The sequence below is a fragment of the Dioscorea cayenensis genome, chromosome 19 (assembly GCF_009730915.1).
Source record: "Dioscorea cayenensis subsp. rotundata cultivar TDr96_F1 chromosome 19, TDr96_F1_v2_PseudoChromosome.rev07_lg8_w22 25.fasta, whole genome shotgun sequence".
NCBI classification, from domain to species: Eukaryota; Viridiplantae; Streptophyta; class Magnoliopsida; order Dioscoreales; family Dioscoreaceae; genus Dioscorea; species Dioscorea cayenensis.
In genome coordinates this window covers 13,931,632-14,003,720 of record NC_052489.1, presented here as the reverse complement: position 1 = coordinate 14,003,720, position 72,089 = coordinate 13,931,632, and the positions used below count along the sequence as shown (strand labels likewise).

At 33.7% G+C, this 72,089-nt stretch overlaps 3 protein-coding genes, 1 non-coding gene and 2 pseudogenes across 7 annotated transcripts; 3 read left to right on the top strand and 3 right to left on the bottom strand.

Moving 5' to 3' along the window:
• Positions 1-342: 342 nt before the first annotated feature.
• LOC120250050 lies at positions 343-11,302 on the bottom strand. 4 transcript variants are annotated; one of them, XM_039258798.1, is made up of 10 exons: positions 10,853-11,302; positions 10,356-10,436; positions 9,769-10,221; positions 7,894-8,029; positions 7,564-7,726; positions 6,602-6,730; positions 6,022-6,216; positions 1,059-1,181; positions 766-908; positions 343-643 (listed from the first exon to the last, which is right to left on the bottom strand). In XM_039258798.1, the coding sequence occupies exons 1-9, from the start codon at positions 11,049-11,051 to the stop codon at positions 804-806; spliced, it is 1,584 nt and encodes a 527-aa protein (XP_039114732.1). In that variant the 5' UTR covers positions 11,052-11,302; the 3' UTR covers positions 343-643; positions 766-803. The 4 variants fall into 4 exon arrangements, 3 of the variants coding, with proteins under 3 accessions (XP_039114732.1, XP_039114733.1, XP_039114731.1); XM_039258799.1 differs by lacking the exon at positions 343-643 and having other exon boundaries at positions 652-908; positions 9,769-9,972; positions 10,054-10,221; XM_039258797.1 differs by lacking the exon at positions 343-643 and having other exon boundaries at positions 652-908.
• Positions 11,186-14,853, top strand: LOC120284071 (binding partner of ACD11 1-like). Its single transcript, XM_039290888.1, has 3 exons — positions 11,186-11,258; positions 13,914-14,068; positions 14,392-14,853. Exons 1-3 carry the CDS (start codon positions 11,186-11,188, stop codon positions 14,851-14,853), a joined length of 690 nt encoding a protein of 229 aa, XP_039146822.1.
• An 11,499-nt stretch (positions 14,854-26,352) lies between these two features.
• Positions 26,353-27,722, top strand: LOC120284070 (annotated as a pseudogene).
• A 10,206-nt stretch (positions 27,723-37,928) lies between these two features.
• Positions 37,929-38,067, bottom strand: LOC120250975. The gene has a single exon (XR_005533301.1). It is a non-coding gene; the product is annotated as a small nucleolar RNA Z247 (small nucleolar RNA).
• Positions 38,068-44,114: 6,047 nt separating this feature from the next.
• Positions 44,115-55,025, bottom strand: LOC120284069 (annotated as a pseudogene).
• A 3,450-nt stretch (positions 55,026-58,475) lies between these two features.
• LOC120284067 lies at positions 58,476-59,478 on the top strand. The gene is made up of 3 exons (XM_039290887.1): positions 58,476-58,835; positions 58,942-59,134; positions 59,252-59,478. Exons 1-3 carry the CDS (start codon positions 58,476-58,478, stop codon positions 59,476-59,478), a joined length of 780 nt encoding a protein of 259 aa, XP_039146821.1.
• The last annotated feature ends 12,611 nt before the right edge of the window (positions 59,479-72,089 follow it).

The following is a 72,089-nucleotide window of genomic DNA, read 5'->3' as shown; positions in this document are numbered from 1 at the left end:
TGGAGAAGAGGAAGATGTTAATGATTTAATGGTTGATGAATTTTAAATTTGTAAGGAATTTTATTATTTTATGTCTTAAGAAAAAGAGGAAGTTTGAAGAACTATGAAATAGATTTTTATCTTATGATTGAACTTTTTCATTGTTGATGGGAAGATTTTAAATTTTTAACGAACTTCATTGTAATTGTAATGGATACTTTTATCTTATTTCTAGTTTTTTTTTAATATTAGAATCATTAGATGCCATGTCCCTTGTTACATGTAAAATGTATTAACAGGTTAAGTAAAAACTATAAAATATAATATATATATTTTATTTTTTTATATTTTTAATGGGTTGGCCCGTTTAGCCCGTAACCCAAAGTGGGTCGGATTGGGCTGGCATTTTGCTAGCCCGCCAAAATGGCAGGCCGCGGGCCGGCCCACCCCGCCAACCCAAATTGACAGGCCTAGTGGTTGTAAGATCTGTTGTGAGACGTTATGTTGTAATCCCAACCGTTGGTTCGTTCTATATAACTATAAGAGCCAACAACAAAATCTGAAAGGGTTATGTGAGTTTCGATTGAGTTTTCCTTCTTGTCTCTAATTTCACTTTGTTCTTGTTCTTCGTTCTTGGTCTTTGCTGGGTTTTCTTCATAGCATACTGTGATAAATTAAAACAAAATACATACATTATGCCAAGAAAGAAAGAGAACTATGTTGAGATGTTGGGATCCAGTGAAATCCCTAGACAGAACCATGGGATCACTGATAGAGATTAATTACCAAAAAGCTACGCAATTTTGGAACTAGGATGTCATCTCTCAACTCAAAGAATGAACCGCAAGTTGATGGTACTCAATGAAGTTGATCCCATTCAAACGCAGACAACAGAGGATCTGCTCTGGTAGATCTTCCGGTTTATTTCCCTGCAATAAAGAATTTGTGGCATGTAAAAATAGGCAAGAAAATGCATCACCCACACACTAATATAGAGAGGCTCAAGTAAAATATTTTCAGAGAAAGAATGAAAAGGAAAATGATAGAAAAAATGAAGGCAAAAATCAGGTAGTGATTACCTGAATTGTCAAGCCGATATCTAAGACACAAAGCTTCAACCTGTCTAGAAATGCATCAAACCCTTTTCTTGATATATAACTAAATCTGTGCATATCCAAATCAATCTCCAAATAATTCTCTCCCTGCAAAACAAGCAGATGTTATAGTAAGTTATGAATCACAACCAACCCAATAAATTTGAAGACAACTAAAATTTCCCAAATTGAATCTAAGGTTGCTCTGTCATACAAAAAACACTAAGCATTTAGATGAAGTTTATCATGGATCTTACATCCCCTACAAACATTTTTCACTAAAACACCCAAGCATACCTGCTTCAATCTAACAGCCTAAGGATATGTTCCGCTGGATAAAAGCTTCAGCTCCCATTGAAATTTTTAACCTTTAGGCAAAGCTCAAGCATGTTACTAGGTCTCAAAACTAAATTTGAGCTGAGCTCAAACCAAGACAAGGTTGATCAAGCTTAGCTAGACATCTAAAAACAACATATATTATAATAATATTATGATATATTGATATAATATTACATATTAAATAAACATTTTATTATATGAACAGAAAGACAAGGATCATATGCGCCGATATAACCCTAACTATAAATTTTAATTTTATTTATTTAAATATTATACAAATTTATTGTCTATTGCATACAACAATTTAATATTGAGCTTTCAAGCCAGATCCAAGATCTAAAACTTAAAATTGACTTCATTTTAATATTGATTCTGGAAGTAAAATTAAGCTGAACTTGGACAAACATGTTACATTCAAGCTAATTTGGAGCTGAACTCGAATTAACCAATTTCTAACTGAGCTTGGGTTGGACCCAACCCGATCAAGACTCATCTGTTTACACCCCCAGTCATCATGCTTTGTGAATCATAATCATTGGAATATCATATGTCCAGCAGGTAATATAAATTTCCATAATATATATATATATATATATATATATCTACATTTCCATAATAGCCAATGTCAAGATCTATAAATGTAGTACAAAATTGTGGACCAAGCATTCAATAAGAGAATACAGCTACATTCCTCAGCAATCTCTTCTACTTCTCCCTCTCCTTTTCAAATTTTAGTGACACATTTTCAAGTACCATTTAGTAAAAATTGCATTCCAATATGAACACCTAAAAGGGAGCATCAAACTTCGAAAAAACCCTCTGCATGATCCAAATATCCAACCAACAACAAAACAATAGGTCATGATCTCCGCTGTCATAACCAAACCAAGGTGCAAGATTTGCCATTTCCACTTGATCTCTGCTAATAATAAGATCATATAAGCTTTTCCAATTTAAATTCCCTATGATGAGGGTTGATCCCCCTTAGAACAGCACCGGATTATCCTCGCATGATCATTTTCACCGGAACAATCTACCCCACAATCTCACAGTCCTTGTTCTTTTGCAACCATAACACAGATCAATGAGGTAATTCCCTTGTCATCTCGCGTACATAACAAAAGTAACTCAAACACCTACCTGTGTTTGTGACCTGCCGATATGCAAATCTTAAGGCAGGATATTCATATGTAAACCCAAATTTAGTTAGATATTGACCTCCTAAAGCTTATGCTATGGAAACAAAAATATAACATAGATCTCCAGATGTAGCTTAACACATTCCAAGAATCCAACTATAACTATTGGGCTCAGGGCATCAAAAACTTCATTGTAGGTTGCAACTTAAGTATTGTTGGTGAACACACAAGCTTTAGAATAACAGGACCTAATGCCAATTACAAGACTCATATTGGAGATTGGGAACACAAAAGTTACAAAATTATTACATGGATCCCAAACACCTCTTCTTCCTCGATAAATATCCTTTTTAGAGGATGTGAGATAGAAGATGACCTACAGAGTTTCTTAGCTGAAAGATTATTGCCTTTTAATTCAGTTTCTGCTTTAGCAAATTACATCACCTCAAGATAAAATAAGTCCAATTTAACATTGAGTTCTTTTTTAGATAATCTGTAATCCACGTCCTAATTTTAATTCCCAAAAATCCAGATTGCACGATCAATTAGCAATGTTTGAAATGTGTTGATATATCTAGAAGACGCCACACTCTCATTTATCGGTCAGTTGGCTTTACAACTCTATCAGATTCAGAAGCAGTTATTATGAGTGTATTCCTGTTAAGACTTGCACAGTGAAAGTCCATCTGCTACACTAGTTGTGGTTATTTGTAAATTATTATCTAAAGTAAGACATAAACAGACTATGAAGTTAAAGTTACTCTACATTGCCTAAAAACTCCGACATCCAGCTGACTGCATCAACTTCTCCTTTAACAAGATATTCCATTCAACTACCAAATACTGCATTTTTTTCACTATTGATCAATTTACATTGTTGATGAGTGCCAAATATTGATTCTTTTATGTTTATCCGTAGCTTCAATCTATACACTCTCAGAATGAATCAATTTGTTTTGTATTTGTTTCGACACTCATTTCAAAGACTAGAATAATGACCTCAATCTTATCTTGCACAATACCTTCTATTCCATACCCATGGACAAAATAAACTATATTCTCAATCAGTAATTAAATCCTTGGTAGTTCAATTGGATAAGACAAATTTTTGTTTCTTAGTGAATGAGATATCTGCTAAATATTTTTAGCACTCAATGACACTGCATGGACTTGTTGATTAACTTATAAACATCACGCAATCATGACTGAAAACTTGAAGTTGAGAATTCTTTAGTTTATCTGTATTACACTTTTTTGGAACTCCTAGGTACTCAAAGAGTGGGAAGAGATTTTCATCCATATTCATCAACACTGGATTATGGCTATTACCACTCAAAACCATCAAGCAAGTTGTTACCAATATTCTAACTCATCGCCATCCATTCAGCTGTGCAAATTTCTTCCTTGTACCTACTGCACTGAATTGATTTAGCATGTTCAATTGCAAACCTCTGAATCTTCTAAGTTCCCCAAAAACATTAGTCCAGAACGCTCTCAGTTTTACAAATACCAATAGATAAACAACACATGCTGCCATGAGGGGCCATATGCAATTCAATCCTACATATTTCAAACGTTGTTTCTCATACCAAAGCTTTTTCTTCTGACAGAAATCAAAATCAAATGATTCTGTTGCAGAATCATTTGATTTTGATTTCTGTCAGAATTTTTCAAGCCATAATTACTTTACGCAAGACAATCACATCAGAGAGATCAATGGGAGAAGCTGTATAGGAGCTATTTATTTAAAATTAACCGTGTGCTCCTCCATCTTATCTTGATCTTCACACGTTAGCTACATTTTCATTAAATATTTAGTATTCTTGTTTAGGCCATGCCTCCCTATCTTTTCTACAACTTTTATCAGTAGTGGATAATTCAAAGTATGTAAATGATGCCCTTCAATAAAACTAAATAATCAAAATAGGTTACCTGTTAGCATTCCATTAAGTACCATTTTGTTAAGGCCTGTTTTATTCATCAACAAACATAAGTTGTGCAGTAATTAGTGCTGCTGCTCACAACAGTTTCGCCTTTTCACATCTAAAACGTTTGGTTTAACCATATAATTTTTCAAACTGCTTACCCAAGTTATACATTTTCTCAGTTTTCTTTCTTCTGTAACTTGTTGCTGGCAAACTTTGATGAAAGTCCCCATCCACGTTCACATCATAAATGGACTAGTGACACAAATACTTCCAGGCCACTATTGATGACAAAAGTAAGGTTGATTAGAAAAGAAAATATTCAAAAATCAGCATCAAGGACATGGGAGCATTTTACAAGATTAAATGGTGATAGTAAAGTTGAATTAGGGTCAAGTGCAACATATGTGGAAAAGGTTATGCATAATTAAGTAAATATTACAAAAGCAGTTTGAGACAAATAAGAGAAGAGTTACCCTACAACGTGAAAAAGATCAAAGTACCTTAGATGAAACAAAAACCCAAGGTAGAGAGAGCACTAACTCCTTTTTTGTTTTGGAAATTTGATCCAAAGGAACACACATAGCCCTTTTATATAAGGTAATCCTTGACCAACAACCATTTAAAATTGTGCAGCATAAAAGTTTTGCATATTTCATGAGTGTTGCTCACAATCCTGCATTCCTAAATGTGCTTTTATCACAAGGGATTCTATAAATCTCTGCCAAAGTGAAAATGAAAGGCTAAAGAATTTTTAGGAAAAGATACACAAAACACTTGCCTTCATATTGACATTGGACCATCAATTTAAAATTTGAATGGCATATATCTCATGGCCCAATGTATCTATAATGATCATTGAATAAAGATACTACCAGTTATTGATATTCTCATGTAGACTAAAAGCAATGGGACGATGGAGGAACAGATGGTCTGATAGTTTTGCTGGCAGCATTCGTAACTTTGTCAGGTAAAGTAAATTGTAAACAGGAGTTACTACCGGTACAGAGAAGACTAATCAGCAAGAGCTGTGGTGATTATGCCATCAGAGAGCATGGTTATGATTCTTTTTTGTGAATTAACAGTAGTTATTGCTTTACTATAACATTCATCTGCCTCTGATTCTATAATAGATTAGACAATTCTAGTGCTTGAATGACACAGGAATGCATTTAATGATGCAGCACATATTAAACAAGCAAAAAATATGATTCCAAACAAGATTTAGTTCTTGTTGGTTGTGCCTATATAGTTTAGCAAGGTATAAATTCCATTAATGAGTTTCTTGCAATAATTAAACTAAGTCCCAGAAAACTAGGCTCTTGATTGATCCTAAATAATTCAAACTAAGCCAGAATTACGCAAAATTTACTTGAGCTGAACTCAGGAAGCAAGTATGCTCAGGCTTAGCTCAAGTTGCCCAGAATAAATATTGTATTGCTTTCCTCTAAATTTCTACCTGCCTCACTACTTGGCTCTAATTAGGCAACTGTTTTTAGCAAACATATAAAGGTTACAAGATTTGAATGGCAGAAGAGAACATACCAAGTAGAACTCATGCTGGGGACGAGAAAGAACAGGCTTTTCATTGTATGCATGCATAAGCTTCCTCTCTGCTGCATTTAGAGGAAGTTCATCCACATTCACCACTCGGCCTAATATCTTTAGCCTTTCTCGGAAAGGTACAATTGCATCCATAGGAAAGCCTTTAACCCTTTCGACTTCATCATCAATCAACCTCTATTCATAAATATAAGATAATATATAATCAGAGAAGATAAACAATGTAAAGGAAGAAAAACATGTTTCCACCAAATGGCAATTAGGCAAAACAAAAGGATTCCCAGTTTGAACATTAATTTATACACAAAACTCTAGCTTTTACCAAAGCCTTTGAGGAGTTTGAACAGCATTTCATTATCTTGCATTTGTGCGTGTTGTGTTGTGTTGTGTGTGTGTGTGTGTGTGTGTGTGTGTGTGTGTGCGCGTGTGTGTGAAAACCAACTATCCTCAATCTGAGCTAATATTATTACATAAGAAAATTGTCAAATAAATCTAATCACTTGAGAAAAAAGCAGCAAATGAGGTAAAACAAGAAGTAATACTCAAAATAAACCCATCTTACTCTGATATTTTCTTGGAAATTCAATGGAAGTTCTTTCAAATAGCTTTCTGAGAGCTTAAAATATAACACAAAGCTCATTCCTTCTCCATCAGTTTCACTCTGAAAGATTGTTGGAGGATACAGTGGAACCTGGGAAAAGTTACATGAAATTTCCATTAGAGAATAGTTTGAAAAGATAGCTTGAAACAACTCTGTTAAATTCATGAAAAGTTTGTAACTTTTATATGTCACTAGCATAACAGATGCTGAAAAATAAGGAAATCATTCTCTCATGGATGTGACTTTCAAATATAATGAAATAACAAGGGAAATGCCTTTCGCTTTATACCAAAACATATCCACATACGAGAAATTTGTTATAGTGATTTTAAACAGACCAGGTATATTAATTACTCAATAAAAATTATTACAGCAATCATGAGAAAAGTTAAGAGACCACTTTCCAAGAAATGTTACACCCAAACCTACAATTCACAGTTAAATCTGTAGGATGGCTAGCATATAAACGCAACCATCCACAGCCTCAACAAAAATTTTGACAAATTACAATGTTGTTATTCATATCCTACTTCCACACCTATCCAAGAGTTTTCACTGAGTTAATTTATTCACTGAATCTCTCCTTAACATAAAAAGACCCATTAAAGTGTCCAGTTTGCTCACTAAATTTTTGAACTTCATGCTACATGTTTGCTCTCACATGATCCTCGTAGAGATAAAGGGTCAGGTATGTGTACTAAATAAAATAGCACTTTCTTATTAAAGTATCACATTAAAATTTAAATGATCAAGTTTGGCCATTCTCAGGTCCGTCACTCATTGTTCACAAATCCTGGAAAGTAAGGAGTTCTCTATAAGATGCTATAAATTTATGCCACTATAATTAGGCATTTTAACTATGTAAAAAGTCATTATACAATGTACGTCCAATTGCAAATATGAACAGCCAGAAAAACCCACACCTGGACATTAACAACAAGGAGGGGTGGTAACTTGCAGGATGAATCTACTGTTGGAAGTTCTACAAATCGAGCAATGTGATCAATTTTCCGTTGGGATAAGTAGACATCAACACCAAAGGGATAATATGCTGCATAATTAAGAGCATAATCTTTCTTCTTATCCCTGAAACGAAATCCAAATCCAGAGAGAATGAAGTAGTCAGCTCATCAAGTGTATATTTAGTATTTACCAACAAAGCATTCAATATAATTTTCTATAGTTGAAGAATACTTGTCTCTGTTAACTACATGAAAAGTATAAAGAGTTGATAAATTGGAGGTCATACTGACCTGAAGTAATTTTCTCCTCTAACCCGAAATGTACATGGTTCAATTTTTGACCAACAATTCAACATATTCTTCTCAGCTGGGCAGAATGGTACTTGAGACCCTGCTAGTGGTCTTTCAATAAAGCCCTTAGCAGAAACTGAGATGCAAAGGTTAACATATTAAATCAGACAAATTAAATTAGTTAGAATTCAGCTTATTATAAACATCAAATTGGAAAATCTCATATAATTAATTGCTCATACAAAAAGAATCTAAGCACAAGCACCAGTTTTATTTATTAACTGGTCAAAATTACACAAGTTTAATATGAATCCTTGGTGTTTTCTGATGCCTCTAACTTGATATTTCATCTAGAGATCGAAAGTCAATAAGACTCCGTGAACTGTACTTGAACATTGAAATGACATACGAGATAACATGCACTTGAGTCGTAAGCTAGATTTCACATTTGAAGGGATTGCTTTCAGAACTAGCAGGTCTTTTGCAATGTGCCTGTTCTTTTATGTTGCATTCATTCATGTAAGCATGTGTACTACCTCAAAATTCTGCATTTATGACCTTCTAAACTCTTCCTCACTATTTGCTATGGCAAGTAGAATAGTTTTTCTGAACATCTGAGTTTCTTGAAGCAAAAGGAAAAAAACCCATAAAGTTCAACATGCTTAATAAGGAACCTATTAGATTCACTAAACAGTTCCATATAAACTACCACATTTGGTACATGGAGCATAGATAGATAGCCTCTTATGAGCATAGGTGATATTGCATCCTGGAAGTGACAGACCAAGAAAACCTACCCCATAGGAAGTCTACGAATACTAAACACCACTTTTTCTTCCAATGCAATTGCTATCATCTTTTGCAATTGGATCAATTAGATAAATATTTTTAGAAGTAATTCAGAAATTACTTTTATCAATATTTCTATGAAACATTGATCCAATATGGTGTTCAATCAAACTGATTGTCACCATACCATTTCTAGGTTTGATCAACCTCAACATTCCTATTTAGGATGTATATGTTACTACTTATACCTTTTTATTAGCCAGCAATCTAAAATAGAAAACACTATCAAATTATATCTAGTAAGCTTTGATCTCTTGTATAAATATCAAGCATGTGATAAGCACGAGAGATACCCCACTTGTTCTAGTAACTCTAACACTAGAGCATGTGTCTTTATTAACCTAACCATCCATCTAAAGTAATCAGCACAAGAAACAAGAAGCATTTGAACTGTATTAGTCCTTTCCAAACAACCATTAATGCAGACTTATCTACAACTGGATACATTGATGCAACAAAGTCATTTTTATTTTGATAAGAAAATATCCATATACCATATTCGCAGTTGATTTATTTCATGTCATTTAGGCATCCTAATGTGATACTCAATACAATGAATGGACTCAAACAAACACTCCAGACATCTTGGCATGTTCTCTAATGAGATGTCAAAGTTGAGATAAACATATCCACCCTCTTCATAATAGTATGGTCATGAATTTTTTAAGCAAAGAAAATGCTTGGATAAGGACTAACTCTAAATGCATGCAGCAAAGACAATTCAAAACCAGGCTAATTCTTGAGAGATCCTAAGAGACAAATTTTAAAAATACATCTCCCTTATATGCGAAATATTGAATGATTCAGGGGGCATAGAACAAATGCATACAAATCAAATGTATTGGATTAAGATGATATTCATGATTAACTTGTCTAAGATAATTGTTGTGTAGCCATAGACAAACAAAACTAACTTTGATGAAGAGATATCATGATCGAGGAGCACATTAAGAAAAGATGATTACCCAAATTTATTTTGAGCTGGAAATCAATGCATATGAATGGTTGAAAAAAAAAATTACTTACATAGTGCAGCAGCATTATGACCTTCCCCAGATCTCCACTTGAAAGAAATCTTCAGTGGTGCCTTTTTCTTTGAGTTTGGTGGGCTGGAACTTGGTGATCTTCTCTTTTCAATAGTCAGAGCAGTAGGAGCAAGACAGGGCAAGCAATTGTTTGGCAAAATGCCACAGTTGTCTAATATTCCTCCTCCAGTGCCAAGACCTTCATCTACAGGTTGGCTGGATATATCATCATGGCTCACAAAAGGCTTTGCGCCATTGAAATTAACATCAGATTGAAAATTCACACCATTCACAGAGGTCCCTGTTGACTGGTCTCCTAGTTTTGAACTCCTCTGCTTTTGCTCAGTGGAAGTGGCAAGGGGCACATTAGAATGAAGTTCTCCACAGTGACGTTCTTTGAGAGATTGCAAACTCAACGTAGGTGCACCTTCCAACCCATTTAAAGACAGCACATCTGTTGAAAATTTTGACAGGATGCACAAACCTCAAATTCTAAAAAGTTCTCTTACACCTGAATCTAACAATATGATCAGTTTATCACCTAATGCAACCATCCAATTTGAACACAAACGCCTCAGCATCACATACCTTCCTGAACGCTCAGAAAATCATCATCACAGTCTGACTCCATTATAGCTATTGTGTCAAACCAAGCCTCCTCAAGACTACCTGATAGGTAAGTCACAGTCAAATAAGTAAAACTATAAAAGAGAAGTCAGTAATCAGTAGCAAAATGGCACACAGAATAGACACCAGCATGGAATGAAGTAAACTACAAAGCAGTTCAGAAGAGAATATGGTGGCCAAAAAGACAGTAATGTCAACAAAATTCATTTATTGTTTTATATTCCAGACTTAGGACAAAGAAAAGCCTCTGATTTCCTCCAAAAGCATCTCAAAGCAGAAAATTTTTTGTTGCCAAATAAATAATCTAGCACCCGAAGTCCACAATCAAGCGTCACATTGCAGCTATCATCTAATTTAGCATACTCCAGATCTAAAAATCCCCACTAAACACTATATACGATCAAACAAACAACACAAACAAATAAAAATTAAAAAAAAAAACCAACAAAACTCACAACCTTGAAATGTAGGATTAGAATACACCGGCTGATCATCACCACGTTCCTCTCCGGGAATCTCGTCGATCGTCTCCATAGACTTCCGAGAAGATGACACCCTCCTCCTGATCCCCATCCTTCTCCTCCGCTTCCGTGGCCCATCGCCGCTCTTCCGCCGCACTCGCACGCACCCCTCCGGCCTAGAGACGCAAGTCCCCATCTCCTCCTTTCCGATTTCAAGAACTACCAGACTATCTTATTTCACCTCCAGCGAAATCCAAGAAAGGTATCAGTAAACCACAACGACGACGACGTGCAACGCCGGGTACCGAGTCGCATGGGCGTGGACCCCGAATGAAGCGTGTGGTCACCGGCTGGCACGTGTGCGTCGGCGCCGCACGCGCGGGTGGTGGGGAAGTGGGTACTGGTACCTGGGATTCCTGCATTTGGAAAACAGACGCACACTAAACATTGCACGTGTGCCGTGTGTCCTCTTTGGCGATCTCGACCCCCTATATGTTGGGTGACTCAAAGCTGCCACGTGGGGCGTGGCCCTTGAGCTGTATGCCATTAGGAATGGATATTACTACTGTTTCCTCCCCATCTGGATTTCTTTTTCAATTAAATTTGGAATCGGGTTTAATTCAAATTTCAAACTAACGTCAGTTGAACTCCATCTCATTCATTCGAAAAAATATTGTTATACTTTGGCCCAAGCAAGAATTTTTTTTTTTTTTAAATATAGATGAAGCTCTATTTTTGTGTTGAGAGGGAAATGATAATCACTTTATGGTAATAGTGGTCAAATAAATTATTTTAAATTTAAATTTAAAAAATTAATTAATTAAAAGAGATCTATTAATTAATTAAAAGAGATCTATGTTTTATAAGATTCCCCGTACTTTATTCAGCATAAATTTAGAACACATAAGAAGCTGCTAAAATTAGGTTAAATTTACTAATATATATCTCTAAAAGTTTTATTCCTTTTATGACAATTCCAATTTTTTTTTTTATAAAGTATCTTGTTCTAATGTTGTCATTAGCAGAAATACTTTCTAAAGATATTCTCAATACTTCTTAGTTGCAGACCTGCAGTTGTAATATTTCTAGTTTAAATAACATTCCAATGCAATTATCAATATTTACATCACTTAACGCTATTGAATAGTTGGGATATAACATAAATATTAATTTTTTTATACACATATTATCTACTATAACTCATAAAAAACTTTGTGGACTCCTTTCTTTCCACCCGATCTTTAATTAGGATTGATCCGTTAAAAAGCATGGATCACAAATCAAATTTTTATCAGTTTTATATTTCAGATGATTGCAGGTTCATGACATCTATTAAGGGTAAGCCCCTAATATGAATTACCCCAGACAATGTTATGGGAACCTCCAATTGTATGAATGAGAAACAATTGAGCTAACATAAATTTTTTTTTATTAATTTCAAAGAACATGTGAACATATGATTATGAGCGAGAATACAAAAGTAAGAGAGCTATTCTCTAAGAGAGCTTGACAAGAGAGTTTTATTTTTTTAAAGAGAGCCATTTTTATCATGTTCTTCAAACTTACTTTTCTGGTCGGTTCTCTTAGCTCCTTTACTGAGAGTACGTCGGAAAATCCTTTTAGCTCCGTGAATGTGGGCCTCCTCGATTTCTTCTTTCCTTTATGTGGGTTTGTGTCTTAACACATCGCTTAGTTCTTAAGCTGCGGCCACTCTACATTTACGAGTTGCATACTTGGTCATTTTTGCTTCTTTTATCGCTGAAGACTTTGGCCTTTTGTGCTTAAAAATCTCCAGCTCTTGGACTTGTGAAACTTCTCAAGTCTTTGACTTCTTGGTGCCTTAAAACTTCAGAGTTGCATTTGTCATTTACATGAGACATTTAGGTCTTGACTCTAAGATGATTTTGAGCCTTGACCATTACATCTTTAAGTCATGACCTTCGACATGATTAGGTCATTAACTTGATAATTTTGACTTGCTTTTAAAATGGATCTCAAGCTGTAATTATGAACTTGATTTCCGTTAGTTAAATCACCAATTGAGTTCTCTAATGCATTTTTTTTTCGAAAGAGACCTCATAATGGTCTTCAGGAAAATCTTTGCCAACTCAACTTTTTCAATGAGTGTTGACGAGAGACTTTTTTTCTTTTCATGAAAATTTTCATTTTTTTTTTTTGAGAAATTTTCATTTTTTTTCTCTTCCTTTCATTTCAAGAAAGGATTTTTTTTCACTTTTCACTTCACCTCTTTTCACTCCAACGAGTGTCAAAAAACCTCAACGTGAGTTCAGAGAGGATTTCAGTGTGGTCCTTTTAAAAAAAATTCTTTGTTAAGACTTCAAGGGGATTTATGAAAATTTCTCATTATCCCAAGAAAGTCAAGACTTCAAGGTGGAATGAGAGAATTTTAGGAAAATTTCTCGTTACTCCAAGAAAGTCAAGAATTCAAGGTGGAATTAGAGAATTTTATGAAAATTTTTCGTTACCCCAAGAAAGTCAAGACTTCAATGTGGAATTAGAGAATTTTATGAAAATTTTTTGTTACCCAAGAAAGTCAAGACTTTCAGGTGCAATGAGAGAAATTTATGAAAATTTCTCATTACCCCAAGAAAATCAAGACTTAAGGTGGAATGAGAGAAATTTATGAAAATTTCTCGTTATCCCAAAAAAGCCAAGACTTCAAGGTGGCATGAGAGAAATTTCATAGGATTTTTCCTAGAGGAGACCCTGCAAAGAAAATTACCAAAATACTCCCCAGTAAATTCATCCATCATTCATTTTTTTTATCTATCCTCCATATCTTCTCTTTTTTATCTTCCTTCATTTTTTTCCCTCTTTTTTTTTTCTCATTTTTATCTATTCTTTTTTTTTGTCATCCCTCATTTTTATCTTTTTTTTTACCCTTCATTTTTTCCACTTCTCTTTTTTTTCACTCATCCTTCATTTTTTCTCCTTTTTTTAACTCACCTTTTCATTTTTTTTTTTCCTTCTTCTCTTTTTACTCTTCCTTCATTTTTTTTGTGGCAACATGATAATTTCCTATCTTATTGCATAAAAGAAAGGAACATCCTGTCCGCTGGTTCTGCTGTCAAGAAGATTGAGGATATTGTGAGAAGTATGCTTGCCATGGGATATGTTCTCGGAAAGGATGCTCTCAACAAGGTAAAGTCCTTTGACGAGCAGCACCATCTTACATCAAGTGCCTCAGCTACAGTGGCTCAAAGCCTCCACACAAAGAGAATATCACACTCACACTCTCCAAAGAACACACATGGAAAAATGTTTTTCTTTTTTGTTGAAGAGAAAATACACACACACAAATTCATTTCAATCACTTACATACAAATAAAAGAAACTAAACAGATAAGAACAAAAACTCCAAAGTTCATAGCAATATACACATTGTTTTGTCAGAGAAAATAAAGCATGCTTATCCTCTCCACTCATAACTACTTTGACTGACCCAAAATTCAAACCAAACTAACAAGGCTTGAGTCCATCTTCAGCTTCTCTTCAATTCAGAATTGAATTGCTAGCTTCTCCAACCATCAGTGGCATCCCTGGACAGCAAGATTGGCCTTAGTGAAAAGATTAGCATGGGCACTTCATTGATCACTGGGAAGTTAAAGGAAGTGGACAAACGATTCCAGGTCACTGAGATCACCAAATTGGCCATTACAGCCACTGAGCAGACAGCTACCAGTGCAGGATCTACACTCATGAGCAATCAATATGTTTCAACAGGGGCTTCATGGCTCTCAAGTGCATTCAATAAGGTTGTGAAGGCAGCTAGTGATCTGAGTGTCATGACTCAAGACAAGGTGGACAAAGCTGAAGAGGAGAAGCAAGAGAATAGCAGTAGGGAGAGGACGGGGATGGTGAGCGAGAATGCTCAGCTGCACTTTGATGAGACATCACTGGATGATTCTCCGACTGTCCCGGTTTCTTATCATGTTGAGAAGAGTAACCATGTTATCATATTATTATCTGAAATCTAGACATTCTTTCATTGATGTGCTATATAGCTATTCTTTTCATTGTGAGTCATTATATCATTGTAGATTTGTTGCAAAAGCCTTTGCCATTCCTTTACTATTGTGGATGGTCCCTGATGTATGTCTGTTTGCTGACTTCTGGCAATAAATTTCACTTGTTCTCTCGTATATAGTTTGTTGCGTCTCATTTGAACTGGACAGTGTCTCCTAACAAGCATAATTTGACCAGCCATTCTAGGCTCTGCATACATACAGGAAGGTCATCATTTTGATTCTCATATGGGTCTGCCTGACAAGAGGGCAGGAGGAGTCATGGCCAGTTGCAAAGGAAGCGAGGGTGACAAGGCTGGCGGCGACGGTGGCGGTTGCATCAACTGCGGCTCAGGCTCCGGCTCGTCTGAGATAAACATCGAAGAAATGAGGCAATAGGCGCCGAACATGAGAACTAGGATGGTGAAGAAGGCCGTCGGTGAGAGCCCCATGTAGGCATGGATCATCTCCGCCATCGCCGCATAGAACGCCATGCTTACTCTTCTTCTTCTTCACTTGAGTTGGTGAGAAACAGAGAGAGAAGCATGTACATGCATGGTTCGGAGCTCACAACAAGAGAGAGAAAGACGAATATAGAATATTTTCTTGCATGTGCATGGCATGCATTTATGTTATTAAGAACACCATACGTACATGCATGCATGCATTAATTTTGGAAGAAAAGATCATGGGCTGGTGGACCCAATGTAAATCATGCATGCATCTTATCTCATCAATATGCACATGCTTATACAAAAAAAAAAAAGAAATGCTATTTGTGCCAATTTACTCGGCCGAATTCGCAGGCCGAATGACGTGGTTGCCTATGTGGCAACCATGTCATCAATTTTCTCCCTCCTCTGATTAAAAAAAATACCCAAACTGAAGCCCTATTTTGGACCGAACTCCTCCTCATCTCGTCTTTGAAGCCGTCGTATCGAAGAAGAAGAAGGAGAAGAGAGATGGGCGAAGAGGTTGCGGTGAGATAACCCATGGACGCCACTCCCCTCGTCTGTGACCTTCTTGGACAAAACGCATCCTCATCTCATCTCTGGAGCGCCACTCCTCATCTTGTCTCTAAACTGAAGAAGGAGAGAGATGGGTGAAGAGGTGGCAGTGAGAGAACCCATGGACGCCACTCCCTCACCGGCGAGCAGGCCATCTTCTGTGCTTTCTACTGATATTATGCATATGGGTGTCCTTGCTGTCGTAGATCATGCTGTAGCTAGTCGAAGCTCTTTCACTGTTTATTATAATCCAAGGTTCATCAGTCTCTCTTCTCTTTAATACCTTTGTTGGAATCCAGTAAACACAGGTTAATATCATTATTAGAGAGTTCAACTTTTAATTTCAATATTTATCAAAGGAACAACCTGTACTTGTCAAGCATAATCACCACTTTAATCCTAAAATTTTTAGGAAAATTTAAGAACAAATCTCTTGAGAATGTTTGCCCTTTTATTATGTTTATGTTATTACATTGAATTACTACAAACAAATGTAAAGGTACTCTCTTTGTTCGTAAGATATATGGGCACAATTATGGGTATTAGTGATTATGATCCTATGAGATGGCCAAATTCACAATGGCGTGATCTGCGGGTGAGTTTTTTTTATGTGTATTTTGGAATCATTCTTATGCAGTGACATTTTCCGGTTAACATGAATGAAGTATGGTAGTGATTTGTAAATTTTGTGTACTACAATTAGGTGGAATGGTATGAACATGGCTATGGCGAAAGACCAAAAAGAGTTAGTGTGTGGGAAATTGAGACTCCAGAGAGTCTTTTTGTTTTTCCTCCTGCAACTTCAAGTCTAAAGAGACAATGTCTTCCAGGTTTTGTTGGTATGTTATTTGAAGCTTCGACATGTTCTTATCTTTCAAGATCAAACACCTAAGATTTTAAGATTCTGATTAATTGCAATGCCAGGAGTTCAAATTGGATTTGCAAATTCTAGTCCTTTATTACAGGCTCCTGAAAATGGGAATGTTGCACTAAATCCTTTACTTTCTAACCATGATTCTCAACTGCTGCTACTCCAAGAACAGAATTCCTGCCTAAACAACCATCTTGGATCACAACAATCAAGTTATGTAAGCATCTTTCAGAACATTCGAGGACATAATGGTACTAAAATTGTTCCTTACTGTCCTATGAATTCAATCTCCACTGTCAGAAGTCAAGTGCCGCATGAAGCAAAAACATCAATACCATAGAATGACCATTTATCTCTGATGCAGCAACAGATACCTTTGCAATGTATTTTGCTGCAGAATGAGAATGAGATGAGGTAGTTGCCTACAGTTGGAAGATTCCTATTTTTTCCTTTTGTTTTTTTTTTCTTTTGGTTTTTGTATTTTGATTATGTTGTTTATTCAACCTCAAAATTTGTATACGAAGAATCAATGTATAGGTTGTTAATTGGAGTATTCTACTGTTACTGCTACAATGTTGTTAATCAAATATGCAAAAATTTATGCCTCCACTACCTTGTCAAGCCCTAGAGAACTAGCCCTGCCCAAACAAGAACCCATTTCTGCACACACAAATGCTGAACAGAATGGAAACTTTCTAATAATCCAATAATCCAATATGAATTTTACTGAATAAATGCCGAACACACAAATGCTGAACAGAATAAATACTACACAAACGAGAACCCATTTCTGCACACACACACACACACACATTCATTCAGCCAGGTGAACAGAACAAAGGAGCCAATTACAACAGCTAAGGACTAATAACAACAACAGCCAGGTGAACAGAATAAATATATGAAAGAGAACAATTACAGCAGCCAAGGACTAATAACATTAGTTGAGCATAAAACAAAAGCAGACTGCAGCAATATATAAATCCTTAATTATGAACAAAATAAAGAGATCTAGAAGTGCATTCACTTCACCCGCAGCTTCTGCAACTGCACCATAGTTACTCCATCTGCAGAAAAATATGAAAGTGAGTGATAACAACAGCTCATAAACACAACAAAGGAGCACATGCATTTGGCAGCATAGTACACACCAGCTGCTCTAGTATTAACTTCATCCTTGCAAGTGGATTTCTAGGCTTTGACAGGAGAGAATTCAATCAGCTACTGCAATAAAAGACTGACACAAAAACAGCATCAAAGCTTTACAAGCTCACCAATTCTCCACACATAAAACATCCTTACTCCTAATTGGCAAGACACCATCCTGAATTATGATGAGAATCACATAATAACTCCAATGACAGCTTTGTCTCATATATTCCCTGGTAAGAGTTGAACTATAATTATTAGCATATATACCCAACATGAAATATGAAAGAACATTTGATAACTAATTGCATTTAAAAAGAAAAAGCTCTCAATATATGTCCCTAGGATTTAAAGAAAGTATTGTATGTATAAGGATAGTGACAAAATATGAAAAGGATTTTTTAAACACCTGAATTAGAATTGGCATTGGTCCATGAAACTAAATTTGATTCTTCATCAAATGAAGTAGATGTTCCAATTTCATTTGATGGTTTACCCTGCAATCACCAAAAAAAAGGGTGTCACACCATACACTAGAAAATAGAGTTACTCTATATTTTTAAATTACCTGTGATGAAGGATCAATGCCAACATTTTGCCAAGTGAAGTTAGAAATATCTACATTGAACACGTCTGAATAGCATTTGGAGTTCACCTAACAGAACAAGTTGTTATCCAATTCATTAAAACAATATTATACAATGCTAAACAAATATAAATATAGAAGAATCAAACATTACCACACTTTCTTGAGTACAAAGTTCAACTTGTGCTCCATTTTGCATTTGTACATACCCTTGTGCTTGAGTTTTCTAAAGAAAATATTAAATTTAGTAGAAAAAAGTGAAAACACTAAGAAGAATTATGTAAAAACTAAGTACCTTTCTTTTATTTCTAATGATCATTTCTTCAACTTTTGATTTCTTTCTCTTTGATGGTGGCCGACCTTTACTACGCACTTTTAAAGGAGTTAGAAATCTTAAGGATGTTGCTTGGCAATGGTCATGATTCTTTTCCAACAACTGTTTCTCACAAAAATTTGCATTATCCATGAGCTTGTCGATTGCCTCATCTACACATCTCATTAGGAAGTCATATTTTTCAACAGCTTCTATTCCAATTTTAGCAGCTTTAGAAAAGTGAGAGCATAATCTGTTGTAACACACTTTTTGCTCATTAGTTTGTATATCTTCATAACAATTCTTCACATAAGTATGCCCGCATTTAATATCTTTTCTCCAACGGGGTAAAATATATTGAGATGGAATCTCTTTCACATTCCTCTCAATTAAAACTTTGCATATATGCCTACAAAAAATTCCTCTGAACTCAAATAAACAACATGTGCATCTAATATCACTTTCAAGCTCATTTTGATAAACATTAAAGCCCACTTGCCGTCTAACTCTACCATCTTTTCCTTTTAAAATATTTGTCACCTGAAATATACTTGTTGCCCCTTCTGATCTGATAAATGTAAGATTGCAATATAACATTCCTCTCAACTCATCTTGGAATAGCTTAAAAATTTCATTTGTATAGGCTTCTTGTAGTTTCTTCTCAAAGTGATAATCAGTTAGCATTGGAAAAGCCTGAGTTGAAAGTAGCAAAATCAGCTTTGTTCTCCTTCTCAATCTTACTTTTTAATGCATTATCATATTGCTCCACAAATTGCTTCAAGAATGTTGTTGGACCAACATAACCATCAAAGAAAGCATTTATGCTTTCACTTCTTTGAGTGGTAGGCATTCCAACCCAAAAAAACTCCTTTAACATAAACAGGAGCCCAATGATGACGATTTGTGTACAAATAATTTAGCCATCCATTTTTTTCAATGTTGTAATCTTCAATCATCTTCAACCAAATGGTTTCAAATTCTTGAATATCTACTGTCTCATAAACAATACTCTTCAGAATCTTCTTTATTGCTTTGTACTCAGATAACCCTCCTAGTTTCTCGGGAATTTTTTTCATAATATGCCAAAGACAAAGTCAGTGATGAGAATTTGGAAACACTGTCTTGATTGCACCTTGAATAGCCATACATTGATCTGTAATTATTGCCTTTGGAGCCTTCCCCGACATACATTCCAACCAAGTTCTAAATAACCAAATGTAGATTTCCGTATCTTCTTTTGATAATAGCCCACATCTAAACATTATTGTTTGCCCATGATGGTTTACTCCAACAAAATGAGCAAAAGGCATATCATATTTATTTGTTAAATATGTTGTGTCAAAAGATACAACATCACCAAAAGCTTCATATGCTGCTATAGACCTTGCGTCTGCCCAAAATATATTTCGTAGACGGCCTTCTTCATCCTTATCAATCAAATGGTAAAAAATAGAATTTCTATGTTGCATACATGAGAAATAATTCCCAAGTGCCTTTGCATCTCCAACTCCAAGCCTAAATTGCCTTGCTTTTGCAATATAATTCCGACAATCTTTTTCAGTATAAGATAAATTTTTATACCCACCACTTTCAACAGCCAAGGAATGAAAATTCTTACTTAAGCCTATACCCGCTTGGTCATTTAATTCAAGCCTTCTTTTGACGTATACATCCAATTTTTTGTTACACCTTTGGAAACGAGCTTTATGTGGACTAAGTGCATGATTATGCTCCAAATTGACACTAGATATAGTAAACCATCCATCATTACCAACGATAATATTAATCTTGGCATCACAATTTGTTTTTGTAGATAACCTTGGATTGAAAGTACTTTTTGCAGTAGATATTCTTTTACCACCTCTCACACAAGCAAGTGCGTAATATTTTAATTTTCCGTCATCTCCACATCTTCTACTTTTTTTAGCAATACCAAAACCTTCTTTTCAAGCATATTCAACATAGAAATTGTAAACTTCTTCTTCAGAATTAAACATCATGCCTGCCTTTGGGTTCTCTAACTCTACCAATTTCTCTTTCTCTTTGTTCAATATTTCTGTATTAAAAGATTCAACTTCTTTCACAATCTTCATTTGTTCAGAAGCCTCAAGTTCCAATTCTTCCATAATGTTCTTTATTTGTATCTATAATAAACATGTAACAACTACATCATAAGAATATTAAAAACTGAGTAATTATAAAACAAGAAAGATATTGAAATTAAAATTTTCTTAATGGAAAGTAAACTTTATTATAAACTTTTTAGCTTAAGAATCTTTTAGAGTGGGTAGATTTTCATGATAAAATGTGTAATTTACTAATTAAAAAAAACAGAAATTAGTTAATGACAGAGGCTTTGTTTTTAACAAGGATAGACATTCATAACAACATTTCTCAAATAAAATTTAATTATATAAATTTTTTTCCATAACAAACACCAATTTATAACAAATAGAATGCAAACATTAAATATATTAAATCCAACACTAAATCAAATATTATCAATGAAAAAAAATTCTCTATGTAGCAAATATTCATAACAAATTTTCATGCTTCGGATACAATAATAAACAAAATATAATCAAATAAAATCTTCCCCATCACAAGCTAAGTTTGAAACTTATCTCTATAAAGGTAATGAAGATATGCTTAGAGACAAGATTAGGGGAAAAAATATTTTTTTTGGCCAAATGACATGGTTATTATCTACACTAAGAAAGATGAAATAATACCTCAATTGATTGATGTCAAGGACGGCTTCAGAGATTTGGAACAGGCTTTAGAGATGCTTCATAGAGGAGACATTTCGAAGTGGAAGGCGCTTGAGTGAAGAGCTTTAGTCCGATGAGTGGAGAGATGAGGAACAGCTTCGTAGATGCTTCATAGTCGACGAAGAAAAAGAAGAAGGCGTTCTGTCCGAAAAGGGGGGAGTAGCTTCAGCTTGGAGATGAGATGAGGAGCAACGGCTTCAAAGAGGAGATGAGAAGCTTTGATGAGGAGCGGCGACTTCAATATGAGGAACGACAGATTTGGTACAGAGAGGAGATGAGGAATGATGGCTTCAGTATGGAGAGGAGAGGCCTCTTCAGAGAGGAAATGAGGAGCTTCGATGAGGAGGCAGGGCGTCTGATGAGAGGAGATGAGGAACGGCAGCTTCAGAGAGGAGCAGCGGCTTCGGTACAGAGAGGAGATAAGGAATGATAGCTTTAGAGAGGAGATGAGGAACTTCGATGAGGAGCAACAACTTCAGTATGGCAGCTTTAGAGAGAAGCAGTGGCTTCGGTACAGAGAAGAGATGAGGAACAACAGCTTCAGAGAGGAGATGAGAAACTTTGATGAGGAGCAGCGGCTTTGGTACAGAGAGGAGATGAGGAATGACAGCTTCAGAAAAGAGATGAGGAACTTCGATGAGGAGCAGCGGCTTCAGTACAAAGAGGAGATGAGGAGCGACAGCTTCAGAGAGGAGATGAGGAACTTCGATGAGGAGTAGCGGCTTCGGTACAGAGAGGAGATGAGGAACGACAGCTTCAGAGACGAGATGAGGAGTTCGGTCCAAAAAGGGCTTCAGTTTGGGTATTTTTTTTTTTAATCAGAGGAAAGAGAAAATTGATGACGTGGTTGCCACATAGGCAACCACGTCATTCGGCCTGCGAATTCAGCCGAGTAAATCGGCGCAAATAGCATTTCTCTAAAAAAACACTCTCCATTGCCATGCATATATGTATGTGTCCTTTTTTCCTATGTTTTTTCTTGCATTAAAAAAATGGCTAATATACCTTGTTGATGAATACTAGTGGAGATTCTTGTATCTTGTTGTTAAAATGACCTTCGGAGATCCTTTTTTATGTTTCATCTCCTTCTCCAAAGAAAATCTCTTCTTCTTTCCCTTCTTCTTCTTTTTTCTCTATTTTTTCCTCGGTCTCTCTTCTTGTTTTCTTTTTAGTCTCCTTCCTCCCTCTCTGTTCTCTGTTCTCTCTCTCTTTTCCCTTCTTGCTCTTTGTTCTCTTTGTTTTTTTTTCTCTTCTTCTCTCTCCTCTTTTTTCGTCTTTTTTAAAAAAAAATCCTCAACTCACTCCAGAAAATCTTCAAGATTTTTTTTCAAATATTTGCATTCAAAATTTCCGATTCTTATCCTTAATATTCTCCTTTTTTTTTCTTTTTATATATTTTTATATTATTATTATTTTTTATTAGTATTTTATTTTTGAATTCCCATCATTCTCTTTATTATTATTATTTTTTAATTTCAAACGACATTTTCAATCAATATATATATCTTCAAATATATATATATATATATATATATATATATATATATATATATATATATATATTCTCTCTCCTCTTCTTTTTTATATCATTATTATTTTTTATTTGCCTCCCTATTTTTATTGGAATAGGATAATGCCCCTTCTCTCCTTCTTTTTGGCTCCTATTTGAAGTAGGAGAATATCATTCATCATCATCATTCTTTTTATTTATTTTTTTTGTTTGATTTTAATTCAAAGTAGGATACAAAATTTCTAAGAGGATGAGAAATGAAAATTTCTATATAAATACACTTAATTGCCTAGTATTTATTATTCATACATAACTTGGGTACATAGCAAACAAGGTGTTCAAACCAACTCTAGTATGCAGTATAGATTTAAGTTGTACCACTCCTATATGAACATATTGAATCTTTTTTTTTTTAATTCTATTGAAACTCATTTATTTATTTTCACTGATAATAAATATCCATTATTTCCTTTGAGTGTGGTCGTATATATCATTGCCTTTTCTCATATTGTGAATACAAATATAGAGATCTTTTTCTTTGTAGATATCTTGTTTTTTTAATGTAAAATCTACAATGACTTTTTCGCTATTTATATTTCCCTCAAGCTTGGTAAGTCAATAAACTAGATCAATAATTGGGAACTTTATATCATCAAAGACAAGAAAATTAATCATACTTTTGTGGCCTTATATTATTTATATACTAGCAGGGCTGCCCACACTTACGCTGTTGATATATGTAAATATATAAATAGTTGGGTTTGCAAACATATAAATAATTATTTTTTATGAATTTAATGAATTAAAGATAGATAGGATTTAATAATAATAAATTTTAATATAAATTTAATTTTAAAATAAACACAAATACAAAGTTTTAACATTAGTAGTAGTGATTAATATTATAAAGTTTATCAATAATATAATACAATGAAATGCACTAAAACTACTCTTGATATTGGGTTTTTCACTTTTTGTGGTTAAAAACTCAAACCACATCTTTTCTTTGCCCTTCCAAACAAATGTAATGCATTGTTATTTTTTCATCAATATAAAAAAAAGTAGGAGAATGATTTGCTAATTAATCTTTTTGGTCACTCACTTGTTTTTTTATTTTTTTTAGGTATAATATCATAGATAGTCTTGTAATATACCCAAATTGCCTTGTTGATCCCTCTAATATTTTTTTTTCTGCGTAGGGTCTTTTTATTTTACAATTTGTATCAAATAAGTCCCTCCCCTTTAACTGACGTTGTTTTTGCCATCTTCCCTACTGGTGTGGCGAAAAAATGATTAAAATATTAATAAAATATTATGAATGTTGATTAAGAGGCGGATTAACCTATCGGATCTGGATGGTAGATCCAAACAAACTGGATCCGATAGGCTAATGGAATTGGATGCCTATCGGGTCGTCTTCCAACTTGGACTCGGATCCATCGAGCCTTCTACAATATTCCCCATTTTCTAGGGTTGTTTTCAAGGAGTTCACCATCGGTGCTAAGAAGCCAGCTCTCTAGGGCTGTAGTGAAGGAGGTTCACTGCCGATGCCAAGGAGTTTAGGGCATCTCATACCGACAAAGCTATCCAAATTCTGTGGGATTTGAAATTAATGTGGGATTTGAAATTAAACTATAACTATCCAAATTCTGTGGGCTTTGAAATTATTGTTGTTGCATCTATCGGTTACAACTGCAGTTTTTTAAAATTTTGTTCTTCTTGGGTCCGTTTGATACGTAAAATATTGAGGTACAGGACAGTACAACTTCATTTATTCCTTGTTTGATTTGTAAAAAGGTTGAGAGTACAGTATAAGACAAAGTATGAGTACAGCACAAGTAGGCAAAATTTTTGTACCACGAAAACCTCGGTACAAAAAAATTATCCTGGTACAGCACATCTAAAAGACTAAATTACCCTTAATAAAGATTAATAATTACAATCACGTATTCCACATCCCACGACGCTCAAGTCCCCAACCCCGACCTTGTACCTCCTTCTCTTTCTCCGCCGTCATCTTTATCTTCTTCATAGTCTACTTCTCCCATTCCCTCTCCCTTTCCTCCTCTTTTCTTCTTATTTTCTTCTCTTCTTGTTTTTTTGCTTCCTCATTTTTATAAAATTTTAGGATCTCTTTGAAATTTTAGGGTTTCCAAGGATTCTCCTAGAGAGAAAGATTGGTTAAAGATTCACGCTGAAAAAGTACGCGTTGTTGAAATTATAGGTTTTTTTAATCTATTTCATCCAATTACTTAGTTAACAAATGATTAAATTGATTGATTTAGAATTATTTTCCTATATTTTATAGTTTTTTTATGTTATTTTTGTTTTCATTTCAATTTGAATAATATACCATTTTTTTAATATAATGGAGATGTATTTTATCTAAATTCATATTTGATTTCCATACAATAAAATCTTTGCAACCAAATAGTGGAAGGATGAGGTTTTTTTTAATTTAGGTTTTGTGTCTGCCTTTTAAATGGATATTTGATTCATAAACATGAATATTGGATAAATAAAATTGAAAATTATCTTAATCAATATCTTAAAATTAAAATTTTAAATCATAAAAATTAACATAATTTTTTTTATATTTCTATCCAAAAATTGAAAATTTAAATTGTATAAAAGATAAATATAAATCTCTTTATATCTATATATGAATCATGGATATAATTTTCATACATATCACATATTAGCGTACCCATATAAAAAAAAATTTAAAAAAAAATACCATACATCATGCACCGTTCATCATTTATATAAGTTTAGAGTTCATAATTAACTTTAAATTATATACTTGCAAGTTGTTTTTTTTATAAAAAAAAATTATTTGACTCTTCTGAAAAAAGGAGGAATGCTTTTAGACCAATAAATAAATATATAAATAAAAATCTAGAGAATAAAATGTATAAAAAAGTTGTCTTGCTAGTAATAGTTTATGCTAATTATTCTCATATTAACTTATCAAACTCCTGCAGCATAAGGTTGATATAATTATGCAATATTTGTTAATAGTATGTATAGTGTGTGTGTGTGTGTGTGTGTGTGTGTGTGCCCTATTATGCCCATGAAAATATGCAATTATTCATGAATCATGATATGTTTTTATGTTTTCCCAGGTTCGACCAATCTTAACACAACTCAATTCAGATTACCTATAGGTAGCCAATTTAGTTATTTATCACATTGTGTATTCATTTTATTTTCATTTTTACCTCTTAGGTATGTAATTTTTTTTTTTTTTAGTAAGTAGCCAGTGATGGACCATCAACACATTTTGTATTTTCTTCTTGCCTGGAGAGTTTATGTGAATATGATGACAACGTATGGGGTTGGCTTCTTTTATTTTACTTTTATTTTGAGAAGGGATAGTGAGAGAAGGTCTATAAATGAAAGAGCTTTTGCTAGATATGAGTCACGAAGAGATATAATAGATTCCCTTATTAAGTCAGGTGATAATAATTGTATATGGGAATTAAGAATGTGCACAAACACATTTGCACATCTTTGTGAGGTCCTAAGGGTACGAGGAGGCTTGGTGCAACTTGGCAGAGTTACAATTGAGGAGCAAGTTATTATTATTTTTTAAATATACTAGCTCACCACACAAAGAACAGGAATATTCAAGTAAGGTTCTCTAGATTGGGTCAAACTATTAGTAGATATTGTTATAGGGTCTTAGCTGTTGTTTTAAGGTTACAAGATAAATTATTTGTCAAGACACAACCAATTCCAGAAAATAGCGGCAAAAGCAAATGGAAATGGTTCAAGGTATACTTTATTTAAGCAATGTAAAACATAAATTACATGTTTTTCATTAGACGTAAATTAATAAAATTATACTTTTCTAATGAACTTGTAGGGATGTTTAGGTGCCTTAGATGGTACTTATATAGCAGTAACACCAAATGCGGCCGATAGACCTAGGTATCAAACAAGGAAAGGTGGACTTGCAACAAATGTCTTAGGAGTTTGTACTAAAGATATGCTTTTTATCTACGTACTAGCTGGATGGGAAGGATCGGCTTCAGATTATAGGGTACTACATGATGCAATAATCAGGCAAAATGGTTTAAAGTCCCAATTGGTATGTAAATAATTGATATTTATTATGTATAGTTTGTTATTAAACATTTTGAAAATCTTAATACTAAATCAATTTTACCCGTTTTAGGTTTATATTATCTTGTTGATGGTGGTTACGCAAATGGGGAAGGTTTTCTTGCCCCGTATAGAGGTAGGCGGTACCATATTCAAGATTGGGCCACCTGCAGACGCCCGCCTCAAAATCGTGAAGAGTTATTTAATTATAAGCATGCTCAAGCAAGAAATGTCATAGAGAGATGTTTTGGGCTTTTGAAGAAATGATGGGGTATACTTAGGAGTCCTTCATTTTACCCCATAAGAACACAAAGTCGAATGATTTTAGCATGTTGTTTGCTACATAATTTTATTCGTATCAACATGGCAGTAGATCTTGAGGAATTCGCTCCACTTACAAATAATGAGATGCCAATAGGCGAAGAACCACTAGTCGGAACTGTTGAATCAAGTAATGAGTGGACTGAAAAGAGAGATAACCTTGCACAAGAAATGTGGCATGATTTTAGGCGTAGGCATGAACACTAGTGTTTGAATGAGTCAGTTAATAATTATAACTTTTGTTGTGTGCCAACCTTCTTATGAATGTTGCTTAATTATTGTAGTCTCTATTTTATGTGTTTAAGCTACACTTTTTCTGGAAGTATCCATAATTGTACTTAATTTTGTATTTTGTATTTTGTATTTTTTCCATTGTATAATAAGGAGTTCCAAGTTGATTTTATGAAAGCCATATTTACTTTTAAATTTGAAAGCCATGTTTTCACCTAGGGATTATTGTTTACTCTAAATTTTTGCAATGCATGAATTGTAGGAAAAGGCTTGTTTTGGGTTATTCCAACGGCTGTGCATTTTTTTTGTTATTTTTTGAAATCATTCATCACTTTCCTCTATAGGTTTTTCTTCCCCTCATACTTCTTAATAAAAAGTTTGGTTCAATAGTTTTATATATATATATATATATATATATATATATATATATATTATGGTATCACTTTAAATCCATTAAAAAGTTAATTTATTATTCAGGATAGTTCAAAATGGAAAATGAAGGAACTTGAAACATTGAAATGAATAGCGCATCAAAAAAATGCAGTCGAAATTAGACAGAGAATGAGGAGAGTACCTTACTATCAATTTTGGAAGAATTAGTATTGGTCGAATACAAGGGAGATAATGGGACATTTAAGACTGGCACACATGAGGAGGCTACTAAAAGAATGACAACTAGCATTCCTGGTATTATCATTACTGTCAAGCAAGTAGTTAACAAAATGAAAAGATGGTCTATAAAACTGAATGAAGTAGTGTACATGATGAACACAAGCAGGTTTGGTTGGGATGATGCAAGAAAGTGTGTCATAGTTGACAGTGAGCAAGTTTTGATTGAATATCTACATGTACATATGTTGTTAATATTATTCTTAAATTTATTGTGCACTTATTATGTGATAGCTAGTGTGTGTGTGTGTGTGTGTGTTTTCAACAAGTAATCTATTTCACAATTTTTTTTAAACTTGTTGAAACATCCAAAGGTGGGAAATCATGCAAATAAGGAGTTTAAAGAATTCGAAAGATTGCAAGGTATTTTTGGTAAAGATCATGCTAATGGGCGAGGAGCTGAGATAGTTGCAGATGTTGTCGAAGGGTTGAATGATGACACAAATAATGTAATTGAGACTGATTTAGAGCTTGATGAGGAGTATACTTCGGCGGTACCTACAAAGAATCATATGTCTAATGGACCTAATATCTCTAGACCTCCACTAAAACGTCAAAAAATGTTGGATGTTGCTAACAAGTGTATTGAGAATATGGACAATTATATGTCTGCAACAAGATCTGACATATTACTTATTGTGAAAAAAATGCCTGATCAAGTTCTCTCATAAGCCTGAGTATGAGAAATATTTTTGGGAGCTGAATGGTGTCCAAATGATAAGTTTTGTGAAAAAATTATGGGATTACCATAATCTTTGCATAGTATGAGAGGTGTGTAGCTTTGGTGAAGTTGATATTTTTGTATCTATAGATGTATATCTTTAAGTTGATGTAGCTACTTAATGCTTTCATTTCATAAAGACTATTTATGGTTTTTTGTATAGCAGTTGACAAATTTTATAGGTTTCATTGCAGCGTATTTTGTTGTAGATGTTGACAACTATGTATGTTGTAATTATATTTTATTAATGTTAGTTTGTTACATATTCTATTTGTTGAATTTGGTTCATTTTTGATTTAACCACTGTTTGTGAAAAGCTTCAAAAATTCATGTAATAGAGTTGATATATATATATATATATGGAACTTAGTTTCTAAGATCGGGAGAAAGCTAGGGTAGGCCCAAGTTGAGGCCATGTACGTGTATTTCCCCCACGAAGAACATATTTTACAGGTTAATGCACGTTAGTCCCGTTATATATATATATATATATATATATATATATTTGCAAGTTAATACACATTGCTGCTCCTTTTATTTAAAAAAAAAAAATAAAACAATACCCCTACTTTCTTAAACAAAAAAATTGATATACATATTAGGTACATGTTGATAAAAATATATGCACATTGCTCCCACTTTTCTTAAATAAAAAATATTATATATATTTTTTTCATGTTGATGCACATAATATATAACAATTATATTTTTAGTAAAAAATGTTTATGAAAATTTCTTGTTTGGTTCCTTGATATCTTACAAATAAATTTTTATATATAAAGTCTATTGCTTGGAAATTGAAATTTTTTACAAATTAGTATATATAGTCTTAAAAATTTATAATTTTAGAAGATCATATTTACAAATTTTATTATTTAGTCTCTTGACATTTTGTAAATTTTTTCATATAGTAAAAACAATGTGAAAATTAATTGTTTGAAACATGCTTTTCTTTAAATTAGTGTATATAATATACAAATATAATTGTGATTTAATAAGATTATTAATTATAAACTAGGTTATATGGATTATAGATTATAGGATATTTAATAAGATTATATGGATTATAGATTATAGTATATTTAATACGATTATAGAGTAACAAATTTTATTGGTTAGTCGATTGACATATTAACCGAATTTATCATGCATTTTTAGCAATAAAATATTTTTGCATATATTTTAAAAATTTTAAAAAATACAATTATAATTTAATAAGTTAATTAATTATAAAAAATTAATTAGGTTAATGTTGAAATTGAGAAAAACCTTGAAATTTACTTGTGACATTGTTTATTGTAAAACAAACATATGATAGTACAAAAGGTATTAGAAGTATTTTTACAATATTTTGTCCAGTACTTATAGAAATCAAACGAAAAACAGTACAAAAAGTTTTGTGCTGTCCATAAGATATCAAACAAGGTACAGTACAAGTAGTTGTCCTGTACCATAACTACTTGTTCTGTTCTATACTGCTTGTGCTGTACTTGGCTACGTATTAAACGGTCCCTTTGTGTCTATTGGTTATAACTGCAGGTTTATTTGTTGATGTTCTTGTTCTTGTTGATCTTGCTTGATTACAACTGCAGGCATTTTTTTTTTGTTGATCTGCTTGGTCATAACGCTATGATTTTTTTGTTGTTGTTGTTATTGTTGATATACTTGATTACAACTGCAGTTTTTTTTATCTGCTTGGTTATAATTGCAGGTTTTTGTTGTTGTTGTTGTTATTGTTAATCTGCTTGATTACAACTGCAGGTTTTTTTTTAATTGTTGATCTGCTTGGTTACAACTGCAGGTTTATTTTGTGTGTGTTTGTGTTATAACTACATGTTTTTATTACATTTGGTATTGTTGTTTTTAATTGTTGTCCATCTTACCTTTTTTTTTTTTGTTCATGTTGTTGAGTACTCATTACGAAAACAATAGGGTTGTCATCCCAGTGGAAAAAGAAGAGAGCTGCAGATTGAATTTTTTTTGTCCTTCTGATGCCGACGTCAGTCCCGACAAAGAATACATTTTTTCCTTTTTCAACATATGATGTCGGACGCTAGCACTACAAATCCGGGGCTGGTGCCAGACTCCATTGGCGGCGCCGGACGCGATGTTGGATGGTCTGATATGGTGGTGATGGTTACCAACGTTGGACAGCAAGAAGTGGAATACAAAGCTTGATGGATCCAAGTCCAAGGTGGAAGACGACCAAATAGGCATCCAATCCCATTAGCCTATTGGATCCGGTTTGTTTGGATCTACCATCCGGATCTGATAGCCTAATCCGCCTCTTAATCAACATCCATAATATTTTACTAATATTTTAACTGTTTTCTTCGCCACATCAGCAAGGAAGATGGCAAAAACAACGTCTGTTAAGGGGAGGGTCTTATTTGAAGCGAACTAAAGAATAGAGGGACTCTACGCAGACAAAAAATATTAGAGAGACCAACAGCGTAATTTGGGTATATTACAGGGACTATCCAGGGTATTATATTTTTTTTATTATAATTTATTTTTAGGTTATCCAAGGTAAAGCTCTAATGGAATTTGATGTTGTGAGGTTGAAGTTGAAACATTAATTATCTTCTATTTTAGTTGTTTAACAACATAAACCCTATAGTTAAGGTGTTTTTCTTGTACTACTTTCTTTGAGTGGTCGTAGAATTAAATCTCGTTTTTCAATTGGGTTATGTTTTCTAGTACTTTTGACTTAGAGATTTCTTCAGCAAATAGTAATGAGGAAAGATATGTGAAAGTGAGAATTTCAGCTTGTTTGTCAAAAACAGTTATTTGCATTTCTCTAATGTTGTTTGTGAAAATAATCAATAGCTAAAAGAATGCACGCACATATTTGCAGTGGGGTAACTTGATGTATTTATATTATGCCAACTGAACTACAAAGGAGAATTTACATGAAGTAATGGCAAGAGAATAGGGACAAAATTAACAACTTACTACCTGCAAGACTGGATTCTAGGTAACAACTTTGACTCTTTCAACAGCCTCCCGCAATCTTAACCAGTTGAGAACAAATTGAGATTGTGTCGAAGTTTCTGAAATTGCTGTGTAGACAATGGCTTGGTGAGGATGTCAGCCACTTGGTCTTGTGAAGAGATGAATTTAACTTCCAATGTCTTGTGCATCACTCTCTCACGAACAAAATTAAAATCTACTTCAATATGCTTAGTTCCTGCATGAAACACTGGATTGGCAGATAAGTATGTAGCACCTAGATTATCACACCATAAGCAAGATGGTCTGGCTTGAAATATGCCCAATTCACCGAGTAAAGACTGTATCCAAATGATTTCTATAGTTGCATTAGCAAGAGACTTGTATTCTGATTCCATACTAGATCTGGAAAATGTGGCTTGCTTCTTGGAGCTCCAAGAGATAAGATTGGAACCAAGGAATACAACAAATCCTCCCGTCAATCTTCGATCATCAACACATTCAACCCAGTTAGCATCAGAGAAGGCACTGACAAGAGTAGATCTTGATTTTCAAATCGACAACCCAAGTGTGGAAGTGTGCTTTAAATACCGAAGGATCCTTTTTACTACTGTCCAGTGGCTGCTATTGGAGAGTGGAGGAACTGGCAAACCTTGTTAACTGAAAAAGCTATATCAGGTCTCGTCAGTGTTAGATATTGCAAAGCTCCAACTATACTTTTGTACTTAGAACCTTCTGCGACAGATAAAGGATCCCCTAATGTTTTGGTCAATTTCTCTGTAACAGCCATAGGAGTGATGACTGACTTACAATTTTCAAAATTTGCTCGGGCAAGAAGTTCATGGATATACTTGAGTTGTGTGAGTACAATGCCTTCTTGATTCCGGTGCACTTCAACACCCAAAAATAATGTAAGTCACCAAGATCTTTGATAGCAAAATCCCTTTGTAATAACTTTAGTGGGCCATTAATAGCTTGAGTAGAAGAACTTGTGACAATTATATCATCAACATAAATAAGTATGTAGATAATATGACCATCTTTGTCACACCCCGACCCGCGGGCCCACGGGATGCAACAATCGCCGCAGCAATCCCGAGGAGGGATACCTCGCCACTCAACCCTCAGGATGCCGCAAGGCTGATCAATTCACCTGGAATTCAACAATAGTAACAACAACAACAACAACAACAACAACAACAACAACAACAACAACAACAACAACAACAGTAATAACAACAACAGTATGATACAGAAAATATAGAGGTTCACAAAATACACAGGGAAACAACCCTAACAACAGTAGGAGATAGTAATACACATAAGTTTAAGAGTATTTAAATACTAAACCATGCAACAAGGTTTTCTACACACTAGTGGATCCATAAGTCTTATAACATGTTCCATAAGTCTTATAACATACATGAACTGAAGGAAATACAACAGAAGATAGAACAGTAGCAAATGCCCAGTACGCTGCCACAAAGCCACACCTACTACCTGCAATAGACTGGGAGGAAGAAAGAGGGATGAGTAACTCAAGTTACTCAGTGAGGGGAGGTTAGCACAACTTTAGCAGAAATATACCAACAGTAATAACAATAATAAAACATCAAAATAAAAGTTTTACCAAAATAATACTAGTTTAGAAACATTAACACATAATAGAAGTCTTCAAAAGGATTAAAATAACATAATAATACCTAGAAAACCATTTTTACCCCAACTAGGGTTTAACACACCAAAACCACAAAACATGGTTTTAATAAATCAGCACAATACCCAACACTCACCCAGCATAACGTGGTCTAGAAAACTCTCTAAACCTTCACCGTGGCCATGGCTAGGTTCAGAGCCGCCAAGGTACTCATGCCCTTGACGTTGACCCATCAGTTCACCAGTTGGTGACTCCGGCTACCCGATGAATATCCAGTCAGGGCTCTACACTCCCACCTGAACTGGCCCTCGTAGTAATCAGCCGGTCAACACGCCACCTCAACAGGCTGGCCGTGGAGACCGCCTACTGTAGTAGGATATCACCAGAATAAATCACCACAATAAACATAACTCCACTCGGAGTACAATACCCATCCATAATCATAAATCAATAATACCTCGGCCCTTTGCACGAGGACAAGATAAACACATAAACAAAGCCCAAACTTTTAATACAGAATAATTTGCAAGTCCCAACACAAGAAGCAACATGGAAATCCTTTCCTTTTAACAATTCAAAATTTGTTTCAAGCCTAGGATTTCACCAAATCAAATATTTCCACAACAAATCTCAAGTTTCATACAAAATAAAGATTTCACAAACTCATTGATACATATATCAATCACAATTTCCACGATAACAAATGAAAAGCCAAATGAGACATTCAAGATTTTCTCAATAAGAACTATCATTCACCAAAATACCAAATAAGTATAAATCAATAAAACTTACTTGAAACATGATATGCATATATATATATATAGCTATTGACATTCTTCTAATAAAGCTATGCTAAATAATTCCACTCACCGGATCGGCAGTTTGTCTTCCTCGCAAGCTCTCCTCGGCTAAGTCTTTGCCTCGAGCCAAGACTTCTTCTCCTTGCCAAAGCATAACAAAACACAACAAAATTTAGCAAAAACCAAACAAACAAGAAAAACCCTAAGTTTTCTAACAAAGAACCCTAATTCGATCCTAGGGTTATCTCAAAACTAGGTTTAAAGGTTACCAATGAATTTATAGGGGTTTTAGCTTCATTCTAATCCAAAGAAATCAAAGAAACAACCAAAGATTGCCGGTGCTACAGTAATCTCGGAATTGCTACAGTAAAACCGGACCTTAAACTATGATTTTCTCCAAATTTACAACACCAAATCAAGAAATTTCATGACAAGCATTCTCATACATGAACAACAAGTCAATGGCTTCAATTTAAGCCTATAAACAAGCAAATCCATGGAGAATTATAGGTTTTAAAAAAAACTAAAAACAAGGAAAAATACAAGAAAAATACGGTATAAAACAATAAATCCAAGCTTACCAAGTTCAAGAATAAGGGAGGAAGGAAGAGGACACTTGGTTCGCCGTAAAACCTCGCCGGAAAAATTTTTAAGAAAAGGGGAGGGTTCGGCCAACTAGGGAAGAAGAAAAGAAAAGAAAAATCGTGCTGCTACAGTAACGGGTTACTACAGTGTAGGCCGCTACAGGACCAGGCTTCTACAGTAACAGATCGCTACAGAACCAGACTGCTACAGGACCGGTCTGGTACAGAATCGGGCTGCTACAATAACTGCTGAAAAATCTATAGGAATGGGCTATAGCAATTTACAATAAAACCTGGTTATAACAATCTTCATTGTATATAAACAGAGATGTATCAGCCTTGGAAGGTATAAACTTTAGCTCTTTCAGTTTGGAGCTAAGTCTGTAGAACCAAGCTCGAGAAGTTTGTTTTAGGCCATATAATGCTTTGTCTAACTTGCAAATATAATCAGGATGTTGAGGATCTTCATATCTTGGCGGCTGACATATATAAACATCTTCCTCCAAAACACCATGTAGAAAAACATTATGAACATCCAGTTGTCTCAAACTCCAACCAAGAGAAATAGCAATGGAAAGAATAAGCCTAATAGTAGAAGGCTTTATAACTGGTCTAAAAGTGTCATCATAATCAATTCCATGCCTTTGTTTAAATCCCTTGGCCACTAGATGAGCTTTATGACGATCGATGCTGCCATCTGCCTTCTTTTTCAATTTGAATACCCATTTGCAACCTATAACATACAGATTCGATTAAGGAACTAAATGACAAGTGTTGTTCTTCATAAGTGCAGAATACTCCTCATCCACTGCTTGCTTCCATTTAGTTTGTTGCAAAGCTTCAATATAATTAGTGGGTTCAATGATAGCAAAAAGAACTCTTTTGCGTGGTGGATACTGGACAGTACTATCAGTAAATTGTTTTGGTTTGTGAATGTTATGCTGCAAGCGAGTCCTCATTGGATGACCAACTCCTGTTTGTTGTTGTTGTTGCTAGAAATTCCTAGCCAAAACACATGGATCAGGATCACTCCTTAGCTAAGAGTTATCTTCAAGATTAAGATTAGTGTGTAGAGGAGGTTTTGAACCAATATCCTCTAATTGGTCACTCTCATGAGAAAAGGAAATGCTTGATGTCAGTGGTGGAGAATGAAGAGAAATAGAAGGGGGTATAATTGAGGTAGCAGGACAATGAGACTTGGAAGACAACTTACTGGAATCTCTTGAAAAAGGAAAGGTCTGCTCATCAAAGATAACATCACGTGAGATATAAATACGCCCAGTGGTTTTATTTAAATATTTGTACCACTTGTGAAGATTTCTATACCCTATAAACACACATTCTTGAGACTTGAATTGAAGTTTATGAGTGTTATATGGTCGCAAGTTTGGCCAACAAGCACAACCAAAAATTCGAAGAAAAGAATAGTTTGGTTTGGAGCCAAGTAAGCGTTCTAAAGGAGAAAGATTGTTGATCACTTTACTTGGCAACCGATTAATAAGAAAACATGCATTTTGAAAAGCTTCATCCCAAAACTTAATAGGCATAAATGCTTGAGAAAGAAGAGCTAATCCAACTTCTACAATATGACAATGTTTTATTTCAGCAGATCCATTTTGTTGGTGTGTGTAGGGACAAGAAACACGATGAGAAATATCAGCTTGGTTGAAGAAAGCATGGAGTTTTTTATATGCACCACCCCAGTTATTTTGCATATAAAGAATTTGTTTGTTTAGTAAACACTCAACATATTTTTGAAATTGGAGAAAAACTTGTAAGACATCAGCTTTACTTTTTAACAAGTAAATCCAAGTAAACTTGCTGAAATCATCAATAAAACTCACATAATATTTGAATCCTCCAATGGAAACATGAGTTAGGCCCTATACATCAGAGAACACAAGTTCAAGAGGAGAAGAAGAAGTATTATTGGAAGAGGTAAAAGGTAACTGATGACTCTTAGCTTGCTGAAGAGCATTATAGACATAATTATTTGTGGAATTTGAAACATGTGGAAGATTATTTGAATGAAGAACTTGTTGAACAATGGATGAAGAAGGATGGCCAAGTCTGCAATGCCATTGTCCTTGAGAAGGTTTTGAAGTGAGAAGAGCCTTCTTTGACAAGGCAATGCATCTTGGTTTGATTGGATAGAGCCCTCTTTCACACTTGCCTTGTAGAAGAAGTCTCTTCGTGAGTCGATCCTTAACAAGAAAATAGGACGGATGAAACTCAAAGAAAATATTGTTATCATTGGCAAGACGGTGAATTGAAAGAAGATTTCTAGTAACTTGTGGTATATGAAGAACATTGTTTAATTGCAAGGACTGGACAGGAGTTTGTAAACTAGAGTGACCAATATGGTGAATATTCATACCTGAACCATTTGCAACCTAAACTTGATTCTTGCCTTGATACTTTCCTCTGGTCATCAGTTTGTCAAGATCATTCGTAATATGATCCGTGGTACCTGTGTCAATATACCAGTCGGGATCGACAATATAGGAAGGAGCTGTAGCTGCAGTGGCAACCCGATTTTTGTCAGCTTGATATGAATGATCAAATCGATGATAGCATTTGAGTGCAACATGCCCCATCTTGCCACAGACTTGACATATTGGTCAGCTCCCACTTTTGTTTAAATTATTTCCAAATGAGCTTGATTCTTGCCTCATTTGATTCCGACCTTGGCCACAACCTCTTCTCGTCCCATGTACTTGCCTCTTTGGCTTGGACATGACACGTTGTTAGCTGAAAAACTTGAGACTTGGAGAGAAGTGTTGTGATGTTCCATGCACATCTCATAACTCAGAAGATGCGCAAAGAGATCATTCAGAGAGAAAGGATCTATCCGTGTGGTGACTGAAGTTACAAGAGGCTCAAACTTAGAATCAAGACCAGCAAGCATATAAGTAATAATCTCTTCATCTTCAAGAGGTCGGCCTATTGCAGCTAGTGTATCAGCAAGATTTTTTACTTTACTAAAATAATTAGCAACAGACAAATCCTTTTGTTTATGGTTGACAATTGAAGCCTAATTTGCATTGTCCTAGCTTTAGAGCTAGAGGAGAACATAGGCTCTAATGCTTGCCATACTTCATAAGAGGTAGTGAGGAATAGCACCTATGATAGTACATCTTCTGAAAGTGAGGAGAGAAGAGCACTGAGTACCAATTGATCTTGTTGTAGCCATACTTGGTATGCCGGATTTGGTGTCTGAATTGTACCTGATGCCGTGGATTCTTCGATTATCTTGGCAGGGCAGGAGTATGAGCCATCTACATATATGAGGAGCTGTTGGCTTCGAAGATAGGGCATAAATTGCACCTTCCAAAGAAGATAATTGTCTCTTATCAATTTTACATTGATAAGATGACCAAAAGAGGGAGTGGGCAGCAAGCCAATAGATGAATTGGTGACAGAGGAAGGAGAAGGAGAACTAGCTGTTGACATCTCTTGTGGAGAAGTGAGGCTCGGATACCATGTGAAAATAATCAATAGCTAAAAGAATACACCCACACATTTGCAGTAGGGTAACTTGATGTATTTATATTATGCCAACTGAACTACAAGGGAGAATTTACAGGAAGTACTGGCAAGAGAATAGAGACATAATTAACAACTTACTACCTGTAAGACTAGATCTAAACCTGAAATCTAGGTACCAACTTTGACTCTTTCAACATTGTCCTTAATAATTAATGGAAGCCGTATTCTGTAGATTTATAAATAAGTGTGTTAGAGTATATATATAAATTAAAATAATGAATAACCATAGAAAAATATGTATTTCGAAGGGGGTTATTACATTATTTTTGGTGGTTTTGGGCCATGTACTTGGTAAGAAAAATTTCCTTCCCATTATTCAAGTGTTTTAGGCATTCATTGCAAACAATATAGTACCAACAACTAGATAGGTCGATGTCTTTGATTTTAATGACACATTGAAATTGAGTTTCCTGGAGAAATTTGAAAAAAAAAATGTATATATATATATATATATGTAAAACTAAATTGTACGATATAAATTTAAGTAAATTATTCTTGAATCTTCTTGGAAGGGAAGATATTTACCCTAATGATGTTTGGATCAAAACTTGGAAGTTGTTCAATTGTTGTTATTGCAGTTTGGTTATTTTGAATAGGCCTGTCAACATTTTCATAATCAAAGATCTGAATATTTTTTTTGATAGATGAATCCATGTATAGGGAAAAGGTAATATATTGTCACATTATTGTATAGTAGATGAATATTTTTTTATGGTAGAAATGCATTTAATATTTTTTTTAACAAGCATTATAATATACAACCACTAATCATGCATATCTTTATTACTGTTTTGAGTTGCCTATATATATATATATATTATTAATGTTTTGAGTTGACTATATATATATATATATATTTTTATTAATGTTTTGCCTTGACTATATATATACATGTTCTGACTTTCTGAGCTGGCTACAAAGAAGTTAGGTGAGATGAATCATGGGCTCAACTAAGTAATATATCGAATGTGTGATGACTGTATAATCACATGTTAATTGATATTATACTATTAATGTAGAATCAGATTTTCGAAATGCAAACACACAAAAAAATAATAACATTTCATGTCTAATAACATCATTGGGATTAGAGTAAATAATTGAGTTTATAACATATTATAACATATTAGATGAGATCTAGGTGTTGACAAATTTGGGTGAGTTTTGACCAAACTTCTAATTAAAAATGTAACAAGTGTCAGCATTTGAGACCATCATGGGATGAAAATAAAATTTATAAAAAAATGCAATGAATGTCTATTTATATTTATGTTTTAGTCCTTGAAAATGCATATATAAATGTTGATTGCTTTGGGAGGAGTAGGGGAATGTTTGGCATGTGTTTGGGTCTAAGACCACCAAAGAACCTCCTTTACCTTAATATTTTTCATTACATTTAAATATAAAGATATACACATGAAGATATAAACATAAGATATTGAGAATTACTTAGGATTTTTTGAATGAATTTGCAATATAGTTTGAGATTTACATATGGGTTTTGATAAGGGTCTAAGAGAATGGATTATTTTTTTTTTTTTAAAAAAAAATCACTTCTATATATGTAATGTTTTAAATTTTTGTATAAATATAATTTTTAATTTAAATTATTGTATAAGATTTAAGTGAGTTTTGTATTTAAATTTCTATTTTAATTCAAGAGAACAAACTATATTATAACAACATAGAGTTGATGGAAAGTTTGACAAATATTGCAGCTTTATAAGCATTAGTTTTTGATAATAATTGTGCTTACTGTAGAAAAAATAAAATAAAAATATTATTTACATAAATACTTATTCCAAGTGAGACAAATAAACATTTTTCCCTACTTACATCCACACAAGTTATAGATCATGTGTTAGGTTATAAATTCATTGAATATGTATAATGTGTTGCCATATTTTGTAAGTGCCTATAATAGAAAACTTATATCTATATTTATACATTACCTATTATGATAATAAAGTAACCTATGATTAGAAAATGTTAAATTGACTGATTAACAGAAACATTAAAAAAATATCTTACAAACACATCATTGGTATTTTTCTTTATTTTTATGTTTTATTTTTCTTGATTTTGTTCTCATTGTGTGTGTTATTGAGTTGTCAGTAGGAACATCAATGAATGAAGTTTTATAATATTATTTTTTCTTTTTATGTTTGGAAGAAGAGCAATAAGATAAATTTTTAATTTTTATATTGATTTTGTTATTTATTTTGGCAATAAAAGCAGAAGATTTGTAAGAAATATTTTATTGTAAGTTATGAAAGTTTTAGGCTTGCATAATTAGGGGAGAGGATTTAAACATCTCAATAATTGACAAAATGCTGAATTGAAAAAAAAAATTATTTTACATCAAGAACAAGGTTAAGAAAAACAAACTACAAAATTAATTTTTAATCAAACGAAAAATAATTATGAATTCTTCTTCACACATACCTTTTAATCTTCTTCTCGTTTGCATCTAAAAGCAAAAGGCAAAAGCCAACAAACTCAAATCTTGAATCAAAATTCAAACAAAAGATATTTAAATGAAAATAATTGTTCTTGCAATTTTTTTTTTCCAATCTAATACCTATTAACAAAATAAATAAAACAAAATTAAATATTGAATCAAAATTTTATGGGAAAAAAACAAATAAACAAAAAATAGTAAAATAAAATGGTACCTTTTTGAGCTTTTTTTTTTCTCCAATATCCTACCTTTGTGAACAAAACCAAAACAAAAATTTTCTTGGTTGGGCACTAACCTTTGGTCATATTTCAATTTGAGCACCAACATTTATAATGTATCAAACTGAGCACTACATATAATATGGTTACCGGTGTGTCTGTTTGGGTTTTCTAGTGAGAATTCAGTGATGTGGACACTGGACTCCACGTCATCTTCACTCATGAAGGTTGCCACATCAGCAAGTGTTTGGGGGGAGGGAAAGAAGATGATGAGAACAAAGGGTGAAGAGGCTGATGTGGCGGTTGACATGGAGGAGAAGTGCACATGTGGAGAAATTATTGATGTGGCAGCCTCCACGGGTGAACAGGTGAAGATGACGTGGATTCCAGCATCCACGTCATTGAATTCTTGCCAGAAAAACCCAATATTTTCATCGATGCAACCAAATTAAATGTTACTGCTCACTTTGATATGTTTTGAATGTTATTGCTCAAATTGAAATATGACCAAAGGTTTGTGCTCAACCAAGAAAATTACCCCAAAAAAACCTTCAAACTTTGAATCAAATTTCAAGAAAAAATAATGAAGAAAAATAACACCTATCTTTATAGTATTTTCTCCTTAATCTTATACCTATGAAATAAATCTTCTAAGGTAAATTAAAACACCAAATCAGTTATATTTGGATGAACTACCAAAAATTAAAAAAAAAAAAAAAATTGTATATTATTATGCTCTTGAATTTTCAACAATAAAAAGAATTATTTTAATCTTTAAAAGAAATAACCAAAAAATGTTACTGCTCTATAAATAAATAATAATCAAGGATCTTTTTGTAAAACAAAGAGCTTAAAATTAGCACAAGAATTAGAAGCCCATAATGCAAATTTAATCATCGAAGTCCCTATTATATATAAAATTAACAAAACACAACTAGCAAAATCTATTGACATAAAGCCCCTCCACCATTCGCAAGGCTTCTCGAAGCTCTCGCTGGTAGCCAACATGCAATTAGAGCCTTTCGTAGGCAATCCAACGGTCCAAAATTCCCAATATTGTACATCCAAACCCATAGCTCCAAATATCCTTGGCTATTCTCGACGGAGATCCAGTCGTCGGTTTTACATTAGACAGATGAAATTAGATCCATCACCATCATTGATCCGTTTCCCAAGATCAACAAGTATAACCATAGAACTGAGAGAAACTATCACGGCGGAGCCTATCGGGAGCCACCAAGCTCCGATCATAGGTAGCACGCTTTGTGGGATCGGAGAGGGTAGTGCAGGCGGCATGGATGCACAGGAACACGTCGACAGAGGAGCCCTTCACAATGTTGGGATGGCAAAGAGAAGATCTGGAATTCTTGGGAGAAAAATTCACAATTTGATAGCCTGCTCTCTTATTAGAACAAAAAAAATTTCAAAAAATAATCCTAATAGGCACCACTATGCTTCGCATTCGCATAATGAACATACCAATTTTGTATAATCTAAAAAAAAATCCTCAATATTCATAGTGATTGAGAAAGCCAAGAGAGGGATAAGAAAAAAAATAGAATAAATAAAAACTAACAATTAGGAGAAAGCTCACAATTTCTTAGCCTGCTCTAAAGCTCGAGCATGCCTGAAAAGGAAGAGATCATAGTCCCATCAGCATAGACACTGATGGGTCTATCCTCGTTAGGCGATAGCAAGCGCCTCAGCATCATCGTTCGCGGTGTCCAATCAAGGCTTCTCCACTAGCGATGGAAGCAAAGCTTTTCTTTGCCGCGCTATGAAGAGAGGAAGGAGAGCTACGATCATCTTTGATGATGCTGGGATTGTTCTTGTTCTATGTATGGATGCTTGGATTCGCCATGCTCATTGGGTTTAGGTCCTTTCAACGGGACATCAGGATTGGAGGAGTTGCTAAGATGGATAGAGGATGGGGAGAATAACCATTTTCACATGCCATTAATTAAGCATAAACAAACACAGTGGAAGAGGTACAATAATGATGGAGAGATGGACCATCATTGTTTATTTTTTTATTTTTTTATCTTTTTATATTTGAAAGACGTTCCGAAGGATTTAGGTAGAATTTCTTCTCCTACGGACCATCAAACCCATAATTTTAAATCCACCATGTGTTAAGTTTTCAGATATTCAAGGATGAAATTAATATTAAGTATATATATTTGTGCTTTAATCCAGCATGAGATATATTAGTCTTAACTTGAATAGAAAGCATGCAGGAAAACCATACAAGATTAATCAATAAAAAACTGAGCCAAAAATCCATCTTTTCATTTTCATAAAATGTATCAAATTCAACCAATGGTACAAAAATGGCTGCTCTGATATGATACGACAGCAACTCATTTGATCAATATTTTATCCACAAAAAATCTGCATTAGCTTGTTTTCCAGTTAAAGACGGAATGAAAGGAATTGTTTTTTTAAAAAAAAAAAAAATCCTAGTAAGTCAAAACTATAACTTAATTTTAGTGCCCAATATGCCCACAAGACTGGTAACTTCCAGTTCACTAGAAGGATTAAATGCAATGGTAAGCCAACAAACCAAAACAATAATTGGTATCTTTACATCATCAAATACAAGTAAATTAGCCAAACTCTTCGGGCCATATATGTGTGTGTGTGTGTGTGTGTTTGTGCATTAATCCAGCATGAGAGATATTAGTCTAACTTTAATGGCATCAACCGAATAAGCATGCAGGAAATCCATACAAGATTAATCAATAAAAAAACTGAGCCAAAAATCCATCTTTTCATCTTCATAAGATATATCATATTCAACCAATGGTACAAAAATGGCTGCTCTGATATGATACAACAGCAACTCATTTGATCAATATTTTATCCACAATAATCTGCATTAGCATGTTTTCCGGTTGAAGACCTATTACATAAGGGGAATGAAGGGAATTTCAAAAAAATAATCCTAATAAGTCAAAACTATAACTTAATCCTAGTGCCCAATAAAATTCCAACAAGACTGTTAACTTCCAGTTCACTAGAAGGATTAAATACAATGGTGAGCAATGAACATTTTTATGATTCTAAGAGCTTCCGCATTTTCTTCTGCTCTTTCCTGGCTTGCACTTTCACCTCAAACTCGTCATCAATTATCTTCATACTCGCAACACGTCTGGCCTTGAATACCTAAATTTAAAATTTGTTGATGACCAATCAAAAGTGTATCACCACTATTCAAAACATCTAGAGCGAAAAAATTAATATTCCCTAGACAAAATAAAATTGGAAAGCACCATTATTCAAGACCTTGTTAGCAAAGACAACATCAAGTACTGCACTAAAAGGGTATCACCATCACAAAAACGAGCATAACTGCCAGAAAGTTGATTTGGAAACTGAATCTTCCCGTAATTTATTCAATATGTCAGTAATTATCTTCCATAGTAAGAATTTTGAATTTGTTAGGGGAAAATAGATACAACAGGATTTGGGAAGAAAGAAAAGAAGGAAATTCATTTTATCGTATTCAGTGGCATGTAGGAAAAATAAAAATAAAAATAAAAATAAAAATTGACAAGTAAGATAATATATTAATATTGCATCAATACAATCATCTCCATCTTTCAGCTTGTCGTTTTCCTCTGCATGTCGTCCTTACCTTTTCTTAATTGCACAAGCCCATCCATAACACATATCAATGTTATTTTGGCAGAGTCCAACCAAAAAGGTAAAAACAGAATGTTGAACTACATAGGTATAGAGACCCACATTAGTTTCTCTTGTTTATAAGACCTTTAAGAGACTAGCCAATAAATATTTTGCACAAATAGCCAGAGTGAGACGGAAAAAGCCATTGTTTGGAAAGCTAGCTATAGGTTCTTTGCTGGAAAAGGAAAGTTGAAATGGGCGGAAGGGCAAAAGATGTCTTGAACTTCATTAGGAGCATACCAAATAGAACTTGTGAATATACACAAAAACCTGGATGATCATCAAGGGAAACAATTATTAAGAGTGTCCTTTAAGCCGGATGGGAAACAAAAGGAGACCTCAATAAGTCACCCAGATTCAGAAAGACAAAACTGCCGGAGAGAAGGATCTGTGCGAACAAGTTAACTTGCACATGAGCCAAAACTCCTACCTATATATAGACTGAGTGCTGCATGATTTAAATGGCAACCTAAAAGTAACTTTAGTTTGCAATCAAATTCCATAAAGTTCGCAAAATATAACCTTCAATAGTAAGTTTGTCCCATTGCCACTGCAAATTTGAAATAATACAATCATGTTGCAAGCTTATTTAACAAAAAACTATCTCAAAATTTAAATTTTAAAAAAGCAAGGTATTGGTAGTTGGCCTTTCAGTGGGTTGATTAAAGTCTCATCCACAATACTAGAGGGTATAACAATAGCTTGCAATAAAATAAAACAAGAATAAACAAGCAGCAAGCAGAAAATAAGAAGGCTATAGTACAAGGAACAGATACAAAATGCCAGAAGGCCATACCTTTGGTTATATCTTCAAGAACCTCATTCTCTTTACAGTCAATTGCGTCCAATTTCTTTCCTATTTCATCCTCTATAACTTTAACAAGGAGCTTATCCTTCTGTAAAACATGTGTTATTATATATAAAAATTTCAGAAGTTAAATATTGACATAATGAAAAGACAGACGATGAGATCAAAATAACTACATGTGTTAAAAACTAAGGATATACCAATGCATGAATTTTCTCAAAACTCCTTGATTCATCTAATTTAGCAAGTTGCCACATGCACCTATTCCTTGTGAATTCATACATTTCTCCCTTTTAACTAAAATTTTACATATTTAACACTAATTTTTCCCTCCACAGTGTGCGCAGTTTTGGCCTTTAGATCTGGTCCAGTCAAAACAAAGTAAAGCTCAAAAGCCATCAAAATGGGGCACTTATAACAGCGTGGGCCAAGGAGGTTAGCTATTTAAGCACACTAAACACCTACACACGCATAAGACATTTAAGTAAAGTGGGTTATTCCTGCCAAGATTTGAAAAGAAATCAGCTAGAAGAGTTCCTTATTTAAAAGTATATACACTAACTTAATCCAATAATAACTATTCCTCAGGGCAACAATAATAGCAACTCTCGTGACCTTATTATTATTTTTTTAATGAACTTTTAGTTTTAAAACAATAAAATTGAATTTACCACAATAATCAAAATTTAGTATTATCTATTATTCTCGATCATACCTAATGGAAATTATTAACCGTTCACCACAATGATCACTTAACATGAAAACTCATAAAAGATAATTAATCTAACCAATCTATTAATCTATTACCCATCAATATTTTATATCATTATTTTTGTTATCCATATAAACCCATCCAAATAGAAATTCACATACAAATCATATTGGTATTAAAAAAAAAAAATCGTTTTACATACACATTCACTTTGGTGAAAAAAATTGAAATCTATTCAGTTCTCAAAATACTGGATAACTAGTTTTAGCTCTAAATGTGCTTGTTCTTAGCTATATTCGTTAATCTCGATTTCTCAAATATAATAACTGAAGCAAACAAAAAACAAAAAAGTGTTTTGCATGTATTTATGATACCAAGAATGTCAAAATAGATGAAAGTGCACTTGTTTCATTAGTTTAATTAAAGCAATAATTAAACTAATGGATGATCTGGATCTCCACAATGCTCACTTGTATCGTTAGTTTAATTAAAACACTAATGGATGATGTGGACTGAATAACAATGAGGTGGCAGTTGACAGAGCAAAGACAAGTCAGCACTTGTCATGTCAATTATTTTCAAAGCATATTTAGATGCACACCCCAATAAAATATTATATATTCACACATACAACCAAATAAAAATTACTATTTGCAATAGAGCCCTCATAAAAGTTCACGTTTGTATTCTTCAAAGAATATTTACATATACACAACTATACAAGTTCATATTTACACATATACCACATAAAGTTCATATTTACAAATATACCCAATAAAAGTTTATATTTACTCACACAATAAAATCACATTAACATTTTTCAAAGCATATTTGCGTATAAACCCTTCTAAGAATTCATATTTGCATGCAAACCTTAATAAAAGTGCATACTTTTATATAAACCACCATAAAATGCATATTTTTGAATAAACCCACAATAAATTTACAAATATACTAATGTAAAAAAATTGGTGAATTTACACAATAAAAATCACGTATGCATATATGCTTTTTATAAAAATGCCTATTTGCTTATATGACCTTTGGTGTATATACACTATGATTGTTATGGAGTACATGCACAAGTATTCACCAATATAAGAGTGTACATTTATAGAGATGTATGCCTATATATACTTTTACAAGTGATGTATATGAAAATATCCACTTTTATGGAGGCATCTCTGCTTATATCATGTTTTATCAAGCAACATACACAAAATGCACTTTTGTAGAGGCACATATACAGATATAAACTTTTATACAATTATATATGCAAAAATGATTTTTTTTGGGGTATTTATAGCTAATATGTACTTTTATAGGGTTGAAGATGTAAATATATACAATAATAGGGTTGCATATGCAAATATGAACATTTTATAGTGGTGCATAGGCAGTTGTGAAATTAAAAGGTTGGAAGCATAGAAATGAACTTCTATACAAATATGAACTATTTTATGGGTATTTCTATGTAAATACCTTATCAAATAATACAAATACAAATTTTATGGGATTCATACGCAAATATAAATCTTCATATGGATACATGTGTAAATTTGAACTTATAGGAATTAGGCAAATCTGAACTTTTATAAGGGGCGGTGCATGTAAGCATGCTTTGAAAAATAAAAATAAAAATAATTTTTAATTTTACTACAGCAATAATTGACATTGTTAGTCAAAGGACTAAAAATGAGCATAGTGATGTAGTTGGTGGATCAATTTGAAACCAAATTAGGTTCAGGAATCAAAGTAAATTTTGGTGTATAATTTGGGGACTAAAAGTGGACTTTCACCTCATAATACCACATACATTTCTAAATTATGTCATATTGACATAAAAGTATGACAGCCTGGTTAATCTTTGATCAAATTCTGAAGTCCCTATGTAGATCTAGCTGGTGTTTTTTATATAGATATAAATATCAGTAACTTCCAACCCTATATATTGCCCATGTCTCCTAACCAATATGTTTCTAGTATTCTAAGTTTTTCTTAGTTTTCAAATGTCCAATAACCACCACCCAAAATCCTCAACTGGTTAGTAACAATGCAAATCCCTATTCAATCACATTATATCATTCATTATGATTACTGACATCAAAGTGCAAGTGTGACTTACGAAAGATCTGTGAATTTATCTTATAAAAATATGGTCTTAGGAGTAAACCTGAGTGACAAAACTTATGGAAAGTCCACCTCGGCCAGCTCTTGCTGTTCCTCCAACACGATGGACATAATCACGTGGAAATCTTAGATATGAAAAAGAAGATTTTTATCAACTCATTATATGTAATAACAAAACTGAAAAATAAACTGTTCAAATGTAAATCCAACCTTGGAATGTCATAGTTTATGACACGATCAACAGTTGGGATATCCAAACCTCTGCTAGCTACATCGGTAGCAAGCAAGATAGGAATTTGACCAGATTTAAATCAACTCAATGCAGCAAGCCTCAATGATTGAGATTTATAAGAGTGTAGAGCCATTACAGAAAACCCAAGCTCTTCCAATAACAAATTCAAAAGATGGCAACTTCTGCAAGGACATTGGAAGGTTGATATCAATAACATTAGACTGTCAAACTAAACAAGTAACATTAACTTTAGCTGACTACATGCACAATAACTAAATAAATAAATAATAATAAAAGAACATAAAATGTATGATATACAGAAATAAAATCAATGCAAAGATAGTGTGTTTATTTCATGTGCTTGCTCAAATGAATAGGAAGATATTTTTTAGACACTAGATTTTCTTTGTTTTTATTCTAAAAAGGGTGCAGTAGGAAGAGATTAAAAAGGCTATACATAACCTCAGGCTCCTAAAATGTTCTACAAGTCTCAGCAAGAAGAATATAACAAAGACAAGTGCCTCAAGAAAACTCGGCATTATTCTGAGGCCACCTTATGCATATAATTGATGCTAACTTGCTCAACAGTGTATGCACCAATGTAGTAAGGTAGATCAGCCTAAGTAATAATAAGGTGCCTTTTCGTGGTTAAAGATCTGGGAGATCTAACACCTTAAAAGCTTCCTTTTTGCTCCCCATAAGCCTTGTGCAGGTCTGAAGTACAAAGAATGATGATTGGAACTCACATGAGTGCTGAGTCCTAAAGAAAAAATCATTCCCTTTTAAATTTAAAAGCTTTGAGGCTTTACAACTAACAAAACATGATAAGTGATATAAGCAAAAAATACTCAGTAATAATGCCTATAGTTGTGCATTCAATAAGATAAGTAAAGCAAAAATCATTATGGCATGTTTATTCCTCAAATTGCTAGCGTACCTCCATGTGGATGCAAATACAATTACCAAGCGGATGCTCTTCTCCTTCATTTTTGACAAAAGGTATGCAAGATAAACCTCCTTCACATTTTTTGGTGTCACTACGTAATGCTGATTTAAAGAATCAACCATACTAAATCCTTCAAATCCTTTATAAAAGTAACATCTATCTCCAGAAATCTCATGAAAAGCTTCCATGTCATCTGTCAGAGTCGCAGAAAATAGAAGAGTTTGCCGATTTTGCGGTAAACATTGATAAATACTTTTGAGTTCCTCCACGAAACCGGCATCTAAAAGCCTGTCTACTTCATCCAAAACTAGAAACTTCAAGGAGGAAAACTAATAGTTACAATATTGAATCAACAATAATAAAGTCAGCATACAACTGAATGAGAACATAAACCATCGGCCATATATTAATAAGTTGATGTAATAAATTGATGTAATAAACTTAAGTAAAAATATAGTCATATCCAGATCATTGCAGTTTTGAATAAATTCAAACTTCTGTAAGATAACAGATGGCAAATTACATAATTTACAAGCCCACAAAATACACTACAAAAGAGATTTTTTTTGGGACGATCTTAAAGTTAATACTTGACCATGGAATCGCGCTCAAACAATGAAAAATAGCCATATATATATAAAATGGAAAGCAGAAGACTGATAGATATATATAAATAAAATGCAAATAAGAGAACCAATATATATATATATATATATATATTTAAAAGGAAAACATTGGTTTAGGAAAAAATTTTGATATAGCAATTCTACCATAATTAATACAGTTGGTACAAAAATTAGGTTTGAGTATGCAATGAGATTAAAAATCTGCATTACCACAAGTGCAATCAATCAGAGATGCATGTCATTAAAAACTAACACATTATCTTTCATCAGAAAGTAATGGCCCCAAAACAAAGTTGAGAAGAAAGGATTTTCAATTTCCTGATCACAATTTAGAGACATTAAATCAAAAAAGTTCAATGAATAAAAGGCCTCACTTAACCAACAACAACTTCTTACCTTGAATCCAAAAGTAAAGTACAATGATCTTATCACACACTGGTTGCTCAGGATATGAAACAAAGAAAACTAAAAAAACCAATATGAAATGTTCCTATCTAAAAACTGACCTTGGTTTTGGAGAACACAGCAGGCAAATCGGGGTCATTTTCAACTGCTCGGCAAGTGTTAAGCTATCATAGCTTAAAGATAGAAAATCAAGAAAAAGTCTACAGGGTTTGAGAAGGGAGAGGAAGACAAGGGAAAGTTAGAGAGAGATTTTCGTTTCCAAATTCCCCAAAAACCGAACCTTACCATCCACTCCTGCCTATATATTGACCTTGTCACGTGACTCTCAAACACCAAGCCAAAGAATTAACAAACAAACTGAATTAAGCTAAACAAAACACATATTAGCAACAAGATTAAGCTACACAGAACAACAGAAGACCCTTCTGCTCATGGGTCAGGTGAGTACGAGGGCATATACACCAAAAGGTTCTCCGCGAGGCGGAGGAGAATAGTGAGGGCAAAGGTGACTGTCTTGCCCTTGCCGTTGCCGGTGAGGGTGACAGCAGTGACATAGGAGCCAGATTGAATCCTGAGGATGCAGCAACGCTGGACGTCAGTGGGGCAAAACGGAAACAGGACTTGATGATAGAGGGGGCTGAAGCCTAAAGGCAAAACAAAAAAATAAAAAGTAAAAACATAATCTAACAAAATAATTTTTTTATATGAAGAATAATGTGCTAATATAACGAAAATTTGAATACACATATTATGAGATTTTCAATAATTCAATTAATAAGAATACATCTCAAGTTTGTATTTTTTTTTTAAATATGGTAAAATTGATCCTCCTCACTACAAACAACCAAAATATTGTTTATAAAAAAACTTTTGTTATTTCACTCTAGCATATATAGTACATTATAACATATATGTATATATGTTAGGCCTCATGATTAATTCAAACTTTTTTTTAAATTACTAAAATTTGTATATAAGATTTATTTTATTAAAATTTTGAAATAATAGTAATTTTTAAATTTGAAAATAAAATGTGAAAAAAATGAAAAATTTGTATATAAGATTTATTTTATTAAAATTTTGAAATAATAGTAATTTTTAAATTAAAAAATAAAATGTGAAAAAAATGCACCAATTGGAATTTGAACTTGGGTGGATCAAAAGATCCCAAACTTTATGGATAAACCCATTAATTGCTCAAGCACACCCACACTCCACACTTTCATGTGTCCAAATATTGTATTTTACATGAAATTAAGTATAGAAAAATTTGTTTAAAAAGTATTTTCTACGGCGCTAAGGGGAGGCTTCAGCCCCTGCTAGCCCCTCCTTGGTTCCGCCCCTGGGGGCAATGCATGCCAAGCTTACGGCATGTTGAGGTGGCCCACTAGGAAAGACCAAGGTCGGAGAAGGTGATGGTGGCCGTCCCTCCGGCATGGTCGGAGATGGAAGTTGGGTTGGAGAGAGGGGAACGGCGGGAGGGAGATTGGGAAGGAGGTGTAGATTTGGATGAGAAAAGGCGGAAGGGTCTCTCGTAGGAGTTTTACGGATCTGCCCCCATCGAGTTCGGAGGCTTTTTGTTAGGGTTATCTTACATTGATTGTGAAAATTGAGAAAGGAATTATTTGAACATATATTACTATACATATAAATTACTAAATTAGGTTAAATTTACCTATACATCCCTAAAAAGGTTTTATTCCTTTCAAGACAATTTTTTTTAGTTCACTCGTTGTTTCATCTTTTCTCTAATACCATCATTGTTTTGACTTCTGATTTTACCCCTGAGATTAATTAAATAGGAAATTCATGAAGCGGAGTCATCAATCAAGAAAGACTTACTATATAAATCAAATTAAAAATTAGTTGGAAAAAGACAAAAAGGCCCAAACCATAAAAATTTTAGGGATTTGATCGTGTTGAAATCCAAATCATAATTAGCTGGCTGAAAATACTTTCGGAATAATTTCAACAAATTTAATTAGAAAAAATTGATATTACAGAAACCATTATGAATAGTATGGTGGTTAGGGTTTTATCTAAGAATCCACATCGACATGTTTATATAGACTTTGAATAAAAAATAATTAATAAAAAAAATCAATTAAAAAAAGAAGAAAAAAAAAGAATCAAATAAAAAGATATAAAAGGGCCAAAATGAAAAAAAATTAAAAAAAGTGTCACGCCACCAATTGTCACAGTGGGAAATATCAAAGAAAAGAGAATATATGATTCTTTTTCTATAAATAAATAAAAAATTGAAATCCAAAATTCAAAATTAAAAAAAATGTTTAAAATTTAAAAAAATGTGAATTGAAAATTTTGAAAACAAAATCTCCCATCAGACGGGAGTTGGCAATATGTAAAAACAGAAAGAGAGAGAGGGAGTAAAAAGAAGAAAAGAAAAAAACAGAGAGCTTTTGAGAAGAAAAGAAAAAAGAGAAAAAAAAAAGAAGAGATCTTTGTTTTTTTTTTTCACAGAGAGTTTTAAGAGAAGAAGAAAAAAAAAGTGAGAAGAGAGAGAAAACAACGGGAGGCTCATTTGTCATATGGGAGAAGAAACAGAATAAAAGAATGAAAAAAAAAGAACAGAAGGAAAACAAGAAGTCAGGAAATTAAAAATGTTATGATTCTCTGAAATGTTAAGTTCATAGCATGATGTATATGTATACATAATTCGTAGCATGTGTGCTTGGAAAGTCTTTACATGTTGAGATGGATGATGTTTGAAAGCCATTAACTATGATGGGCCCCACATGTTTGCAATCTTAAGATGATGCCTTTGTCTTATGCAATGAGAGATTTCTTTCTATAGTATGTTCAACATGTATACATTCACAAGTATTTTGCTGATTCTCTCTACAATCCCATCCCATTCATGTCCATATTTCCTCACTTCACACCCCATCCTCTCCTTTGTCGTTGTGACATTAAAAAAAAAACGTCATGCTTTTTTTTTCAATAACCCTAATGATCACCTCCGTTTTAGGCCATATCATTGCTTTATTGCAAGAATAAACTTTCCAAAATTGCACCACGTGTGTTACCATGCATGTGAAATGTGTATGTCACTCATACATAATGTTTAAGCTCAATCATTACTATCAAACATTTTTTTGTTTCTATCATTTTAGATGTATACATTGTCATAGTCAGGATATGAGACATCTAAGAGTTTTGTACAAATTGATGCTTACATGTCATGATTAGAATAAAGCCTTAATGGAATATTCACGGGAATTATGAAAAATGTAGAAGCGTGTAAAATTTCAAGAATTTATTTGTGAAGTTTGTGGAGGGGAAAAAATAGAAAATTTGAGGACTCATCAGCAAAATTTCTAAACAAATGGGAAATATAGGAGTTCGTAAACCTATTTGTAAAAAAAAAAACTAGGAAGATATAAAAAAAAGAGGTATTTGCAAAAGTTTGAGCGGAAATGTGAAAAGGAGAAATCTAGGGGTTTAGTTGCAAAATTGTGGGAGAAATATGAAAAGTCAAGTTTATTAGCAAAAGTGGTCAAATATGTGAAAATGAAGAAATTGGAGGATTTGATTGCAAAAAAATAAGAGAAAATATGGAAAAGTAAAGCTTTAAGGGGTTTGGTTGAATAAATCTTGAAACGAAGAATAAAAAGAAAAAAATCAAGGGTTGATGTGAAAAAATGGCATGGGATGCTATAATATGAAATCGGGAGATAATAATGGTGTGTGGGGGTATTTTTGTAATTTTTGCAGGAACTCTTGGAAAATCATATAAGGGGGTGTTCACTTTGACGTAAGTGAGAGGAAGTGGGGGGAAGTGGACTAACTTCCCTCACTTCTGATGTTCATTTGCACTGAAATGGTTTTAGTTTAAAACCCACTTCAGAATTTTTGAAGCTGAAGTGGGGGAAGTGAACCACATATAAAAGGCCACTCCACCCCACTTCCACCCACTTCCATACCACTTTGAAAGTCATAGGAAGACCCTAAAAAATTTCACAGCCGTCACTTGGCACTGCCCCCATCCCATTGCCTGCTCTCGTCGCCTCCTCCTCCCATCGGTCGGAACCCTAACCCCAATCCCGTCGCCTTTCTCCAGTCACCTCCTTCTCTGGTCGCCTCCTCCGATATCTCTTCCATTTCCGTGAACCTCCCCGATCGCTGCACCGATCGAGAAGCTGCTGGGAAAAAGATGCCTCTCTCAAGAGGTGGGTTATTTTTGAGTTTGTGTGGATTTGGTTATTGTTTTAGGTTTTTTATTGAGGATGAAATGGATCCTGGTGAAAATGTTTGTTTTCGTGATCTTTGACACGGAGTACTGGATGTATTTTAGGAGATCTTGCTGTAGGGAATGGTAAAGTAGCAAAATCTGGAATAAAGGTTGAAAAAGGATTGTATGCTTGGGAAAGTTGAATTTTTTTTTTTTTGATCGATAATGTGAGGTGTGATGATATATATTTCTCCATGCCTTGGTTCCTTGGATTTTCTAGTTGGTTGATTTTTTTTTATTTTTACTAAATGGAAGCTTTCTCTCTTCTTTCCTACTTTTCATCCATTTTGTTCTTTTTTTTTTAATACTGCAAGCTAAAGAGTTGACAGAAATATATTATACATGTTCACATAAACTAAAGTCTAATGTATAAGTTAAAACTGTAATATTGATGCACTACATTAATTTAATGAGGAAGTTGACATAATAAACACTTGTTTATTTAATACATTTCAGTCAATATACATTGCCTTGACTAGTCTTCTTCTCACTTCTTCATTTTCTTAAATTTTTATCTGGCTCTTGTAAACCATTTTCTAGTCTTTAAACAATGAAAACAGTAGAGAACAACCAATATGAATCAATGGAAAAAAAACCATTCCTTTGATTTTATCGGTTTATAATATCATACTCTAATTGCAGTTAATTTTCAGAGGTAATTACAAATGCAACATTGTTGTAGGCCAAGCTTGGACTAATTCTCATGTCTTCATTCTCAAGCAATTATATATATATATATATATATATTAATCTATAAAGGTTTCATTTTAATAATAGCCTTGTTTTCATTGTCTATGATGGCAAACAATGTGATGAAGAACTTGTTCAGTCCCTATGTACATACATTCACTATGTTCAGTCTCATGGATCAACTCATACCACTATATGAACACCATATCATTCAAAGTGATTGTATGATTTACTTACATTAATAGAGTATCTACACTGTGCTTTTCACTTTTGACTTTGTAAGATGGTCAACATCTTTTGGAGCAAGTCCCAGTTGACTAAAAAAATATGGTATTTAATGCAAAGATTATTTCTTAGTTCTTGATATGTTTTCTCAGTTTTGTTCTTTCTTTAATAACATTTCAGATTTAAATTTGAAATAAAACAAATAAATTACATTAACTAAACGCTTTGGGGAATGAACACTATCCAATGCATTTTTTCATTCTCTATTCATTATGAAGTTTATTTGAGGGAAAACATCAATTTTGTTGAGCTCCATTGTTTTCCATGAAGATGTTGAGAACTTGCAGAGCATCTTAAACTTGTCTAATTAATCTTCTACTTCTTTTGTTGTCACATTTTCAATGTTCTGGCTCCGCATGCCACAACCTCCAAAGGAGTTTCTTTTCTTTGCTTTTTTTCTTATAGCTTTTGTAAGAGACTATTTTCCTGATGTAATATATATATATATATATATGTTTGGCAGCTATAATCTACAACTGGCAATTACACTTCAACATCAAGAATTTCTATAACAGCCTCCACGTCAGCAGGTGTTACTGGGTCTCAGGTGTGTTTTATTTCTTTTACATGAAAGTATCCTTTTCTCCCATATAGCCATTTCATGCCTGAACATGGAATAGTTAACATGATTATTGATTGTTGTTATTATTATATTTTAAAGTGCTAGAGATGGATATTGTGAACTTTGTAAACTATTCTGAATGTATATGTTTATTTATTTTTTTATTTTATGTTTGAATTAATAGTTATGATTATATGTCCCCCTTTAGTATAGGTCCATAATGGCTAATGATAGTGTATCCGAATTAATCAACATCGACACACCTGTCTTCGTAGCTATGGCGGTCATTTTAGCAATGATGTCAAGGGAACAAAGATGAAATGTTTACCCCGTGAACATGCTTCGGTTAGGTATATTCATCAAAGTGCACACATGACTCAGATATTAGATAGTGGTGTCCACAACTGTGTTGAATACATACGGATGTCTAAGGACACCTTTCTCAAACTTTGCACTATTCTAAGGGAACGTGGCCATTTGAGAGATACCATCCATGTTGCAGTTGAGGAACAAGTCGAATTGTTCTTGCACATTGTAGGACACCATGCAAAGAACAGGGCAATGAACTTTGCACTATTCTAAATCAGGGGCAACGGTGAGCAGATATTTTAACGATGTGCTTTGAGCAATTTGCAGCATTAGAGATTTATTTGTCAAACAACCGGGCACATCAATACATCTTGATATAGAATTCAATTCCAAATTTCTATCCTTTTTTTAAGGTGAGATGCACTTCTTTCTATTCTCATTTGGCTTAAATTTTCACGTACACAATATAATTGACTTTTAGTTCATAGGATTGCATTGGGTTTATTGATGGGACTCATATAGATGCGAGGGTCAATGCAAATCTAGTTAGCAAATTTCAGGGGCCGCAAGGGCATTACACAAAATGTCCTAGCAGCATGTGACTTGGATTTAAAATTTACATACGTTCTTGCCGATTGGGAAGGTTCGGCGAATGATTATCTTGTATTGAAGGATGCATTATCACGACCACCACCATATGGGTTGCATATTCCTTCAGGTCCATTAATACAACGAACATCACAATTTTTCATAATTCTTACATTTCAATATAAAATATATTTAAGTTATTTTTTTTATTTAATGATAGGAAAATACTACCTTGTTGATGCCGGATACACAAAAACACAAGGTTTCATATCTCCTTATTGGAAAGTTAGATATCATTTAAGAGAACAAGTAGGCCGAAGACCCCAAAATGCAAAGGAGCTTTTCAACCTTCGTCATTCTCAACTTAGATCAAAAATAAAAAGCGCTTTTGGGATTTTAAAGAGTCGGTTTCAGATTTTGGACTTAAGGCCATTTTATCCTTTCACTACCCAAGTGGATCTTGTTCTTGGATGTTGTGTGTTGCATAATTTTGTGAGGGAAATTGATCCAAATGATATAATAGCCTATGAAGATGTAGGTAATGAAGATGAAATACCTACAAATGATAGGCCTAACACGTTAAGTGAACGACGTGAGGCTCAAAGTCGATGGACTTCACAAGTGCTATTGTAATGTGGCATGACTATGTTTCACGCGATTGCACTTCACAAGTGCCATTGTAATGTTACAAATGAGTTTGGTTTTGTATTTGGTGTTTAATGTCTTGCACTATTAATTTTGAGCAAAGATCTATCTTAAGTAAAGTATGTTCTTAATGTATATGCCATATTTTAAAGTTCATATTGTTATTTCTATGAATGGAATGATTTCTGATTTGATGTTTTATCTTGTTCTAATTTTTTTTATTTGCCAATGTATTTTAAAAATGTCTACTTCATGTGCTAATGCTGATGGTGTTCAAAATAATAAGCGTAAAGGAAAGCCAAATAAAAGATGGACAAAAGAAATGGATAATGTATTGATACCACTGCTTGCAGACATGACAAGAACTGGTTTGAAGGTGGATAAATCTTTTAAACATCAGGCATTCGTAGAGGCAACAAATGTTGTGAATGCCAGATTCCCTACCGCTTGTATGGATGCAGAAAATATGGAGAATCACATGAGCACTTTGAAGCAAAAATATCAAGATATCAAGAAGCTTATGAATCTCAGTGGTGTTGGTTGGAATGACGAGTCAAAAATGTTAGTGCTTGAAGATGAGACTTATCAGACATTTGTGAAGGTATATGACTTTTATTTTTTATTTATTTTTTTTTTTTGTTTACTTCAATATGTCTAACACTATAATTTATTGAATGCATAAATGTTTAATGTGATATCTTCCGTAGGGACAACCAAAAGCCAAAGAATATTTAAATAAACCTATACCTTTTTTTGAAGAGTTGTGGTTAGTTGCTAGAGATGACCATGCCACTTGTGATCATGCACGGACCATTTACCACCAATTTGGTGCTACGACACTAGAGGGTGAGAGTGCACGCCCACCTAATATGCCAATGGATTGTGAACCCGTGGATATAGGTAACTAAAGACATGAAGCACTAAGATCATGCGCAAGCAAGAGCACTGCTAGGGCTAGCCGTGGACCAAGGAACAATGGGGACAATGTTGCATCAGAAAATATTGGAGATAAATTAGGTGAATTGGCCGCGTCAATTAAGACAACTAAAAAGAAGACATGGAAAGAAAAACTCTCCGATGCTCTGTGGGGAATGGAGAATTATGATGACAATGAGATGGAAATGGTATTTGAGAAGTTAATCAAGGACAAAAAGCAAGCTGAGAATTTTTACTTGAGGAAGCTATCCCTTCGCAAAAGATGGCTAGATAATTTTATTGCTTCTATGAGAGATGATAGTCCATGAGGGGGTCATCACATTAGGTATGTGATTTTAATTTATCAAAATACTTAATGTTCATTTGTTAGTGTCTTTGCCTTGTCCTTATTGTAATGTTTTTTTTTTCATGAATCAGGTTGTTATTTGGTTGGATGGTGGACGTTAATCTTTTATGTTGGCATGGATGTTGTTCTGTTATGTGGATGGTTATTGTGTTATGAACCAAAAATTTGTGAGAATGGTTAGAGACCATTGTTATTTTCTTATGTCATGACTATGTATTTGCAAGAGTTTGTATGGATGTTGTGTGTGGATGGTTATTGTGTTATGACCTAAGAGATGTCATTTGCTTAAATGGATTTGTTTATGTGAATTTTTTCCTCCAGTAAATTTAATTATGTTTTCATGAAGTAGGAGGCATCATTTATTGTCTTTATAAAATCTTTAAGTCCAACAATTTAATTTTTTTGTCATACAATTTCATGTTGTAATTAAACCACATGGAATTCCTACTACATATTAGGAATTTGACAAGTTTAATTGTCATGTAATACAATGGATTTGCTTAGGTGAATTTGATGTCGTATTTTAACAAATCTATAATAATGAAGTTAATTTACTAATTAATTACAATTAATGTAAAAAATCTTGTTCAAGTTTAGGGATTACAACCTAAATTTGTGGATTAAAAAAATAGAAATAAATAATCAAAAAACTTTTAAATAATAATTATGAATTTATAAAATTATTAAATTATTGAAGTTTATGTAAAAATATTAAAACTTAATTTTTTTTAATTGTTTTTTTCACCTCCCTCACTTTCATATAAAGAAACATCTTTGGAAGTCCATACTGAAGTGACACCACTTCATGCTAAATGAACACAAGAAGTGGAGAAGTGAGCACTTCATGGAAGTGACACTTCCTTTAAAATGAACATCAGAAGTGGGGAAGTCATATGACTTCCGCCACTTCAAGAAAGTGACACTTCATGGAAGTGACACTTCCTACCACTTACTACGTCAAAGTGAACTCCCCCTAAGCACCTCCTTGAAACTTACCTTGAGGACTTTAACACTCTTGGGAGTAGAGAGAAAAAATTTATAAAATTTCTTCAAACCCACCTTGAGGTCTTGACACTCTTGGGGGTAGAGAGAAAAAATTATGAAATTTCTCAAAAAACCCACCTTGAGGTCATGACACTCTTGGGGGTAGAGAGAAATTTTTATAAAATTTCTCCAAACCAGCATTTAGGTCTTGACACTCTTGGGGGTAGAGAGAAAATTTTATAAAATTTCTCCAAAACCCACCTTGAGGTCTTGACACTCTTGGGGGTAAAGAGAAATTTTTATAAAGTTTCTCCAAACCTACCATGAGGTTTTGACTCTTTATGGAGAAAACATTTATAAAATTTCTCCAAAACCCACCTTGAGGTCTTGACACTCTTGGGGATAGAGAGAAATTTTTATAAAATTTCTTGAAACTTACCTTGAGGTCTTGACACTCTTGGAGTAGAGAGAAACTTTTATAAAATTTCTCCAAACCCACCTTGATGTCTTGACACTTTTGGGGTAGAGAGAAAAATTTATAAAATTTCTTCAAACCCACCTTGAGGTCTTGACACTCTTAGGGGTAAAGACAAAATTTATAAAATTTCTTGAAGCTCACTTTGAGGTCTTGACACAAATAAGTTAAAGACCTAAGGAGTTTCACAAGTCAAAAGCCTGAAGATTTCACAAGTACAAGACACCGGAGTCTTCAGCAATAAAAAAAACAAAGATGATCAAGTAGGCAACTCACAAATGTAGAGCGGGTGCAACTTGAGAGTTATGCGATGTGATCAATATATAGAGACACATAAAAAAAATTAAAGAAGGTCACAATCACTGGGCTAAAAGAGTTTTCCAAACTGCTTTTAGCAAAGGAGTCCAGAGCGTCAGTCAAGTCATGCAAAAAAAAAAAAGTTTGAAGAGCATGATAAAAAAATAGTTCTCTTAATACTTTTGTATTCTCTCTCATGATTATATACTCATATGGTTTTTTGAAATTAATAAAAAAAATTAATTTTATGTTTGCTTAGTCACTTCTCATTCACACTTGTTTTTCTTAATCGGAGGTTCCCACAACATTGCCTGGGGTGATAAATATTAGGATTTGCCCCCTAATAAAAGTTATGAACATGCAATCATCTGAAATATAAAAATGATTAAAATTTGATTTGTGATCCATGATTTTTATCCGGTCAATCCTAACTAAAGGCCGGGTAAAAAAAAAATAGGCCATACGACAGAACTACGCTAAGGAAGAAATTACACTGTTAAGAGGATAAGAGACATGGAAGAGCGATAGAGAAGAAGTGAACATCAATAATGAAAGTATTTTCATTTTACACAATAAATCCCACTTGAGAAATTTACAATTTATTTTACTTACAAACCCCTTCTTTCTTAACAATTTATTATTTATATAGAACATGATTAATGAAGGGATTTTCAAATCACACCTTAAAGATTTAATTCACTTATAACCCCCTCCCCTCTTTTAATAATTTTTTTTAAAAAACAAATTAAGGCAATAATAAAATTAGTTAACACTTTAAAAGTGCCATTAATCACTAAGATAATTAAAAAATCACACACAAACAAATCATAAATACACTCCCTCGAATAATTTTACATTTTATCCTTCATGTTTTTAAATTTTATGGGTCAACATAATAAGTTCCCTATATATATATATATACATATTTAGCATCAAAAGTTTTCAAATATTTTGTGTGGACATTTGACCACAATGTTATACATATAGCTCTACCTTTGGATCAATAAGGAAAAACTCCACAGTTATATCACTTTTTTTGAGTTGTGGTACGAAAACCTCATATCCCACATGCTTTTTAACTTTGGAGGGTTTCTTTATAAAGTTGTGTATTTGCTCCCTTTTTAGAGAGCCAAAACATTTTCTTTTATCCTTTCACTTAGTTTCATATATATATATATATATATGTTTGTGTGTGTGTGTGTGTGTGTGTATATTCCCATCTCTCTGCGATACACTTTGTCCTTTCTTTTGTACCTTTTTATCATTTTGTTCCAGTCCCACTTCCTTGTGCATAGGTGACCATCTTTTTTTTGTTCGGTGACCCGCCACCATCGAACTCTGGATGAAGTCCCATTGAAGGCTTCCTCTCAGGGTGTGCCCCAACCCACATATCAAGCATTTGACAACCGCTGCACTCTCATGAAGTAGGCAACACACATATCCACTGGATTCAAAGACACCATGCGATCATTTTGTAGAATCGCGTAAAACACATTTGTGAAAGTAAGAAATTAAAAAACACACACACATTGAAGTACATAATACCATGAAAAATATAAGTAGTGAAAGTTTTACAAAATCATGGTTACATATTAGTGGATCCACTTTAAATATGCTAGGACGTAAATTAACATTTGAACTTAGACAATAGGATGTTTTTGCACAAACTGCAGTGACCAATATAATAGATTTTAGGATTTCCCAGAAAAAAACATAGAAAGATGGCTTGTGTATCATAGTTACTCAATGATGGGCTAAGAAATACATTTACAAAGTCAAAAGAGATTTGAGTGTGCATAACTACATTTCACATGGCCATCCACAACATCAAGTAATATGCATAATAAAAAAAACTCAAGTATAAAACTCAATAAAAAGTTTTTGAGTACACAATACTTAATGATGAATTATGTTTAGTAAAATAAGTTCAATCAAGGCTTATATATATGCATTAAAGCAAATTATTAGCCTACCAAGGAAATCATCCTAAACCTAGCCATGGTGGCAGCTAAGTTTTGAGTCCACCAAGGCCTTGTTTTATATTTTAAAATAAATGCACAGATAAGACCATTTTAACATTGGCTTGAGATCACTCATGTGGTGATGCAATAGTGTCCCAAAAAACTAAGAAGATGCCCCTGCCTTTCATTAGTTTCTCCTCACCACCCAAATGAGGATAACATTATCCCTAGTCAACCACACAGTCTTTCACTATGTTGATCAGTAGATAAACTCCTATTACAGTAGGCTAAACCTTACACTCACCACTGTCACCACTAAAACATTTTATTGAGTATCACATATATTGTACAATATCGGTGGCATGTATAAACACATAGAGTTGCTATTAATAGATATAATCAAGTAGGAAACATCACAGAGTTGCTATTAATCATTATAACACAAATAGTAAAAGCATATAGTAGCAAGTTATAAAACATGTAATAGCTTAGCTATAAAAATATTATAAACCAAGTTGAAAATGCATAAGATAATCAAGTTAAAAAAATAAATAAATAACTTATAGAAGCGTTATGAACAAATTTTTTATAAGATATTGCAAAATGTAGGATAAAACCAACATAAATAAGGTTTCCCCTCTATAAATCTATGCAACTTGATAATCTCCATTCAAGCTCCTTAATCCTCAACAGCACAACACAACACAACACAACTTTAATATCACTAATCACCCAAGCACATACAAGTAACCTTCATTCTCATGTGGCCACAAGAATAAATTCACATGCTATTAGCATTTGATCGTGGCCCATCGCAAGTGCACAGGTCGCTAAATAATACCTTACGTAAGGAGCTACTATTACTTCATTGTCTATTATCTAACCAAACAATTTAGAGGTGATTCAAGATTGAACTAGAATAACTAAACTAATATGCCTTTTCTGTATACTCCGCAAGTGCAAGGGTCATAAGAAGTAGTGTAATGTACCCAAAGGTTAGGTAGTCAAATCCACATAGACCAGCTCTACTAGCACTTCTTCATCCTCTATTTTCTAGCCAATGGAAAGAGATAGATGTTACTAAAAATAATTAGATGAATCGAGAACTAAGGTGGAGAGAGATAACTAATTGGGATAAAATTAGGGAATGGAGCGGTGCCCCCGACTCACTTCTCTTGAGACACATGTATAGATTTCCTATATTAGTTATTGGTAAAGTACTCTTGGATCATGGAGACTCCTAAAGTAGTTGGTCCCTTCGGTCTGAGCAATCAACCCTAATCTCATACGATAATAAAACATTACCCTATGATTGCATGACATTTTGTGAATCACTCTATTAGGTGTAACCCTAATCCAAAGAGTTCAACACCATACACCTCATCTCTAGGTGTGCACTCAACCCCTACATTTTATATGTGAACTAACATGATGGATTTCTCAATCGTCATCAAGCCAATCAGATATGCAATTAAGGTTGTTGCACAGTGTAAATTGCAAGTATGAAGCAACATAGAAAATTCACAAGAATACTCATAGCTAATGTAAAAAGCAAGGAAATCAAATACTATAGTTTTGAGATTCATGGCCAGAGGCACTAAATGACAGTTTAGCCTATGATGTTCAAAAGTAGCATGACCCAATCCAAGATTAAAGACAAGAAAGAAAACAGGGTCGTGCAAGTTGGAGAATGCCAATTTGTCAAACGCTCATCTCCGGACATCAAAGGAAGCTTCAATCTCCCCTTGATTGATGGTCTTTGGCTCTCCATTCAAAACCCTAGATGTTCTCTATATTCTCCAATAAAAATTCCCCTCAATAGCCTAACTTTTAGGCTTAAATATGTAGGTTTGACTCGTGCACAACCATGCTTGGGGTATGTTTATGGCCTTGCACTTTACTAGCAAATTTCAGGGCTTGAATCATGCAAAAAATCCATCCCCACAAATATACACCACCTTAAGCATGGCCATGCAAGGAGCTAGTTGCCTGTGCTTTTTTAATTCTTCAAAACCTATTAACTACATGAGCATAAGCATGCCCGTGCTTTCTTCTGCATGGCCATGCAATGAGAAAATGAGGCATGATGGCTTAGTGCACTTAAATTTCTCAAATTTTTGTGATCTACACTATCACACCCCGACCCACAGTCAGGCACGTGGCAACCATCATAACAACTTTAGAAGGGACAATTGTCACCCACACCAAAGTCACTATAAGGCCTAAACAAACCTGGATTTACAAATAATGAACACATAAACCAAAAAATTCACCTTGAACTTAGGAACAAAGATACAAACACGCAATCTACATTAAATGTAACTGGTTAGATATAACCCAATTGATCTAGTGTATACAATGAGTCTTACATATACAAGATACAATCCACAGACCTATACAACAAAACACAGGATGAGCTGCACAACAAAAGGTTCACAACATTCACTACTCAACCTGAGGAAAAAGGCAAAAAAATTGAATGATAAGTAATATGATTACTTAGTGACTGAACAAGGCACATAGATCAACAAGGACAAAAATGAAATTATAAAAAAAAAAAAATTTATAAAAACATATCCCCACATAATTAGCATATAAACCATAGATTTATAGCATCATCATGTAAAACTCATGAAAACTATTGGCTAGCCACAAAGAATGTTCCCTTTGTTGTCATCATAACTAGGGTTAGGAACCCGCCAAGGTTATTTTATTATTTATAGTTAAACTAGGTAGCCCTCCTTGGCCTTGCCCTCTGGGAGCCTCGTGTGGTGACTCCAAGGGTCTTAGTCAAGTTTGGTCCCATTCAGGCTCTTCACATGTCACTTGATACTGGTAATTTAATGGTCAACCACGCTGCCTCTATAGACCAACTGTGGGCACCTCCACTGTAGTGAATCACACATAGTATGCCACCATCTATACACATTGAAAAGATCATAAATCATCGATATAGTAATTATGGAGCATAAACTTTCACATATAAACATAATGTATTCCGTGCCATATTTTAGTGCTATCACTGATATACCATAGATTCCACATTGCAATAGTATACCATCACAAAATCTAATAAGTATCCAAACATTTTGAAAATATATATCTCACAATCTCCATGGAACCATAAAAACATATATATATATATATATACGAAATGAATGGTTGAAAACTTGCCAAGGATTGCAAATATGTCATACGTTTAAAATACATAAAATGGAACTAAAGTCTAGTTGGGAGAAATAACCTATATCATAAGATTCATAACGTTAAAAAGAATCAAATTCCCAAACAACTATGCTCTTAGTCAGAGCCAAGTAATACATAATATGAAATAGATATATGTACTTTTAAGAAAGCATGGTTAAATCCTCAAAGAACGATGTGCATTAATAATACTTAAGTTCACTCACAACAATGAAGAGCAAAATGTAGTTAAGTTAAACTCATCAACAATCTAATGGAAGAACACCAAGTTTTCACAACTATACGATGACAAACTAAAAGAGAAATAAATTAACAAAACTTGGGCATCATTTTGAGCTCTTAAACACCCTTATTTTCCCCACCAAAACATTACATAAATTCTCTAATTCAAAGGAATTCAAAGGAATACTGAATATCATGGGGCAATGATGAAATACAAGGATTAACAACTCAAGCAAGCTTCAAATAGGCAAACCATTACAAAGGATTTGAAAACAAGCTACCAAGGAATGGCATGAGGGGTAAATAACAATTTCAAGAGCTCAAAATACATTTCAACACAAGGAGAAACATACCATAACAAAATTAATGAAGAGGATGAAAACTTATCTTCTAAATTCAAAGCAAACAAAGTTGGGCAAAGATGAGGATAATATCAGCCATTAGAGTGAAGAAGAGAAGACTTAGAAAGCTTAGTCTCTAAGGAACGTTGAATTTTAAGAGCAAGATAAGGATTTAAGGGAAAATGACCCTTTTGCCCCTATGACTTTAACATATCAACCAAAATGCTATGGACTTCAAGAAACAACTAAGTTACCCTCATGCTTTTGAAACATGGACTAGAATCAATTAGCATTTGGCAAAAGACAACAATGCCCTTGTACATTCACAAAAAAAAGCATAGGTGAGTAAGCTTGGGTGATAATTACTCAAATGACCCCAAATAACCCAAGAAATGTCATGAAAACCCTCTACCCTCACAACTACCAAAGAAGAGTAAACGGGAAGGAGAGTGAGGGGCAAGGTATCACATGCACAGCTCAAGCATGACCGTGCTCCTCTCTAGAATACTTTTTTCTTCCTTATTTAGCTCTGATTCACATATGTATTCTCCTACTTTTGCCCTGCAACCTATTTTATGGCCCATTATTGCATAAAATACCCAAAGAAGCACTAAAATATAGAAAATCATGCAAGAAGATAAACAACGTACATGCAATATATATATATATATATAAATCATGTATAAAATATGCACTCATCATAAACTAGAGAAGTGAGCTAAAAACAAGCATAAGAAGTTTAGGGAGAAATCAGTTGGAGTAGATGGCCATGGAGGTGAATTCCATTGGGATTATTAATGTCATGAGGATGAGAAATTAAAATTGTAACTGTGGTTTGGATAGAGAGATTTTTAAAATAAATTAACCCAAATCCCTTGGTGATTAATCCCTAAAACCATAATCCCATATGAGTGTTGACCACAATCTCTTTCAAATCAACTCCTCTTACAATAGCAATGTATTAAAGGATATCTCTATATAGGAGTAAACACTAATTTAGCTTTAAACCTAAAGGTCGGAGTATTGTCAATACTCGAATCCCTCGGTGTATTGACATGCACCCCTTCCAATATATGTATGATCTAGCATAAAGTGAGTATCCCTCATCGTAATAAATGTCTATATATACATATTTTTTAAGTATACATTTTATACATTATGCTTGTATTTTTATTGAAAGGTTATTTGGTTTTTGCTTTATATGGCATTGAAAGGTTATTAAGAGCTTAAGAACATATTTTGGGCCAAAAAGGAGCAAGTTTAGAGATTAAGTACTGCAATTGTACTGATCAGTGAATAACCCTTGAATGCGGCCAGTACAATGCCCATGACCTGTCCAGAATGACATGTGACTTCTATGCGCATGCATAAAAGCCACATGACCAGTCCAGAAAGCTATGCAACCTTCTGCGCCCTCATGGAGGGCTCATTAACCCCCAGCTTTACCAAAAGCTTATTTTTACAACCCATGCACCCTATTCACCCCCATAGGGGACCGCATGCCTGGGAAAGTATAAAAGGATGAAATTAGGGTTTCGGAAAGAGCCTTAGCCGCCATTCAACTCTAGGCACTTCAAATTCCAAATCTCATTAAGAAAAGGCTTTTTTGGGCCCAAATTGAAGGGAGAGGAAGATATATCTCAAGGGATTCATCCTTGAACTTCAACAAAGAGGAAATCAAAGTAACGCCACATTTTAGGGGTTTTTTGAAGGGTGGTGTAAGTGGGATCCCATGAGCTTCTTCACCTTCATCATTAGTTGATGGATAGAGAGTTTCCTTATGGATTCTTATTGTTTTCATATTGATCTTGTGATTTCCCTTTTATTCTTGTCGAACTAAACTCCAAAGGCCACTGGGTATCGGTGAACCTTGGGAAGAAAACTTTGTATGGATCATTACTTTCTTTATTAATGTACATTGGCTTGTTTTTTGGGTTTAATTTATGTTGATGTATGTTTTATCTATAATGGATGGATTCTGTAGGTTAATTTTGAATTGTATGTATAGAACGGGATATTTACATGTACGAGGTCATTTATAGACTGGAGAAAGATTCATTGTATCTTCACCCTAGAGGTCCGGTGTGTTTATAGACCTTACACTATTAAATTAATCATGGTATCAGATAAGCCTTCAAGAGATGGTAGTCTAGCATGGTCACAGGTATTTAGTCTACATCAACAAATTTTATATAGAAGATATGTGTGACAGTCAAATAATGAGAATCACAACTATTTCAATATATATATATATATATATATATAGTGTGGCCTAAACCATAAAATTGATCATGATATCAAACAAATCTTCAAAATTCATTCTATCACTATTACTCATAGAGGATAATGGATTAGCAAATAACATGAGTTTAAAAATGATACCAAAAAAATCACTAAATCAACGACATTTGTAAATGAGTGTCAGATTATAAGGACAGAATTGCTTGCATACAAGAGAAAAACTGCCACCCATAAAATAGAGGTTTTTTTCCAAGCCCCACACAAGTATTTGTCCTATATCATCAATTTTAAGGACAAAGAAATGTATCAAAATAAAATAATGATGATAAATAGGGCCACCCAAAAACAGACTTTAAGCCCTTACATTGACCATGAATTCAAAAAAGTCTTCAAGGGAAAGAAATTTAGCATATGTTACTTGTAGAGGATACTGGATTAATTAATAAGTAAATTTTACAATTAAAGTTGCTGAAACATCACTCACTAGATTAGCAACATTTACAAATAAGTATTAAAAAGAAGGAGGCAGTATGCATTTTCATATAGGTGAAAAAATAAGTACAAGTACAAGAGAGTGTTCTATAACATTGTTTTATGTAAAAGAAATGTATGCTCGTATGATAATAAGCATCGAACTAAAATACCACTAGATTAGCAGCATTTTAAGTATGAAATGCATGATAATCAACAATGGAAAAATGAACACCAAAATAATTTCAAATCAAAGACTTGACTTTAAGATTTCACCTTAATCTGAACGTGAATTAAATAATCTATCAAGGAAAGGTAGTTCAATATATGTCACTCATTTGATCAGCGACATTTACAAATAAGGCAAGTTCACAAATAGATACTAAAATAGACTTTTCACACAAATGAAAAATTCAACAATATAATTGAGCTATTTATTCAGCCCATAACCGTACTATAACTAGAAGAATTTGTTCTATATCATCTAGTTTATCTAAAGAAAATGCAAGACAGTGGAATGAATAATAAATATCAAATTTATTTCCGAACACAATTTCAACTTTCATGTTAAATCAAGCATTAATTTAGGACCAAGTGTAACTGTAATAATGAACATCAACATTTGCAAATAAGCTTCAAAAAAATAAACTAAAATATGTAATACAGTATTAGTAATTGTAAGATTTGACTATGATCTCAGTTAATACTCAAGACCAAGATATAAAACTAATTCTTCAGTAAATTACAAATTCATATAGAGGAACAAAAGAAGATGCTTTAAACAAAATTGATGAAATGAAATGAGAACATATTGAAGTAACTAGAAGACAATCAATTCTGTTCAATTAACCAACTTAATTTGACTTCCAGGATAATTCTAATGAATGGTTGTGGGAAATATAAAGCAAAAGAACAGATTTCCATAAACCAACTAACAAGTTAATTTCATCCTTCTAAAGTACTAACTCAACATTATTTTCCAATAGGTTTCTTCTTGCCTTTCCGATAGGACTTGACCTCTTCAGACTAATGATTTTCCAGTTTTCTCACACTTACTAGTAGACAAGTAAAAAACTTGAGAATGGGCAAAATGATGTCCTACTCTAAGTTAGAGATAGGGACCGAACAAAACAGGTCTAGCAAAACCTTGAGATAAAATCAATTTGAAAATGGGATAGGAAGCCCATAGATTAGCTTGGATGAGGCTGCATTTAGGACAAAGCAAATACAACATGGACAAGGAAAGAGATAGTACAAGTATAGCATGAATCATCCCCACCTAACTTATTACCACAATTGGTGATTAAGAAATCTCAAACAATGAAAATGAACAAGAAAACAAGATCCTATATGTTAGTAGAATATAGTGAAGAATTAAAAAAAAAAAAGGTAGGAAGATGTGGAATAGCATCATTAAAATCCAATAAATAAAATCAAATGAGTAAGAATGAACTAGCCAATTAGAAGGTCCTTACTGTGGTGACATAATCAAATCATCATAATTCTAATGGGCATTGGATCAAATTAAGTAGGTATGCACCCAATCAAAAAATAAGGCATAACTTAAAGCATCTACTGATTCACAAGCACAGTTTACCAGTATGGTACCTTCTACAGTGTTTAGTATTACAAGTTCAGGGCAAGGTATATACAAATATGGTAAGGCCTACAAGAAACAAGGGATAGGTAATTAGATTACAAATCAAAAAGCCATAATTCAGTAAATTAATCTACATGTCTTTGGCAATATTCCTAATGAAACATTTACCACATGCAAATTAAACAAGACTTACAAAAATGTAAGCATGCTCTCATCCAACCAAACAAAGAGTGCCAAAAATTTTTAAAGAAAACATAAATTTTGTCTTCTATAATTGTATGCCAATGAAAATTTCATGGACAAAAATTGTGCACAAACAACACTGATATAATACAGGTAAAAAACATTTAGATAATATCCAAATATAAAATATTGTTTTGAAAACTATGACATTGTTAACAAACTTACAAAATTGCATCCAAATTCCCAAAAACATTTAAACAGTGGAACTGGCAATAAATAAGGTTCCATGACTTCCATCACTAGATGTAGTTCCAAAAACCAACATGTGACTAAAGAAACCTTGAAACAAAAATCATGTAGACCAAATTCCCTTTATCATGGCATGATACAAACAAAAGATGAAATAAAATCCAAGCCTTGGCGGCACATGCAGGGAATTATGGTAGGAAAAGAAAAGAATTTATTATATAAGAACACAAAGCACAAAAATAATGTTCGTTGCTCCTATTAAGAACCATGCACCTACCTAATCTAAGCACAACAAGCAACCACCCAATTCCAAATTAAACTCTGGCAATGATTTTAAGCTAACAT

Coding starts and splice junctions, on each gene's coding strand:
- LOC120250050 (XM_039258798.1), bottom strand. CDS start 11,051: ATGGGGACTTGCGTCTCTAGGCCGGAGGGGTGCGTGCGAGTGCGGCGG. Junction 6,731..7,563: donor TCCTTGTTGTTAATGTCCAG/GTGTGGGTTTTT, acceptor AACTTTTCCCAG/GTTCCACTGTATCCTCCAAC. Junction 6,217..6,601: donor ATTTCCAAGAAAATATCAGA/GTAAGATGGGTT, acceptor ATTTATGAATAG/AGGTTGATTGATGATGAAGT.
- LOC120284071 (XM_039290888.1), top strand. CDS start 11,186: ATGAAGCGTGTGGTCACCGGCTGGCACGTGTGCGTCGGCGCCGCACGC. Junction 11,259..13,913: donor TGGTGGGGAAGTGGGTACTG/GTACCTGGGATT, acceptor ATTGCATAAAAG/AAAGGAACATCCTGTCCGCT. Junction 14,069..14,391: donor CATCAAGTGCCTCAGCTACA/GTGGCTCAAAGC, acceptor TTGAATTGCTAG/CTTCTCCAACCATCAGTGGC.
- LOC120284067 (XM_039290887.1), top strand. CDS start 58,476: ATGTCTACTTCATGTGCTAATGCTGATGGTGTTCAAAATAATAAGCGT. Junction 58,836..58,941: donor CTTATCAGACATTTGTGAAG/GTATATGACTTT, acceptor TATCTTCCGTAG/GGACAACCAAAAGCCAAAGA. Junction 59,135..59,251: donor TTGTGAACCCGTGGATATAG/GTAACTAAAGAC, acceptor GAGATAAATTAG/GTGAATTGGCCGCGTCAATT.